Source organism: Rhea americana, unplaced genomic scaffold, assembly GCF_003343005.1.
Source record: "Rhea americana isolate MKP2758 unplaced genomic scaffold, rheAme1 scaffold_80, whole genome shotgun sequence".
Lineage (NCBI taxonomy): Eukaryota > Metazoa > Chordata > Aves > Rheiformes > Rheidae > Rhea > Rhea americana.
The window spans coordinates 1,323,724-1,395,812 of NW_028186979.1; positions in this window are offsets into that span (position 1 = coordinate 1,323,724).

The following is a 72,089-nucleotide window of genomic DNA, read 5'->3' on the forward strand; positions in this document are numbered from 1 at the left end:
AGATAAGGTCTCACTACTAGTATATCCCTCCCCTTCTTCTCACTTCATAAAAATTCTGCAAAGGTCATAAAATTCAAGTTAAAGAATGGAAAATATAAAYCTATATTGATTAAGATTTCATCAGTCTTCAGACTTATCTGAAAAATTAGAATTATTTTAACTTTGATCATTATAAATTGTTCTCCCTTTTATTATTGACAACTAAGAAAATGCTTAGAATATGATAAACTACAAGTTCTCTTGTTTACAGTCATGCTGTTGGTATCATTTGCTGCCAGTAGGTGTGTGCTGGGTGGGATAGTAAATAGCAAAGTTTCAGTCAACRGCCTGAAGACCTCTTCTGTGCCACTGGCTTCTGCTAATGGCCTGTTTGGATAGTACCTTTGCCTGGATCGTAAATGTCTCAAGGAATTTCTTATTAGGGTCAAGTTGGTTGTGAGCAGACAGAGCAGAATGAGATAAGCCCTGCTTCCATCTGTAGGTCCCCTCTTCACTGGCCTAAGGGGTAGGGTGTCTTTCAGCCTTTGAAGTACAAGCAATAACTTACTGACTCCCTGAAGCAAGACAAAAACAAGGAAGAACTGCGCCTCAGATGTTGTGCCACCCCTAGCTCTGGGCTTAGCCTCCAGGCATGCACTAACCCCAAATAAATTAGTCAGAATTAGGTTTTTCTGGCACTAAATTAACCTTTATTTTAAGTGCTTAAATTTTCTAGGCCTAAGGCTGATCTCCCTGATTGCTTTGAAGTTGGGCATGTTAGACTTCATCCTGGTTTACAGCAGTGATAGTGATTTTATATAAAGGAGTCTGAGGGAAGCTCCAGGGGAAAGCATAATGATAAAATGTGTTTACAGCACTGGGGCTATTCCTCAGTAAAAATATAGGCTAAGTTAAAAAGAAAAGCTAACCAATACACATCTATAGGTAGGTAAAGAAAGCCATTCTGTTCAACTACAGCCCTCACATTCACATACTTCCAGTTTCTGGCTGTGGTTCTACAATTCAGTGCCTATGGAGCAGCCGCTGAAGTCAGCACATTAGCAGATGAGGACCTTTGTCTTCAGATAGGAGTATGTCACCATCGCATCTGTTATATCGACAGCTTGACCTGGTTTCAGCTCTCTGAGCAGAAAGCTCCCCCACCAGCTAAAATAAGACAAAAATCCTTTTGCCCACCCCATCTGGGATTTTGACTTAAAGCAAAGTCTMCACTCAGACTACTTAACAATTTATTTTCCCTAGAGAAACAGCTCTAGAACTATATCTTGTGAATTTTCTTGGCAGCTAGTATCGTTCTTGTCACATATTCATTATGCCTTACATCAGTGCCTTGTTTCATCCCAAGAATATCTGTAGTTGCCATCTGTCTAGAAAACATGAGTTGATGCAGGATAAGTGACCTCAGGTCCCAAGTCAATCACCATCCATCTAAGACAAAAGCAATGACACCTTGATTTCCGAATACTGGAACTGCTTGTTTGTAATAATAGATCATCTTCTAATATATCTTACCTGAAATATGTTTAAAGCAGCATTAGGAAGATGATTGCAATTAGGAAAATTTATTTTTCACAGTTTCTCAATAAAACACGTTTGAGCAAATGTCTTTAAAGTCTAATTTCCTCCCTTGTTTCRACTTTATACATTGTTAGTAATAGCTAGCTAGCTATTTCCTAAATGTGAGAAGTTTTAACTGACAAATTGAAAAAGCTTTTTTGCAAGAAAAAGATAAAACTTCAGACCTTCAACATTTCAGAAAAATAAGCTAAAATTGTGGCTTTCAAGCATTTTCTGCAAAAATGACATATTTCTTGCTAGAAAAATGATTAAACATTTTCCCAGTTAGACAAGCGTCAACATTTAAAATAAATTTAGAAGGATAGGATTTCTGAGGGACTCTTAGCTGGATGTGACCTTTGACTGGAGTGTGATTGTTTCTAGGCTATGAAAGTGAAATCTACAGTTCATAATGAAGGAAAAATGATCARTGTTTTCCATTCTTTGTAATTAGAAGAAGACTACTAGTTCATTATGAGTTATTCTTGATATATTTGTTTCTAGCCAAGTCCTGTGCAAGGGAAGCAAGTGAACAAGGATATATTAATCTGAAAGTACAATATATTGCTTTACTGTCAGCCTCCACTGTTTCCTCTTGGCAGTGTTGCAGTTTCTCATACAGATTATTCTCTATTAATGTGAAATACATCCTGCTAAGGGAGAGTGGGAAGGTTACTTGTGAGATGCTACTGTGATTTGGCAAGAGCTGCTGTTAAGCACAGGAAGTTGAATCTCCTCCCTACATGACTCTCAATCTGGAATAGACTTTTTAAAGCTTTCTGCAAGAAACACGGACGTTTCATCTATTTTTATTCTGGATTGAGGAGAATGGCAAATTGCCTTATGGCAGATTTGAGAGGACAGTTTTACTCAATAGCACTTAATTTGTGTTTAAAGAAAGTTATTATAGGAAAGAGGAGGCAGCAAAAAACTGAACTCCTTTTATATATCGTTAATGAATATTGACTTTGTGACATGAAAAGCCAAAAAAGAAAAAGTAAAATAAATTGTAACCAGCATTATTTGACCTGCAAGCTTCTAAGAACTGATAGGCAGAGGTGCCTTGAAACACGATTTGAAGTACTCAGAATGTTTTGGGGATCTCATAAGATTCTACTTCCTCCAGAGTTTCATATGTTCAAACCATTGGAAAGTTACTCTATGTATGCAGGTATATTCATTGTTTTTCAGGTGACTGTGGATTCTTCTGTCTTTGCATCTCTCAGAAAATACACTCTCAGCGTATCTGAAAATATATTCTCCATGCTGTCTGTATATAAAAAGCTATATATTCGCTAATGAGACGCAACGACTGTTTTCCACCCTCTTCTGCCAAGCCTCAGGCCACTTCCCCTAATTCATCTGATTCCTATCCACACATAGCTGAATGTCTGCTCAACAAGGTCAGGCTGCCAGCTCCCTTTATCCTGGTTCTTGGCACCAGTTCCCCCTTTCAGTTCTGGTACCTAAGCTGTGCCACACAGCTCTTGGCATGTTCCAGATCAAGCGAGACGTCGTGTCCTGCTTCCCTTCCCTGCATCCATTCARGTGTCAGGCACCATCTGCTCTGGGCTTGCTCTGCTGTCTGATGAAGGCAAAGGACAAAGCCACAATAACCAKCAGCAGCAGTATTCAGCTGCAGCACACTTTAGGTCTGAACAACTCCAGGGTGAACCTTTGCTGTTGCTTTGGTTTCTTGCATGTCTAAATTCACCTGTGAAGTTAATGCACAGTAAATGTGTCCATTTAAGTGTATTTGGACTGAGTGGTGGTGAACAACACAGAACTTGGATTTTGAGCAAGAAACTAGCGTGTCCCATTGCAGCAGTGGCATGGCTTGCCTGGGGAAAAGCAGCAGCACACAACTCCTTAGGTGAAGCTCTGCTTTTGAAAGAAACAACAAAAATTTAAAGCAACTTGAATTTTTAAAGCAGGGTAAATATTTTAATAGTGATTGCTGGCCTTCACTCAGATTCTACCTGGCAGAAGACTGGGTTTGTGGTTAAAAAAAAAACAAGACAGACCTCCTGGACACAAGTAAATAAAACAGGCTAGGGACGACTAGGGACGAGACTCTGGTCCTAGGGCAAAGAGGCATGGCATGACTTGCGTGCATACAGTCAAACTCTTTTAATCCTTACTCAGAATTCGGGCCAAAGCCACACTGGACAGCCCGAGGAGGCTGGGTGGGCGCAGGCAGGGCTGGACCTGCCCCTGCATTACTGTAGTCTTAGTCTTTGAGGCTGGGAGCTTTCTCTGGCTGCATGCCTGAGGGAAACAGCAGTTCTGTGCCTTGGTTTCTGTGGTCACTCTGAGTGATGAAAGTATACACAAATATATAATAAATGAAGAAATCTGTAAAGTCCTCAATAGCCCCAGCAGCGCTGGGTTCTCAAGTCAGCAGCTTCCCAGTGTTTGAGACTGATGCGATAGCATGGTCGTGTGATGGACCTAGGCCCTAATGCTACWGTGGGGGAAAGTCCTGGCAGTCCCTGGGATGCAGGACAATATCACAGCCCTTTTTACCTCACTTTGACAGGTTTTGACTAAATGCTACTGGCTGGCAGGTGATTGCCTCTGGCAGGAGGGACGATGGAGCTGGAGGGAAGCATGGTGCTACACAACCATCACAAGAGGCATGTGCTGGGGACGTGAAGAGTGTGCCGGCAGAAAGAGCATCTTATTGAGGATGTGAGACTTGGCAGGTCTTTGTATGCAGGAAGAAGCAGTAATATTTTGCCTGCCTTTTATATAGGAATAAATGCAAAAGGACAGGGCCTGAAGCCTGAGGTTGTGGGCTGCCTGAGATCATAAAACATAAATCACACTGGATATATGTGATGGTCCTCTACTGAAATTAAATAAAAGCATTAAGAAGAAAAAGTTAATACTGATAATATACTTTAACTTTCTCTGGGAGTGGATTGTATACTTGCATTGCATCTTTCCTGCTAAAATGTTCCAATGTGTTTTATTGAGTAAGGTCTCAGTGCTGTAAAATGGACTTTGCAAATGCACATGCCTGCTGCCTGGGGACAGATGCTATCACCATCCCTGTGGAAACTGTTTCTTGTGTCCTTGAAGTCACTCCCTGATGGAAAGCAGCCTAGAGCTAGTATTGTTAAACTACTACAGGCTGGGAGATTACAGACAAAATTCAGGAAGGCAAAATGAAGTTATGCATATTGTAATTTGGCTAAGACTGCAAGGTTAACGGTCTGCTTAAGGAAAGTACTGTAAGATGTTTAATGCTGTGCTGAATTATGCAGGTATTGCATGTTCAACACAAGATTCTGTATTTCAAAAGATTTCCCTCAATTTGTAAAATTGTCTTTTCAGTTTTGCTGCTTCCTAAAGTTGTTCTGATGTTAAGTATCGTTATGTGTACAACATGGATTGTTTTAAATTGTAAAATGTTTGAACTGCTTCTTTAAGGGACTTACTTTAGCTCTTCACTTAACAGAATTGTATTTGCTAAGTATTATTTAAGACATTAATAGTAATAATGATTCTTTTAGGAAATGCTATTAAGAATGGAAGTTATCTTAAATCATGTTAACTATCACTGAATAATTGTAACCCATCAGTGAGTAATAGCAGTAATAAATATAGCAAAAGTATTCTAAAGGCATAAGGTAAAGTCTTCATTTTATCTTTTGCAATAGTTGCAATATTCGTGAATTAAATCAAATATGTGTTCCTATTGTTTGTGGGATTTTTCATTAGGATGATGATTCAATGTATTTTGTGAATGGGTCATCAGGGAGACATGCTGGCAAAAAATTTCAAAGTCAAGTCATTATTAGCACAGCTAACCTATTGAAATTAATTTACTAAAAAAGGATTATTCCATAATGTTGTAATGGTTTTAATCAGTTCTGTACAGTACCACACATTCTTACTGCAGGAACTTAGATAGTGTTGAAGTATTTGAGCAAAATAATAAATCAAAATAAAAGCAGACTGTTAAAAAACTCTCCTAAACTGCCTATTTGCTTCCCTTCAGGTATGACTCTTTCAATTTTTCTGTACTTTTTRCATTTCTTTGTAGCATATTTTTTACGCACTTGGATGTAACGTGGTTTTATTAGATAGTTTATTGCCAATTAATCAGTTCAAGTGCTAGAGAAGTTGTGTATTTCTGCCAAGATATCTATTTCTATATTCAGTCTACGTTTTATAGTTCTGTTAAATTGTTGGTGTCTTTTTTTAAAAAAATGACTAGTTACTGGATAATGAGAAAATATAAAGCCAATTATAGGATCTTATGAAGCTAGAATTAGTTTGGGAGTTTTTTATAAATAGAAAAAAACTTGTTTGTACAACTAATACCATTTTACTTTTCCCTTAAGAACTCTGTAACTTACGTAACTGTCTCCTATTTAGCTACAAATATACCATTAAAGCCTAGTGTATATTCTCTGACACATGATGGAGTTGGTGGTGGGACTGCAGTGCCGATGCACAGTTGCTGCCAGTAGATGTCAGCCAGTTATGAGCTTTTCTCAGAAGCTAGCATTTTTTTGCCTGTAGTGCTGGTATTCATCTGGCTGCACTCAAAGGACACTGCAGAATTGATTAATCCTTCAGTTAGTGGAAATCTACCAACACTTTTAGTAGGGTAGAATCCCTATTTACTATAGATTGTTCTCTAGAACTTTTTAGAAGATTGTTCTTACCATCCTCYTTATTCAAAATCTTTTGAGGGGAAACTCCATATCACACAAATGCTTTGTGTTATCTATACTTTCTTGCTTTCTGTAAAATCTCAGTAAGAACCCACTTGAAGCTAGAARAGTTATTAGCCTGGAGGGAAGTACTTTGCCAAAACCCAGGATAATGTTGCAAGAGGAATCAGATCCCTCTCAATATAATTTTGGGGGCATACATCCACCAAAAGGCTGAAGTCATGTCATGACAGATGGCTGAGATATTTGCAGATTGGTACTGGCTTCAGTTTTGCTACTCCATATAGCAGCTGCACTTCTTATGTTGCTATTGAATTAAAAATCATGTAGAAAACCAATCAATCAACCCTGCCAAAATAATAATGTGCTTTGGACAAGGTCATTTAGTGCCCTCTACCAGGTCAGGCAGCAACTGCTTCAGGTGCCAGCCTGCAGGGATATAAATGATACAAGTTAATGCTACAGCTGTAAATGGTATAGATTTGTTACACCCTAAAGACTTCCTCACTTCATCCATTCCTTGCTGACAAAAGCCTTTTTGGYATTTAGAACATGTAATAGATACCACGCTTAGAAGGGGCTGCAGTTCCTCTGCTTCCTGCACCATCTTAGTGCCACATCAGTCACAAAAATCTTCCCAATACCTACAAAAAAGCCATAATTATAACATGTCACAGGAGGGATCAAGGGCAATGCTAGTAGGTTCCTTAGGTTCCTACCTTGGTGTTACTGCACTGTGTGTGTGGTTTTGTGTGTGGAAAATGTCTCCATCTTGTTCCTTTCCTTGAAGTGAGATTGATAGCTAGACTTGACCTATTACAAGGCAAGAGACTTGAGAGTAAACTTGAGAGAAAATTCCTTGAGCCTCGACACAAGCTTTATTCTGAAAAAAAAAGTTTATTGAATGGATTATTATGGAAAATAATCCTTTCCAGATTTTAATCAGAGATTTGAGGCTTTTAAATTACTCCCCCCAAAATCGATTGTCTGCCCCAGGTATGCTAAGAGGGAGGACTTTGGGAAACTGTTGTTTTCTGTGATTGCTAATTTGCATATCAACATATGCCAGGTTTTCCAGATGCTGGAAAATGTTCTAGGTTGTACAAAGTGATACAGCTGATCCTAGGTCATTTTTCGAACTGTGATGTGAAATCAGTTGAGCTTGAGTGTTTCTTAACTTCCAGAAGTGGAAATTCAGTCCTTTGGGAGCTAGAGTGAGACAYCAACAGTTCTAGGAAAGGGTATTACAAAAAGGTGCTCAGCACTGCTCTGCTAGTTCTTTTAAGAGCGTTGCTCATCTTGGATTTCCCAATCTTGAGAAGCAGTACATACTTTATTTACGGTAGTGTAAGAGACTACTATTTGTAGTCTCTCACAGGTTGCCCAAGAGAGTTGGTGGCGTCTCCTTCTCTGGAGATACTCAAAACCCACTTGGACACGATCCTGTCCAATGTGCTGTAGGTCACCCTGCTTGAGCAGGTGGGTTGGACTAGATGATTTGTGATTCTGTGGTTCTGTCTCCTTTAAGCACTGGTCCTGAAATTGTGGCAAAAAAAAATCAGTGAAAAATGAGTGAAAATGTTTTCCATTTTCTGAGGAGCTCTTCTCAGAGCTTTGGTGCATGAAACTCAAGGAGGCAATTTCAGCTTTACTAAGGTCCAGGAAGTATCTTGGTACTATGGTCCTCTTGAAGTAAGGCACCACTGCTTTGTCACTACATGAAATGCGTCTATGAGGACTGAAACTAGGAGGCAAGTGCTTTTGTACTGTGTTATTCCTGTTTCCCCATGTAGCACGTCTGCCTTCATAATTTAGTACTTTATTCATTGTGGAGGGAAAGATAGCATAAGAAGTATATGGAATAGTTTATATATAGAGAAAGCTGAAATGAATGAATTCCATTTAGTTTAACAAATATCTTTTTGAAAGTTTGTAGATTTGGAAGAAAATGTTTCACTGCAAAATAGAAACAAGGAAGAAGGGCAAGTGAAGAGAAAGCAAGAAGGAATGATTTGAACCCTGGCCAGATCTTGCATGTCACTTACAGTTTATTACTAAAATCTGTTCCCTGAAGAATATTTATTTGTTACATTCGTTTTTTAGGACTAGTGTAACTGCCATATGTTGTCTACTATTTTTTAACATATATATATTTTTTATTTCTTAGGGCTAGCTGCTGCTGAAGAATAGTTTTATTTGCTGTGGTGAAACTGTAAGACAAAATAAAATGGTAACAAAATAAAATGTAACAAAAATGTAACAAAATAAAATGGTGAGTCACTAGCAGGCATGTTGATTTGACATGCCACAGCTGACACACTTAGTTTGCTATGACACTGGAGGGGGCCAACACGCTATTTTCTGGCAGTTACGTTGTGTGAAGTTGATAGGCAGTTAAGTGTCCATGAGTTACCCGAACTTCCACATAAAGGTTTCTCATTGCACATTAACACCAGGTCACTATCTTGTTAGCAAATAACCCTGGTATTCAGTGTTTGATAAGCCAAATATTTGAACCAGGTGACATTCAARTATTTTTATAAAGTAACACTTTGAACGAGGCAGCTCTCACAGTTTCTTGGGTGCTCGCAATTGATTTCTTGTCATGCAAATGGAATGTTATCTCCAGCTGGGAAAAATCAGACTTTTGAGATACTCTGGAAAACTTTTCAGACTCCTACAGATTCTACATTTGTGTGGGAAGATCAGATCCATTTTCCTCTAAAAGGATGAAGAAACTTAGACTTTATTGTAGTAAAGCTATGTGCTTTATTCAAGTATATTGCTTTACATTTTTCAATTTGATAAAATGGAAATATATCACAAGTTCCTTTAGTTTGAATTTCCTTTCCTTTTCTTTGATTTTTTTTTCTTTTTGATATACTCCTGAAAACTACGCCTTTTGTTTGACTAAGGGCGAAAGTAGACCTGTGTTACTAATCTGTAGTCTCCTGTTTCTGCATGTCTCTATTTATCTTTTCTCTGTTTTAAGGGTTCTTCTGCTTTGTTAGCTCTAATTCTAATGATAGTTTTGTCTGTCCACTACCAGCATCTGGTTATTTAGGTTTTTTGGATCATCATTTATATTTCTGAAACTGTATGTGCTGGCACTTTTCCTCATAGCTGCCAACAGTTCTCTGTCATCAGTGGGTTTGTTGCACTATGTTACACATAGATATTTATATAGAGCAGTGTAAGTAACTATATATGAATATATCATAAGTGAGCAATCTAATTATATGGTTACGTATAGTGTCATCTTAAAGGTATAGTCACATGTGAAAATGGTCAGTTTTGCTGCAGCTTCATAAGATATCATTATATTAGTGGAGTTACTGTGTTCCTTTTCCTGCCTGGTTGTGGAGTAGTGCTTTTTGTTAAATTTATTCAGCTTGAAGCATTGGATCATTTTGAAAGTCAGACTTGAACCTGTACAGTTGAACAGGTAAAATAAATGTTGATAAAAATAGATAGAAACTCCCCCTTACTTCCAGATGGGAAGTGAGATAAGCAATACTGTTCTAACCTTATATAACTGCATTCTTTTCTAAAGCCATTATCAATTTGACTTTTTTAATTAAAGTGTTTAAAATCATAACAAAAATGGCCATCGGATATCAAAAAATATCTGCCCCTTGGTGAGGAGGGGGTGTACTTTCTCTGTGACTGTTTCTGTCACTTCTGGGTTCACCCTCTCTTAGAAGCATGTGTCCCCTTCATACCTCACTTGGTGTTTCTGCTACACTTTAATTACTGTGAGTGAAGCCTTCATACCACATCCAACCTGTAATCCTAGAGGTACTCCCTATGCTACTTTTCTTCCTGCTTTCCTCTCAGTTAGCATGAAGGAACTAAAACATCTAATTTAAAACTTCTGTTCTCCTAAAAATTCTTTGTCTCCCTCTTACACAAGGGAAAGGATAGCAACCGGATTTTTGTGATCCTACTCTCTGTCTACAATATGGCATGTAGACACTCAGCCCTCAATGGTGCAGGGTCCTAAGAAAAGAATATGTGGTAAATAACAAAAAAACAAGGTTTGGAAAGTCACCTGCAACTGGTCCTGTGTGACTCAGACTTCACCAACACATCACTATACTTTGAGTACTGGCCTGGATGCAAACCATCCTGGTGAGGGTTTACTGAAAGCTTCTTACTGTACCTGGGACAAAGCATGGTTCTTGCCATCTCTCTCCTCCATTCCATGCACTTGGGCCTTGAAATCCATGTTTCAGCCCAGTCTGCCACCAGACACCTGATTTGTCCTTAGATTCATAGATTGTCAGTGTCACATTACTAATGGTGAGTAGAAATGCATACGTGGCTGGCTAGCCATGGAGACTGTGACATCTCCAAGGCAGAGAGGATTTCTAGGAACCCTGAATTCAAGCTTGCTTTCCAGGATACAAGCTACTGAGCTTCAAGCTGTGGAATGCTAAAGCAGGGGCATTTTGCATCTGGTGACATGGTCCCGTTGAATCAGATCAGAGAGGCTGTGAATATGCTTTCATCCTTTGAATAATCCTCCAGTGTGAGATACAGGAGAACTTGTGCATTCTCTGGGTACAGTGTTTTATATTTGACTGAGACGCTGATAAGCAGCAGTGCACACATGAAGTTAACTTTGCAGTGAATATCTCAGATAAAAATAGAACAATTAAGTTGAAACATAACAAAATCTCAGGTATGAATTGCTGTTCCTCATTGTTGTGGTATTTTTGGCCAGATTGTCTCATGGATAATTCTGCTTGCATCTGATGATTCTGAAGAGGTTACTGGAGGATCATGCTGTTGATTTAATGAAACTCCTCGTGGTAGATTGCTGCACAAAACTTGGGTCACATTCATGCTTTTACCAATGCTTTTGATGCTATAGTGGCTTTAATGAAACTTAAAAAYGTGTCCAAGTATATTCACCCCACTTGTATACTGAGAATTGGTATTTAATTCATATTCATCCAAAGCAGTAAGACATCTCACTGATGTCTTTGTATCTGTCATTATATTCTGTACTTCAATAACTGAATTCATTATGTTTAAATTAGTGATCCTTGGCACTCTGTGATTCTGTCTGGATAACATGCCACTGCAATTTAAGCTATTCTGAGCTTTCTCCTAAGTTTCTCAGTACTTCTCACATAGAATCTGTCTCTTCTACACTTTATTTTACCATACTTTCATTTTTGAAAGTTTTGATGTTATTTTAACTTTCTCACAAAGATAGTGCACAGAAGAACCAATATTTTAATTGTAAGTAGCTATTTTAGATTTGAGAACAGCAAAACAAGAGAAAATAAATAAATACCAGATGCAATATTAATGTTTTCTCTTCTTGCACTGACATCAGCAGCCTTTCCTTGCAAAGTGTTTAGAGATCTATTTACCAGTGAAGAAGAAGGTGCTTGTGTGATGGAATTAACCAGAGTTAAATATTCTGAAACCCAGCGTATAATAAAGACATTTCTATATCTGTAAATTGACCATCATTGATCACAGTACTTTCAACACTTTTAACACCTATATGCAAAGTGAACCCAAAAATATACATGAGGGATTTCTATTTAACCTCAGCACATGTGCATTATTCAAGGATTACCAGCATAAAGAAACCAGTCGTACAACAGAATGCTACCAGTAGCTCATTATCTTTTCCTCTAGACATAACAAGGGGAAAAAAAAAGAACTTCTAGCAGCTGCTATGAAAGTTGGAGGTACTGAGCATTTTGGTAGCACAGTTCCCTTGTCAAAACAACATACAGTTTCAGGCAAAGCARTCTATTATTCATCTATGGATCCAAGAAGAGTACTGGATGGGGATTTATGTTCGGTGGGTTGAATCAGGGATGAATGGCTGTACCTCAAGCACAAAACTTAACTATGAAAAAGGAACATGTTACTTATTCTGTTTTACTATATCCTTAACCTTACCACAAAACTGGTTAGGCCTGCCTGAGWCTTATAACTTCTTTTATATGCAGTCATATTTCCAAACTATTTTGATTTACACCCAAAATGATCAACCTCACCTACCTTTGGATACTTCCAGAGTCCCACGTATATCTGGAAACACTGGATATTTCTATATCTAATTGATMTCTCAGTAATTCAATAGAACAAGTGATTGTCCACTGTAAAAAAAACAAAATACCCTCTTCCCACACTATTTTTTTGGCTTAAAGTGAGAGAACTAGCCTAAATTAGACTTAATGTGAGATAGATTGGGAAGGTGAACATGATATTGATGTTTTGGTCATGTCAAAAAAATACAAAGATAGATGAAAAGTTACCAAGAGAATCTGAAGTGCTATTAAAACTGTATGCCTATTATGTGATTTTTTTAAGTTAGCTATGTATTTCAGGTATAGTTTTGTCATACAGCACTTTGTCATTATAGAAAGACCTGGTAATTAATTTCCATGACAGGTAACTCTTAACTGTATAAGGAAAGAGAATATGACAAGATTTTTTTCATAAAAATGGCATTAATTTTAAAATACCSTGTTTGAATCGTTCCTTTTATCTTTTGAATATGTACAAATGTTGGACATGACTACTGCTGACCATTTAAGGATGGCTTAGTTTATTTAAATAGATAATCTCACTGATCATCAATTTCAAAGAGATTTTTCAATATTGATTTACAGAATAAATACTAGGAAGATAAATTGAAATAATAGCACACTTGCTTGTATAATGCCTGCATAGTCTTTATCTTTTTATGAAATTATGGTAAGGTGTTGCTCTTATCCAGACAGGGAATGAGGCATTAAGGTATGAAGGCATAGCAGGTTGTGTCAGCAGACATGCTAACTGTATTTGATTAAGTGAGCAGTTTCTGTTTTTAAAAGGAAATGGGCTCTCCTTTAAGWAACTAACAAGGTTTCTACTAAATATCTTTTAAATTTATCTTTGATTTGTAGAATATAAGGCCCAATTCAGAAAAAAATACATAGATATTTTGCACAGGCTCAATAGAATTAGTAAGATCTCACATCTTAAAAGTTACACACATGTTTACATGATGTACTTTGGATACATGACAATGTAAATGACAGAAGAAACATCATATAAAATATGCACTGACTTTTAATTCRAAACATCTAGATTCATTCATTCCTTCAGCATGGATAAAATTAGAAGAGGCATATCCCAGGTCTGCACCTAAAACTCAGATTAATTCTGTTTCCTTTTCTCAGAAGTTWAAGATGAACATGAAAACACAGCAGTATATATGAAATACTTTCATACAGTGCAGATAGGACTGGATGAGATGTTCTGGATCACTGAATTAAGTTAGGAATTCATAGGCCAGTGTGCCATATAATGCCTTTCATGTATTTATCAAGTTCTTCCTTGAAAACTCAGGTATGTGTTGATCTTCACTACTCTTACTAGGAACTTTTTCTTACAGTGTTACTGTTCTAACAATTGGAAATCTTGCAATTTCCAGCCTAGATATATTTATCAATAGATTATACCATGCCCGCTTGTTTTGTGCTAATATGATTCTTATCACAGAATCACAGAATGGCTGAGGTTGGAAGGGATCTTTGGAGATTTTCTAGTCCAACCTATTACTCAAAGCAGGGAGAACTAGAGCAGGTCGCCCAAGTCCATGTCTAGTCAGGTTTTGAGTATCTCCAAGGAGGGAGACACAGCAAGCTCTCTGGGCAACCTATTCCAGTGACTGGCCACCCTCACAATAAAAAAGTGGAGGTTTTTTATGTTTAAGTGGAATTTCCTGTATTTCAGTTTGAGTCTGCTGCTTCTTGTGTTTTCACAAGGCACCACTGAGAAAAGTAGGGCTCTTTTTTCTTTATACCCCCCCATCAGGTATTTAAACACATTGATAAAATCTCGGTGAGCTTTCCCTTCTGTCTGAACAGTCCCAGCTCTCTTAGTCTCTCCTTGTATGCTCCAATCCTTTCATCAACTTTGTGGCCCTTTGGTGCACCTGCTCCGGTATGTACATACCTATCTTTTACTGGGTAGCCAGTGCTGGACAGAGCACTCCAGGTGTGGCATCACCAGCCCCGAGTAGGAGGAAAGGATCACCTCCCTCAGCCTGCCGGCGACACTTTTTCTAATGAAGCCCAGGATGCTGTTGGACTTTGTTGCAAGAGCACATGGGTGACTCATGGTCAGCTTGTCCACCAGGACCTACAAGGTCTCTTCTGGAAAGCCCAGTACAAAGAAGAACTTAAAAGATTCTTCATATCTAATATCTCCTGTTAGTTTTCAGTTTTTTTAGGTTGACCAAAAAGAACAGCTCCTCCTTTTAGAATTGTTCACAGAAAAAGCTTCTTGTTTCCTTGTTTACCCTAGTAAACTTTGTGTGCATTCGTTCTTCTTTTCAGAAATCTTTCTTAAACATGGGAAAACAGAACTTATGCAAAAGATTCCAGGCAAGGTCCCAACAGTGCTTTTTTTCATTGGCTATATTATTTCCTTATCATCAGYAGAATTATCTTATCTAAATCTCTTAGAAAACACATTTAAATTTTTCACAATTATATCACGTGAGTGCCATATGTTTGTAAATTGTTTATTAATACATTCAGGACTTTTTCTTCCTGCTTCACCTCCAAATACTGACTTTCTCTCTACGTTCTAGCAGAAATTCTTACTGCTAATCCCTAAATGAGTGATTTTCAAATCTTTTCAGTTTGCATATCCTTTTTATTTTCCATCTAAGGTGAAAGTTTGAATGGTTACGTAAGGATATTGCTGTGTAGCAAATACAAGCTTTTTTTTCATATTAAGCTCTTGCAGATCTATTTTGAAGTGAACTGTGGGACTCAGTGGCTCAGAAACCAGTGCTGCTATAATGTATAGTTTTGTACTTTGTACTATTCCATTTTTTTCCCATTTCCATGACTTTATCTTAAAAGTCATCTAGATCTTCCTAAACAATATTCTGATCTTTGTATTTGTGAGGCTTGACAAAATTTTTTCCACAATTTGTTCCACAATTTCATTAGCCTCCCTATTTTTGTGTGCCATACTAATAAAAATATTAAATAAAATTGGTCTCAGGAAGGATCCTTACGGAACTGTGTTAATAACTTGCAGGAAAACATGTAGGTGATCTTTCTGAGGATTCTTCCAAAAGTTCAAATCAAACAAGAGAAGAGAAAAGGATTCTGAAAATAATTTTTGATAGATAAAAGTGAAGTAAATTGAGTATCTAGATTTTGTGGGATTTGTGGCTACAGTTTGGATATTCCAACTAGGATTGTCTACATTGCAGTAAAAGAGAACGGGGCAGCCTGGCGTATAAGCTGACCAGACTGATCAGGAAGATGTTAAATTAAAAATAAGAGATTTGATATTGATAGGAATCCAAAGAGATGACTCTCCAGCTGCAATAAAAAAGCTGTAGCACCTCCCAATATTCAGAGACTTTCATCTCAGGATCAGAAAGGTTTTAGAGACATTAAGTAAGTGTCACTCCAGCTCATCTCCACCTTGGGAGTAAAATACAGTAATGTTACTTCAGTTATACAAATAGATMCACTGAGATATAATGAATCTCTGTGATTGACCACTATTACGACTATGTATTAGAATCAAGAATACTGTCAGCTTTCTATTATCAGGAACAGTGGACTGCTGGGGTACCCCAGATGATGGAAGAACACAGATAACTTAAGAACTAAGGAGAAACACAGGCTGGTAAAATTTTTGTCCTGGACACTGACTGCCAGATGCCACGCGCTGCTCCCTTCCAGTACGCCTTCCTTGAATCCTAGGGAGCGCGATGCCGACTTGGTTCTGATAATGCTATTGCTGAACAAGGGCTGGGCCTAAGCAGCTGAACCTAAACTGCTGCCTTACCCTTACCATGGGGAGTCTGCACCTGAATCAAGAACCATATATRTCCAAGAGAGCTGACCGTTTAAGTGAAGAGTCCAGGCAGCCTGGCTTTTGCTTGTACCAGTTTCAGAATGAGCCATAGATACATTTTGTAGACAATCACAGTGATATGGAAGACTTGCTGCTTGGGATTAAGATTGAACCAACTCTTCTTGTTTATTTAACATTTCAAGAATATGAAAGAGTTGGCTTCAGAAGAAGTGCCCAATAAACCCATCAAGCCAGAGAGTACAGATTTAAAGGTATGTCTTTTAGTAGATTTGTCATGCATTTTTAAGTGGAATCTATCAGTCTTTTGAAACATTTTTTTTGTTTAAGGAAAAATGTTTTTTTCCTCATTGCAGATTAGGTAGGTAATCTGAGTAAAGCAGCAGGCTTTAAATGGCACAGATTTAGCCTGAGATAGAAGAAAAGTTGTGTAGCTTTAAATTATACTACAATTGCTACAACTAATGGTACCATTTGGAAAATTACCTACTTTAGCCTAAGGGATCATAGAATGATAAGGTTGGAAGGGACCTCTGGAGAACATCTAGTCCAACCTTCAGCATAGCCCATATGGGGATTGAACCCATGATCTTGGCATTAGCAGCACCACACTCTAACCAACTGAGCTAAACTGAACCTRCCYCCAGATGAAAGACATTGTGMATGGAGGGAAAGAGGAGACAAGCTTCTTTCTCAGTTCTTCCTGCCTTCAGCTCTGTGAGCCGCCACGTGCTCTTTTTGGGCATTTTGTCCTCTTTAGAATAGAATATAGTAGATACACTCACCAGTTTTTACAAAAGTCTACGGTTTGCTATTGTCTGCCTTCTGGGGAATTCATCTCCATGTGTTCAAGTGCTCTAAGTTAGACAGAAGTGAATTGAAAACTAGCTGGGACATCTGTAGGAAAATATGAAAGAGTGATTTTAAATGTTCAGTACAAATAAAACTGTTAATCTCGAGGATTTCAGAAGTTGCTGAGTATTATGTAGATTTTAAAATCGGAGTACTAATCAACTTCTAAGAAAATAATTATTTGTGACTTTGTGGGAAATCCAATGGTTTGAGACCTCTCTATGATAGAGTTTGCACAAGTCACTTCACTACTGTGTGACATGTATCACCATGAGGTAGGGCTATTAGTACTTCCCCTGCCTCCCAAGGATATTGCAAAGGAAAAAGAAAAAGAAAGAAAAAAAAAAACGCTTTCTGCATTTGGGTTACTTGTGAGCAGTCCTGGATATTTGGACAGATGCTGCTGCTGCCCTGATTTGCTTGTTAGGCATGGTGCTCAAGTTTAAAGTTTCTTTGTTCCAAAGCTACCTAAAAATCTCTTCCTTTGTCCATGCCTCCTTACCCTGTCTCTCTGTGTTTGTCTGTCCATATATATTTATATACACATATGAAATTGCAACATACTTAAAATATTTAGATAACATCCTCTAGAACTGAGATATTTTCATTTACACAGTTATCAGCATATTATGATTATCTCAATTCTCTTCGCTATTCAAAAGCATCTGACAAACATTTTCCACAACAAGTTATGGCTCATATTTGCTTATGAGCAGTCTTTGAGAATATTCATCACGTGGGATGTATTACATTTGATTAGATATGCAGCTATGCATATCTCTGCCTAAGAGTGAGAATTTGGTCAGTGAGTGAGAGTGAGCATTTCTTAATACTTTTAGTTGTAAGTTCAAAAGTTGCCTGCTGTTAATATTTTCTAACAATTGTTGGCAATTCACTACTGCTATAACATTGTTGGTCAGTAAACTGTTGCTGGAATATTTATGGAAAGCAAATGGAAATCAGTCAGGATTGTAGCCAGAGTCACAAATATTTTTCTTTGAATGCTTGCAGAAAGGTGCTGACTTGCTGCGAATGATCACACAGTTTAAAGAGCTGGCTTCCTAATCGCCAGATGAAAAGAACAGATATCAGTTATTCTGCAGGGCATAGATAATGCTGGTTGAGACTTTTTTTCAGTTCCTTTTGGCTGAACGTGAAATTACAGATGAACATYCAGTCTGTGATCTACAACTACATTTGAAATGTTGTATAATGGAATGAGATGAGATCACTGTCTCTACACTTGCATCTCTACTTTGCATCTCCCTTTCTCTTTGATTAGTAATTACTGGTTTAGTGATATTGTAAAGAAAAAAAAACGGAAAATAATTTTGTTTTAAAATATTGTTAGACTCAAACCTCAAGACCATGAAAATGAATCTTAATTTCATAATAATTTTCAAAAGCTCATTTAATAATGAGTTTTAACCATATCTAAGCCATATTCATATACCTATGTCCTATGACCCATTAAATTAAATGAGACTACTCGTGATGCCTAGCATACACAGAAATATTTGAAAGGTAAGGAAACATAATTGTATATGTCTACATTAACTTGCATTTTTATGCCTTGACCTTCTTTTAAATTCCTTAACTCTGTTGTGTATTGCTCGATCTCCTTTAATGCTTAAAACATCTCTCAATGAAGTATTATTTGTCAGTTCAAGTAATGTGCCATGGACATCTTTTCTTGGTATCTTTAATAATTATGTCCCTGATTCAGTCAAACTCTAAGACAATGCTTAACACTGTATGTGAGTATTTCCTTTGAATCAAGTTACTCAGTAAAACTGGGTATTTCAACATACCACACTATATTTCAACATACTACACTATGTTCTGGAGACCTTAATTAAGTTTTAGTTGTGCACTGTTTCCTATTCTAAGACTGACCTATTTAGCAAACTCACCTTCATGGAGAACTTTAAAATTTTAAGGACCAAAGCATATTGACTCATGTTTGCAGCCCATGAGACAATGCTCAATTAATTCCAAAAGGGCAAGATCCAGACTAAATTAAACATTAGGCTGTAGTTAGTTTATGTAGTTTATGTAGTTATGTTTACGTTTATCTATATGATAATATGTTCAATGCATGATAGTGCATTCCCTTCTGATTACTTTTCTGGGCACTTTTATGGCACTTGTCACTGTTGTATCTGAGCATCTTATAACCATTAATAGGTTTTATCTTCACAAAAGATACCTGTAAAGTAGGAACAGAACAAGCTCTAAAACAAAAAGAATGGAGATGATAGAGTAGACCCTAAATTACAAGGTTAAATAACCTCTTGCATAGAACTGAGCTGTGATTTGAAAGAACATTTTTGGGTCACAGACTTCTGTTCTAGTCACTAGTTTACACTTTGCTGATTGTTTACTTAGTTTGAGCAAAGAAGTTATTGAATTGTAAGATTTATTCTGTTCAGGGTTTGAGGTTTCATTGGTCTCTTCACAACAGTACATTTTTTCTCTACTAATAATAGATGTCATTAGAGTTTTCAGCTAAAAGCTGAAATTATAAGATTATAATTGCTTGTATCTTATTTACATACTTTAAGTATTGTTAGTGCAGTTTTTATCTGGCCTCTCCTTAGTCCRCCACAACTTTTATGAAATAATTGCTTGTTGTTTATGCATTTTAGGTAATTTTCTTAATACTGAGGAATGAGAAATAGATATGTCTTACATAGTTCCTGCCTATTTATAGCATTTTTCTTTATTTATCTTCTGAAATACTGAATTTGATATCCATTAGAATAGCCATTTTAGATTCATTGTTGTTTTTTCTTCTTTGTTATTAATGTTGTCTAGTATTCTTGTTTAATAGTCCTTCTTCATACTCTGTTTTTGGTTGTCTTTTTTTCCGACTTCCAACACATATTACCACTTGGAAAATGAGTCAATTAATTGTTTTGATCTTGAGAGAAGTAAAAACATGAAAGGCATGACAACCAAGAAGGGAAACATATAGGTCAAAATGCTAACCTGAACTTTCATGATATGTGCACCTAACTTTTGTGATAAGTCTAAAACTAAGAGTAACAATCCTTTGATCGAATATCAAAAAGAGAAAAAATTGAGGGCATGTTCAGCATTTTGAGATAATTCATGAAGGGCCCAGAATTCAATTGGAATGAATAGATACCAGATAAAAAAGACTGGGCAAAATCATAATGTAGGCCCTCAAGTTAAGAAAAAACCTAAACAATCCTCCTTCCCGAAAATTCTTTCAGTTTCTATAAAGAAATTATTTTTATATATAGGAATTCTATGCAMGAAGATAAAAGTCTCAATTGCTAGAAGATAAATCAATTTATTAAAACCTTAAGAATATATCAACAGCAGAGAGGAAGAGTGGAAAAACAGCTACATGTACCAGGTCACTAACTAAATCTCTTTTCATTTCACTTTTAAAAGAAAGATTTAATGTTTACAATGATATAATAGATGTACTGCATCCAAAACAGCAATATTAAATGTTGATTTATACACAATTTATGTTAAAAAATTTTAATAACAAAATCCACAAAACTGATGACATGTTTCGCAGTATAGGACTAAAAAATCCATAGTATACTTACAGTAGAAAACTGGAAATGTGTGTGAAGATACATTAAATATTTTTATGTTTGAACAGCTCTCAGGAAAGCAAGGTCACTAATGAGCAGACCTCAGCAACTCTAGGCAATCTGCTCATTCAGTAAACATGAATAACAATTAACTTGGGAACTGAATGAAATCTAAAACACTCAGCCTGTTTGAAAGCAAAGGACAATACTTCTAAATGCAAAAGTGAAAATGCACCAAAATACTAAGATACAGATTCTGCCTGAATACATGGCTATTTGACGTTTCAGGAGGCCTGAATGAAATAAGTTCTAAATAAGAAGGCATAGCTCAGAGAGGAAGAAAAAAATGGACAAAAGATGAGCATAAAAAAATGAGCATAACCATAAGAAATACTGAGTTGGTCGAAAAGCTGGAATGCCTAAAGCCCAGCTGTTGGAACAGACAGGCTCCATCACTGGCCATGGCCAGGAGGCAGCACCCTTGGGCTTTCCATGGACAGCAGTTTAGATCTGTAGTATCTGTAGTATTTAGTGATCACTGAAAGAATGGATAACTTGTGTTCCTGTCTGCTGTCATTGTGCTCTGGAACGTATCAAAACCTTAAAATTCTTGTCCATAAAGGATTTGAGGCACAGCAGTGCAGTCTCGCAGAGGCAGTGTAATTGCATRAATATTGTCAATCATGTCTCATGGAGAAGTGCCTAGGTAAGGAGTAAGCTTTTGGATAAATTGGTGGGAGAGTGTGAGAAATTTCCACCTCTGCTTGCCTTCTGGAAGAGTTCTTCAAGCCTGCTGCAGGCTCTTTGTTTTTACTGCTCTTTTCCAACCTTGTTTCAGTCCATTARAAATTCTCATGAAGCTTTCCACTCCAGGCTTTCCCCAGGGCTTTGGGACCACTGACCACCTGCCAACCTACCTTATAAGTGCAACCTAAAGAATAGGTAAATTTAATCATAAATTGGCAAGGGACTCTATTGATAGCTRGCATTGGGGTAGCTGTATGGATTTCTAAATTCTTAAGTAGTCAAAGTTGTTCAACGTCTTTTTCAGTATTTCCAACATGATACTCATCTCAAGCAGAATGATAGATGCATTTTTCACTTGTTTGGCTATGATTCATGCTTGTCTGTTTAGCTTATCTCTTTTTTTCATTTTTTCATTTTTATTTTGATCTATGTTGTATTGCGTAGTGGTCACTTCCATTTTATGTACAGCGTAATCAATTTGAGGTCAAGTTTTGTYTTGCTGAGCTGAGATGAAAACAAATATGTTTAAATCACATATTACTCTTTCTCTTTTTTGGGATCTTCTCAAATTCTGAAAACATAGGCTACTAAAATGCTTAAAATTGGATAGAAGAATCTTGTGATTTTATACTTTTATTTGGTCCTTTCAAAACATAGATAACCTCATGTTCAACCTTCTGATGAAGTTCAAAAGAAAGAGATACTGAGTAAAACAGGACAAAAGCAGTATGTAGCTTTTGCAGGCTGTGCTGTTAATAGACTAAATCTTTAACTGCATATTTTTATGTAACAATAGTGCTTGATTTATAATGGGCACAAAGTCCTTTCATGAATACCAGATATTTGATTTAAATTACAAGAAGGAAAATGTGTGTCTTTTTTCTAATCTCACCAACATTGATTAGAAATGCCACATAAGTCAGTCAAATTTAATATGACTATTGGGAAAAGATAAACAAGAAACTAACACACTGAAAAAGCTTCACACTGAAAAAAAATAAGAAGCAAACTGTCAATTTTACTAAAATACTTTATTAAACTTAAGGAGATGTAATTTATATTATGAAACCTGTGCACAGTAGGGAAATATGGTCTTAACATTTCCACAAAGAAGTTATSAGTTTTTCTGCCACTGCCTTGCACTGGCAGCTCATCCTGGGTTGCTTGTCTTTTACTAAAGCTAAATGCTTTTTATAGTCACTGAATTCAAACATTGCTAATGAAATAAAATGTTTAAAAAAGTTTTAATGACATTTCCGTGAATCTGTAAGAGTAGTGTGATATGTTTACATGCCAATATCAAACAAGAGTTGTGTTCTGTCTTAATTTCTCTGATGGACGTATTATGACAGAAGAAATAGATAAATTACTTATACCCAGGGAGCCTAAAACAAGCCTTTTTTTTTTCTTGGAAATACAGAAAAAAAGAGAGGAGGAAGTGCCAGATTGTGAAAATAAACTTGTGTAAACCTGTTATGACTGGTGAAAATAAAACCGAGGYAGGTTTAGCTCAGTTGGTTAGAGCGTGGTACTGCTAATGCCAAGGTCGCGGGTCCAGTCCCCGTATGGGCTATGCTGAGGGTCGGGCTAGATGATCTCCAGAGGTCCCTTCCAACCTTAYCATTCTATGATTCACTGAAATGTTACATTTAATATTATGAAATTATCAGACCTGTTGGTAGTAATGTGCAGRTAAGTAAATGTACATTTTTATATAATATWTTTTCTGCCAAATAAAATACCTAGTACTAGCCCCCAGTTCTGTGTAGGTCACTTCTCAGTAACATAAACATTGGGAGATAAATCAAACACTGTCTCAGTGTGGGAAACTGTTTCAGACAAACAGATTAGCCCAGCCCAAGGTATGTTATACAAACAATGGTGACACTAAAGAGCTCATAGGTCATGAGATAAACTTCAGATAAAATAGTACTGGAAAAGCTTGGTGTCCTTCCAACCTGCCAGCACATCTGCAGTTAGAACTAAATGGAACTTTCTCAGTATTAGATGAAAACTGAAATAAAATCAAATCTCCAGTATATCTACRTTTTTATAAAATATATTAATTCTAGATTTACATAGTCTGTACTGTATTAGTTTTCCTTAGACCCATTTAACTGTAAAATGTTACAGTCAGACTGTTTTCCCTGTGTGAGTAATGAGGACCCCWTAGATTCTTGTCCTTTGTCTACTTCTCTTCTTTTGCAACTTGTTACCCTAAGCATACCCTTCAGCAAATGCATCTACATTTTTTGGTGTTGTTTCTTAAGTGTGTTATGTTTAATGTAAAGCGTTGTCTTTGCAGATCTTTCAAGATCCACCTATGCCATATACTTTTCCCCTTCACGTAGGAAATTTCTTTTTTGGAACTCATTGGTTCATATGAGAATATATGCAGAAAAGGAAATCATTAACCTCTTCAAAACCTCCTCAGAACTCTTCTTTACTGTGTTGACAACAAAAGGTATATGAAACAAAAAAAAATTTTGACACTAATTTGGCTGATACCTCTCAGTCATCTATATTTTCTTATAGTGAATAAAAAGTAATAGGTACATCCAGGGATAGACTCAAATGTCATCTAAAAGATATCTAAACCAAGTCGGATGAGTTGCGTCCTAAAAGTGCACATTTTCCCTTTTTTTAGAGGACCTTAGGGTGATTTGATTAGATATATACACCTGCTCTGTAGTTATGTACAGATAAGTGAAGAGAATTCAACTCCTTTTCTAGAGATACARTTGTCTATTGTGTGCTGTCAGGCTGCCTGATCTATTTTATTTTTTTCTTTAATTTCCTCTTCAGTCTRTGTGTATTCATCTGTGATTGCTCTTTTAAACTGGAAACTTTTTTGTGGAAATGATCATCTTTTTATTCTGTCTCTATACAGAGCTAGCAGCATAGGCTGATGGTCGGTAACTGAAGATGCTAGGTACAACACTGAAATAATAAGGGGCAAATTCACAGCAGAGGGCTGGCATTGTATACCAATAATTCTAAGTGTTATTCTGTGTAACCTGTACTGTTAATGGTTGTAACATGCTTTATTTTTAAATAAATTATTGCATGACAGATCTAGAGAGTCTCTGTCAGAGATCTAATAATCCGTACACTTAGTGGCAAACAGCGTGCATTTGTAATAGTTCGGTTGATATTCCATGATTTATAAACTCAATTTCTTCATAGTTTCATGATTCATTTATAGTTCTGTATTTTTATGATATGTGAGAAACAATCATGCATTTCTGCAAAGCAGCTTTAAATAATAACAATGTAATTTTCACTCACATTGAACTCTAATTTACAGCGTTAAGCATATATGTTAAAATGTTAGGGATGATATGTTAAAATGTTAGGGATGGTTTGCTTTTAATACAATATTTTCTTTGCAAGGATTACATCCAGATACTTGGAAGTAATGTTCATAAACGGAATTAACGTAAAAATTCTGACTCTCTCAAACTAAAGATCTCACAAATGCGCAGAACTCCTACCCCTCCAGCCAAATACTTAATTTCTCTACAAATGATAGAAATGGATAGGGAGGAGAATTCAACAAAAGTGTCATCCCTAGGTTTAGTTAAAGATTTGTTTGCTCCCCTTGGTGACAAAATGAGTAAAACTGCAAGGAGGGCTCTTGTTAATAAAAAACATTTTGAAAATGATTGTGATAAAATATTACTAAARTTCAACTATAATAGTCTACTTTTCATTGAATTTATGCTGCTATTTTTCAGTGCAAAATATGCATGTGTTGCCAGCTTTACTTCTGAAATAACTTCTAGGAGAGAGTTTTATGGGAAATGATGATAATACACAATAGATCTATATATAAGATAGAACTTAGCAGAAGAAATGGAACCTTGGCATTGAAGGAAAATTAAGAGCAGATTGGTTCAGATAACATTTGGATGCCTACAGACATTACTGATTTTTTTGTTAAGGGTAAAAGCTACACTAGAATGGCTGTTACACATTTCCCCTCAAGTTTTCCCTACTTTAATCTTTCTAATTTGCCTCAGAAAGAAGACAGGACTATACATATGTTTCTATGGCTGTATTTTGTGTGATACTCTGAGACTTCTGATAATATGAAGTATTTCTGTGAGCTTGATTGCTGTGCAAAGTAGTTGTGTTGGACAGTTTCTTGCTCATGTAGCTTATAGAGGCGTGATTCTTCAAGCAGAAGTGTCCATTCTATTACTAAGCCTTCATAGCCAGACACGAAATAGCTTAGTAAGAACTATTGCTATTGAAGGCTTCTAAGAAAATGCAGAATAGAAATGTTGCAATATGTATTCATGAATATTCAGTCCTTTTCTGTGTTGTAGTAATTTTATGAGGTATTTCAAATACAGTTCTGATAGGAAGGTCATGGTCTTTTTTTTTTTATGAATAAAAATGTACCTTCAATTTACTCCTATCAGTCTAAGATTTCARCTTTTCCAAAGCATGGCAGTAGGTCTTATTTTCAGATTATTCACTGTTACCCAGTTCAAGGTAGTTGGTTTAAAAAAAATGCATTTTTATTGGGAAGCTTGTTCTTACTTTGTTTGCAGTCGGAAAAAAAAAAAAAACTGAATAGAAATCAAAATTTTTTGTCAACTGATGAAGAGGAAACTTTTGTCATTTATTGAATATCAAAAACCTCTTGATATTTCGTGGCTCTAAGCAGCAGATTCTGTATGGAATCCATAGGTAAAAAGCAATGTTCTGCTTCTTTGTCATTCTTAGTAACCTTCCTTTTGGTTAAGATGCTCATTATGAGGAGATTATAATGAAATTATGCCATCTTTGACAACACTTGATATATGTTATATTGCAAATATTCTTTATTCTTGAGCTAATGGAGCAATGGGTAGTATTTTAGGGGATGGGGAGTTGCCTATTTTCAGAAAAAAAAATACCTCATGTCTCACAGCAAAATATGCAATTTTATTCCCCTTTCATCCGTTGTGGAAGCTTCTATTATTTTTATAGGACTATGGAGTGTTAATATTTGATTTTCAGACTGTTGGTTCAAAAGGGACCATATCCACTGCTGTGCCTAAAAAGCAATTGGATAAGRAGGAGGTCAGAAGTACAGTCAGACACACAAGTCATCAGGTTAAATGAGAGCATTACGAAGGCTACTCTAAATTAGGCTGATTACCAAAGGATCTGGAAGGGCTCTTGTGCCTGCCCTGGGACAATAGAAGGTTCCTGTAACTTGAGAGTGTCTTTCTAGGGTCAATCACACAATTCAGTGCCCAGAATATTTTAGCAGTATGGAGCAAAGCAATCTCCTTGCAGCCAAAAATATGCCCTTGAGACTTGCAGTAGAGAAACATATGTATTCCRTTCTATTTGTCAGAATTTAGTTAAAAGCCAGCTGGATTGATTTTTTTTTCCTATGTAGTTCTACTGAAAATACCCTTGATTTTTTAAAAACAGATTTGTTTAGAGAGCTAAATATGAGCTAAATAGGAAAAAAAAAAAAAAAAAAAAAAAAAAAAAAAAAAAAAAGTGATTCAGTCATGACAGTAATACTTTTTGTCATAGACTTTTGCAGTCTTTGGCTTATCAGCAATTTACAGTGCATCTGATATCACAGTTCTAGTCCTCTGCATGACTTGCTTGTTTTATGCCCATTTAAGTGTCAGTTTTTCTTTTCATGTTTCTTTTTTCTATCTTTCTTCTTCCTGAAATCATATTATGTAAGATCTGTTAAACTAATTGAGGAGTAAAAGTACATTCAAAACAGAAGGGACTAATCCTAAACTATTGAATTTGATGGGAATTTTGCCAGGAGTTTCAAGGAGACCATGAATATGTTCCATRAATACAGTCAAACATGTTAGAGACTGAATATTTGCAACTGCCTTCTACTTATTTATTTATTTTTATGCACTGGGATTAAGAAAAAATGAGAATTGGACATATCTTACAAGAAGAGAATTTAGTTTTTCCTAGTGTTTTATATGTTGTACTTGATGGCACAGTTTTGTGGTTGGTTTCCTCTGTAGGTAAAATCTTATCCTCTATTGCTAAGATGTGAAAAGACCATTTTGTGCTATCGTGCTGCATTGTTGCTTCATACATCAATGAGTCATTTAAAAACAAGTTTATTTACATTTCCCATTGCTGGTTAGAGAGCTCAAGGTTCTAGCAAATCTCTGACTGTACTGTGAAGCATGACTGAATGCTAACTCTGCTTTCCCTTTCCCTGCACAGCACCAGTTAAATATTAGAGACTCAGAAAACACACCGAGTGAAGATAGGAGCTAGGCAAAGGTAACTATGTAATAATGCCTGAGAGTTGCAATACTGAATTTAGGGCCAGTTGTGTTACATTTTATATAAAAAAATTTCAAGCTTCCTAAGGAAAGCAAGATCCTTAACTTGTTCCTTCCCTTGGKTACTTGATTCCAAGAGCCTAATGAGGTATCAGATCAGTGTAATCCAAATATTTTAATGAGATTGTTTATGAATAAAGCTTGTCAGCCTTTTCAACTTTACTTTTCAAATTAATAAATATGTAGTAGCACATGCAGTTTTTTGCCGTGTTGAGTCATTGTTATGTGTTGTTAGACTGAGAAACAAAGTGGAAGACTGGCTTGTGCAGAGTCATGAGCAAAGAATTTCAGAATTCCTTCTTTTCTCTGCTTTCAGGGTCCTCTGCAAGCTTCTCTCTCAAAAGGTAGCTGAGCACTAAGAGATCCTGAGACAAGGTGGTGTGGCTGTCACTAGCTATCACACAGTTTCTTTTTTTTTGAACAAAGTAGTTCAGCCCTTTGCACACATAATAATAATAATAAWAAAAGACATAATGTGTGCTAATTTGATAAACAATTATATCATTTATGGACAGAYTAATGAATAACAGATTTAGGGGGACAGCCAAGTTATCAAATGTKAATACTCTGATTTTCTTTCCAAGTTCTTGAAAAAAGACCTATCGTCCATCGTTCTTACAGATGAACAGTTTGCAAGATMTCTTTCAAAATCTCTTTCACTTTGTCTTGAAGCATGACTTCTGTGAATTTCTTGTGTGAAACTCCTCRACAAATAAAGTTTTCTAATTTACAACACCTTTATCTGTTTTAGACCTTTCTGTTAATCACATTTTAAACGTCAGTTTGCCCTCAGGTAGCAAGCAATCACAAGACAATCATCACAGTTACTTCCTCCTCTAATTATAGGGAAATGCAGTGATTCCTAGGTACCAAAGAGTGAAAATCGTTTGTCACATGATAAGTTTTGAACAGTAACAATTATAGATTAACACATTTCCTGGCCAGGATTCCAGTCCATATCTCACGATTGTTAACTTCTGATATAGAAGATACACGATACAGATACAATTATGGATTGGAATCTGAAAGAGAATCTGTGGATGTTCATGTCTACCAAAACTGATTCTCAGCCTACTGTACCATGGCTCTTGGAATGACATTGATTTACTCTATCTGACCTCCAGGTAAAAGAGGGGGGATTTATATCCTGGTTAAGACTGAGGCAAAAGAAACCTCTAWTGCGTGCAGTTTGTTTTGGTTGCATACAGCAAGTTAGAATGTCTTTAATATTCTGGACACAAATCTCTACTTGAATAAAACAAAACCTTGAGAAGCAACAGCATGTTAATCATTCATGAATAGAGCTTCTATTTTCTTGTAACTTGTAGCTATTTACTGTAAATAGGAGAGAATAATCTCTCATGTAATGTGCTCATTGCCTAATTGTAATACAAAACAGCAATCTCTTAGCATATTGGGCAAAATATTGTTGAACTTCTGTAATAGCAAAACTGAGCTAAACTAAAATATCCCTTAGAGCAAATTGCTTGAAATGAAACATGGCTTAGCTGAGTATTTAGTTCTTAACAATATGTATGATCTTGAAGACAATCAAAATTATTGGAAGCATTCTTTTGAGATGATGAAAAATTCATCAGTTGGTGATAAATAGTAATAGCAGGCAAATTGTAGAGTTTGAATGAATAAATGAGAGGTATATGTATTTTAATGATTCATAATTGATACAGTGTTTCTCACGATGCTAAATCTGTATTACATTTGGTTCTGGGTTGAAAAGCATTTTGATCTGCAGTGGTAGTGAAAGTCCAAGTACAAATAGCATTATGTTGTCTTATGGGAGCTATGTGATAATACAGCTAAAAGAATACATGGAAATTAGAGTTCTAAAGACATCTTGAGAGACTGCAAGGAATATCAGATACCATTTAGGAGAAAGTGTCACTGCTCTATGCAACATAATATTGAAAAACTAAACACAGTTCTCCAAGGAAATACAAGTACAATTCAATGCCTAATAAATTACCACTTCCCCTCTTAAGGCCATAGATGCCTTTTTGGTAAAAGCACAGTAGCTGGGAGCTCACTGCAGCTTATTCAGATGAAAAGCAAAGGAAATTTCCATACAGAGGATATAATTACTGCTTGGAAAAACTGGTAATTACTAGTTGGACCAGATTCCCAAGAGATGGTTTGAACTCATCATCACTTAAAAAGCTTAAAGCCTAACTGGTTGTATCTATAGAAGACACCCATGGAAGATGTGCTCAAACAGAAATTACGAGTTTTATGCAGAGATCACCAGAGAAGGCGTATAGGCTTGTTTTTGCAGGAGATCAAGTTATCCAATCTAACTTGATTTTAAAATAGATAAATAAGGACCAAAAATTTGAACTAACTTAAACCAATGAAACTTAGAGCAATGTGACAGTTAATTAATTAATTATTCTGAGGGATATATAGTATCTTCTTCCAAAGTCAAGATACTCAGTACATGCCYTTTCAACATAAGAAGCTTGATATTTGGAGTTTGTTCCCTAAGGGCTTTTAGAAGCATTATTAAAATGTTAGCGCTGTGACTGTCTGAAAGAAACCATGTAATTCTTGCCCACTGAGGGCAGCAAGGAGATTCAGATTCCTTTTATTTCTGTAGAAATGTGGCATGCAAATGTCCAGTCAGCTCTGAAAAGCTCAGTCTGAGATTACATGTATTCCCTTAATTATACTGGAAATTGATGAGTAGAATAGTTTGAAGGAGTATTTCTGCAGCATTTTTAGCTCATCCTAGTAGTAAAACTGTTTGTTTTTTTTCTTGATCGCTGGATGTAGCAACAACATGTCCTAGCACCCCTCCTCATAAATAAACYGAATTGAGGCCAACTACCTGGCCTTGAGGGCAGGTGACACAGCATGGCTAGCAGCTATAGAACTAAATTCTCTTGCCCCCTGAAAAGCAGAATGTTCTTACTCATGTTGCTTTTGGGGAAYAGTTGCTGGTTTGTGCTTTTTTACCAGAGGCCTCATCAGGAGAAATGGGCAAAAAGTGTGTCAGGGGATGTGCTAGCATAAAACCATATGGATGACCGGGAAGAATGACTGAGCATGTCCCCGGTCCTGTTTCATATAGGCATACCCTTAGTGTCCAGAGTTATTCTTAGCCTCCTATGCCAAGACCTTAYGCTTTCCAGACCTGTGACGTATTTGTGTGGCATTGTAGGTATGATTGTTTGTGAAGTACCAGCAATGGTTCTTCATATAGACATTTTTGTTCCAGAATCTGAGCAGATCAGTACTTTCACTATGGTCTAGATATGACTGCAGTGAGGGAGATCTGCAGAACATGACCATTAAGGACATGAATTTCAGTGTGGACATCTCCTATCTGCCTCTGGATCTAGATCTAGCTTTCACTTATTGATGAGAGTGGTTGAGTCAAGCTTTTTGGAATCAAAGAGGTGTTACAGAAAGTAAAGAGAGGTCCTGCACATGTGAATGGAAAAGACAGCTTTTGAGGGCAAGGAGGTATAAAGGTGTATTACCTGCAAAGCAGAAAAGCAGATTTGGGGCRGGGGGGAAGAAAAAAAGGAAGGTGGGACTGCAGATCATTTGAGGGTAATTCAATCAGAACAGATGAGAACACAAGATTAACAACCTAGTGAAATGCCTTCTGAACTTAAGTGAACCATTCAGCTTTTTTGGGGATAATCTTGAATTTGGCAGGTTAAAATTCTGTCTGTTCAGCACTTYGTGTCATGCAGCTATGGCTTTTTATTCTGGAGTTACATGCCTGAAAACAGTATCCTATTTGTAGAACTGCAGCCTCAATCGTAAGTATGTATGCATATTTTAAGAAAACCAGCATACACCAATGGTATCTGCACCCTCCATTTTATCTTGCAGTGATCAGAAATACACTTACCCTTCCATCCATTCAATCAAGAGCCTTTAAATTCTGCAATAGAGTTTTCAAACTAACTAAGTGGGGGTGAGCTGGAGTTTGCTTACCTGCCAGTTTTATTTTTATTTTAAATCCATCATAAGTATTGTTTGCTTTATTAATTCTGGCTGTAATGAGCTGAGATTCATTTAAACAGAAGATTAGCTTGGTGAYTTCTTGAAATTATATTTTACGGCCAATTGTGACTGTGCATCCTCGGTTTCTTTACAGGTGTTAGCCATATGCTAAAATATTAATGTAAACTCTTTGGAGGAGTTTTCATCAGCTTTTATAGTTTTAGTTAATAATAATGCATATGCATATTTTATGTATATACTGTATCTATAAAATGTAATGTGTAGGGATACAAGTTAATGGCTGCTTTGAACCTCAAGGGTTATGTGCAGATCACAYTCTTCCAAATCCCTATGTGCTTTTAATTTAAGCACCAGACATTCAGATAGACAGAATTATGCATCCAATCTTGAGACATTATAACCAACATTTTATGAGAAATTCTTAAACTAGAGTGGATAAGGTACAGATGAACTAAACTGGGTAATTTCAAGCTCTTGGGTTTTTTTGTTACCAACATCTTGCCTCACTACCCATGTCTATGCCATAGGCAAGAAGCTTGGGTACTTGAGCACAGTTTATTAGGAGTATGCAAATACAGGCTTAAATTAGGGAGAGAGATTGTGAGAATCAGCCTGAGAGGTAGAGRCTGTCAGCCTCCGTAAACCAGTTAGAGAAAAGACAACATTTTGTTGGGATAACATATGTTAACATATTTATGATTTTGGCTTTTGTCTCACAACTGGATATGCTTCAAGGGAGAGAAAAAGCAGACTTGCTTTGGAGACGTTTGCCTGAAGTCAGTGCAATGGCATGCTGGCCACATGCACCCTGTGGGGGTCCAGGGGAGCTGCAGAAAGGTGAACTGGAAAAAGATGGTCTCTTTTAAAAGCAGAGTGTATCGCCTGGCATTTCGTGAATGAAGAACAAATGCGGTCTAGAAAGGCAAGGTTATGGAAAAAAGCAGCAATGGAATCAGAACAGAATAATTAGAGGACTTCAGTCAGCACTGGGCTACTGAATTGTGGGCATCACACTGATAGATRGAATTAAGCAGGAGAAGCAGAGTTTTTCTAGCTCAGGGCTTCTCATAGAGCAAACTACCCCAAGGATTTTGCTACCCCAAGGATGAAGTGCTGCAGGAGACTAGGGCTTGGTTGCTACTCTCATGGGAAGGGACAAACGACAAAGTTGGAAGGAGATGCAGGAGAAGTGCAGTGGAGGATATGTGTTCCTGCTGCTAGAGGCAAGGACAAAGATGAGTAGTGCTGCTGTTGTGGTTCAGTGGAACAGCTTGCCCTCCATCCTTAGCAGTAGCTGAGGCTATGTTGTCCTATCAGTATTCGCAGCAGCAGAAGTGTGCCAGGCTACCCAGGACTGCGGCACAGGAGAAGTAGGCAGTCAAATCGTGGCTGTTTCACCACTCTGATGCCAGATATAATTGCTTCTTTTGCCTAGGGAGTCAGACAATCCCAAGTTCTTCCCCTTTTTCCAGTATTAACAGCGAATAACATGAATTTAACATGCTGAAGAATCAGAAAATAAAGCTACTGTAGTAGCCAGAGGAGACATTTGAAGGCCTTGGGTTCAGTTTGGAGCTTCATTTATTTCCCACCTTTTTTGCAGCAGCAACACAAAGAAGGCACAACCTCTCTGAGCAATAAGCAGAACATCTTTTTGAAACAAAARTGGACCCCTTGAACCATTAGAGAAAAATAGCCTTGGTAGCACTGCCTTGATTTTTCCTTGCCATCATCCTGATTAATGATTGATTGAAGATCTTTGATGTAAACTGTTGGAGCTACTGATCAGTTCTTCATTTTCTCTATCTATTCACTCCCTTAATGGAAGAGAAAGAGGAAGGAAACAAGAAGGAAAAATACTACAGTAAAATAATCCTTAGTTCTCCACCTGTGGACAAATATAGGAGAAGTATATTCAGATCAAAATCTGTTGTTCTTATTCATAGCATATGAATTTTGCTAGTGTTGCTCATGTYATTTCTAGAATATACAACAACACATACAGGTGGAAATAGAGTTCTGGTTGGGCTCTGTGTCTTGTGCAAGGACATAGGTAAGGGTTAGCTTCTTTGACTATCAACAGTAAGACTATTACTGCATTTTTATTGCCCCAGTTTCATCAGCAGAAGCCCTGGTGGTGGCTATGTTAGCAAAATACTGAGTATTTATTTATGTTGAATGTGTTTTGTATTTGCTGGATATGTCTTTCTTTGAAGTTCATTGATTGTCATAAATGCAATTGTTTTCTTTCAAGAGAAAAATAATATATAGTAATCATATTACTGTGGCAATTCTTGTTTAAGAGTATAGGAAGATAAGATTTACTAAGTTTTAATAGTTTTTAATAGACCAAGTGACTTAGCTGGAAAGAAAAAGTACGTTTTTGTACACAGAAGTCATGATGACAGTCTGGTGTTACTAAGAGCTCTCTGGATTTTTGTGTGTTTGTTTTTATAGCTGTACCAGTTTGTCTAAGAAAATACATTATTTCTTCTTTACAAACTTTACCTCTACGCAAAGGCTGATGTTAAAGTTGAAAATGAGTGTCAGTAATCTTGGGCTAGCAATCTTACAAGGATGTTGTAATCATCTACAAGCCAGTCTTGATAAGATCCAGAACATTCAAAATTAAAGACATTCAGATGTGCAGACATTCAGTCAATYTTCATTCTTCCTTATAGCTACACTGTGAAAAAATAATTCTCTTTTTTTAGAATTTTTCTTAGATTTTTAGCTTAATTTTCTCCTTCAGAATTCAGAACTGCCAGAATAACTTCAGTCTGTTTCTTCAGAGTGCATGTTTGGATGTCTTTTGTGTGAAATTATACAGAATTTCCTGGATTTCAAATGCTTCGTTTCATAAGAATACTTTTARTAAGTTAAAGTAGTGACCTTAGAATGACTTTATCTTGTAAGTTCTCAGGAAACTTACTCCATATGAAAAGAATAAGTACTATAGGTTGAGTGAGATTAGAAGRATAAGTATGTATATATTTTTCATTTGGAACAGAAAGTTTGTGTTTCTAATCGAATAAAGAAATAAGAAATTCACCTTATGTTTGGAAACATGACTGGACCCCAAACAGTTGAATGTTGAATTTTAAATTTCTTGATGATTCCCTTAAATACTCTGCCTTTTGTCTTGCTTTAATTGATCTAAATTTCCTCTGCTTCTGTAAGAGGACAAGTAAACTGCGCCTTCAGCAATCTATTCAGGGTAGGGGAGTTTGCAGTTGTTTTAAAATACTGCATAGACAAAGTATTTCCCATTAAGTGAAAGGCTATTTTCCCTTTTTATATAAATCTATGACTATTGACCATCTTAGAAAGGCGTCTACCATATTAAATACAACCATGACAGTCCACTAGCTGAACAATCCATTATTTTGTAACACCAGTCTATGCTCTAGGAATGAATTTATTGAACTTTAAAACAGAATGTCATCAACAATCCATTTCATCCAGCTGCATAACACCCTTCTACCAATCAGCCAGTGGAGCTGTCCTATTTCACTTATCCTGTCCTCTTCAATGAACTGTAAGTGCATTTTTTCCTAATGATAAGGGCACTGGGGGCCATATATAATTCAGAGGCTGCTTGAAATGCATCAGCCAACTGTCCTGATATGTTAATCCTCTCACTGGGGGCTTTCATTTGATGTCTAATGTAAATCCGTGTTTGTGAGCTTCAGCATTATCGTTATTGTAAAAGAAGATAAAAATGAAGTAGCAGTGCTGGTACTGATGACACCTRAGAACTGGAGTTGCTTACTATGAAAACTAGTTAATATAGCTCCCACGTGCAAAAGAAASGAATGTACTTTTGTGCAGTATTTGAAAACAGGAAGGAATATTCTGGTAAGCTTTTCTTCAATCTAAGCATTACCTCTAAGAAATTAGCTGCCTAGTTACCAGAAATCCAAGCCATCCTGAGAAAAGAAGATTCTGTCACAGTGGGGGACTCAGTTAATTTCACATGACGAAGCAACAGAAAGCATAATATATATTTGCAGTAAATTAAATTTAATTATAAATAACTATTCAGCCTGCCAAATRAAAAATTCTCTGATGCCTTATGCATATACAAAAAGAGAAGAATGAAAAATCTATCTTGCAAGGAATTTAGGTCAATCAATTTTTTACAGTCTTTCCTTAAGCTAGCCAAGAGCTTAGTCACTAACAAAACCAGTAAACAAACTGTCTCTGTATAAAAATRAATTGAAAATCTAAAATGTTGGTTAAATTAAATCTATCTGTTGACATTCAGTGGTCAATGCAAAAATTTTACAAAGTGCCTTATGGAGGTAGTTTAGTTAAAAGCAGAGCCACAAACAGGCTAGAAACACCGCTTCTGTCTCAACCCCAGACTCCAGTGCTATGACTTGTTTAGCCCAGTTGGTTGCCTTCATCCATCAGAGCTTTATTTGRGCTCTGGGTTGATGCAGGAGTTTGCTGATCAGCATGGTTGCAGACTTGYGAGCTCAAAGGTAGTATCCCTGCAAAATGAGGAATGGGACTAACAGCCCTTGGAACTCCTCTGCAGTCCGGCCTAGCGCTGGGCTGCGAAGGCTGGTCTGTCCCTTACCAGCCTTACAGGGTCGGTGCCCTGAATGGAGCTTWGCAGTGCTTTGGCTGGTAGCTGAGCTCCTTCCTGAGGTTATGGTGTTCCCGTGGGTGAGGCACATCTCTTCTCTTTGGCGTGCTCCAGGCCACGCACTTCTCCAAGAAGAATTTAGGCTGAGTCAGCTGAATTTTTAGGGGAAATGCTGCTATTGATATAGTGCAAACAAAACACACTTTTGCTGATGGATCTGCCGTGGTCTAAGCTGGAAGTCCTCAGGGCAAATTGCAAATACTTGCTTTTTATGGTAATGTGAACTTCCCACAGTCTGAGCAGCGGGGAGACAAACGACCAGAAAGCGCTTAAGTATAAAAACCACAAGAATCACCCTTCTGTCATTTCAGTTATGAGAGAAGAAGATTGTGAAACTGAAAGAGAACTGTGTTTGGAGTTCTGTAATCTTATTAGATCCTCCASTACTTGGGATGAAGTAGAAGACAAAAATATTTTCACAAAAATGGAGATTTTTTAACAAAACTTTRTACTTTCTCCAACATGCTGTGAAAATACACAGGCATAAAAAAAAATTTGGACTAGCTTTAGTGAACATCTAGCTTGGACAAGATCTTTACCATTGACCTACTCCTGAACCAATCTCTTACTGCATTTTTATACTATGTTATTCATTTTGTTCAGTTAGTCTGAATATTTTGTTTTTTTTTCATCTGTAGTTCTGTATTTCTCTGTAGTTGCTGCATCTACAGTGGACTTCCATCCTCTTAATTGCTCTCCATCTTTCAAGTTTGTATCATTGGCTTCTAAAATTAAAGGCAGATTTCCAATTGAAAATGCAAATATGTTGGCAGAAAGAGGGTGTGGAATGGAATTAGGATCATGTATTTGCAAAGGCCAGATCTCTTATTAGCAAAATCARGAATGACACATGCAGGCCATCTCCAGTGAAAGTTAACAAAACATTTAGTCTGCAATAAAAGGTTTATATTCCGGATTAGCTTCATCTCTATTTTAAATGTTTTAAGATTCTGGATTTTTTTTAAGTTTATGTCATCTATCTATTTTTATGAATGTGCACTTGTGCCTGGAATTTGCATAGGTTTATTACCACTGACTTTCGCTGTTCCATTATATAACCTTTCACGAGATTTGCAACTAATCCTTTTATAAGTGGGAAGCATTTGGGTGGTGAGCAGGGACTTTTTGAATTCTACATTTCTTCCAATATTGTTAATCCTGTGAYGAAGTAAGAAAAATAGTAAGCTGTGCTTACTAGAGTAAACTAAAAGAGTTAGCAACGGTGATTATGTATCTGCAGCTGTAGTTTTAGTCTTTTATTTGTAGGTTCATTGTCTTTGTCTCTCAAGGTGTCATGCAGGTATTAACCACGGCCAAAATGATTTGCTCTATGAAAACTATAGTGGAGATTTAGATTATATTTATATCTTTAAATTAGATTATACTTAAAAATAAACATGCRGAATGATTCATAAGGCTATAGGACATAAATAAGAATTTGGAATTAAATGCTGGCTTATTCAATAGCCAACTGAAAATGTTTTTCAGTTAAAGCTTAAAACCGCTTTTAGGGGAGGAAAAMACCTATTCATTCATGAAAATTAAAAACAAATAAGCAAACAAGAAACCCAGCAATCCCCAAACCCCTCCAAATTGTTGAAATTTTCCTGCGTTTAAGCTACTGCTTTTCTGTCAGTGTGTCTTTGAGTCAAGATGGTCACCTAAGCAAAATGTGATTTCACCAAATCAGTAGCATCCTAGAGATGAAATATGTGTGTTGACAAATATATTCCAGTATTTTTATTATCGTAACAAGCAACCTTTATCATTAATAGTGAAATAAAACAGCCTAGATGCTTGTGAGGATCTCTCTATGCCGCATTGGAAAATAGCTTATCTGTGATTGCTAAAGGAATTGTACAAAATCTTATCCTGTGCCAAATTACTTTTTTACTGTGGTCAAATTGTATCTTTAAAGGCTTTGGCTTGTGCTGGAGGGAAGTGCCARGAGAGATTCTCCCAGAGGTCTCCAGTAAGGTACAATCCCTTTCCCTGCTCCCAGCACAGCCTGTGAGACAAGGAGAGTGGCGGCATGGGAGGGTGGGGAAGGAAAAAAAGAAGGAAGTGCAAAAAACCACAGATGGAGAAGTCAGGGTAAAACTGCATCCATCCTTTCATGGACAGTAGCTTGTTCCTCCAAGCTGGCCTTACTGTGACTTAGTTGAAGATTGTATGCAGGCCACGAGGGCTGCCAGAAAGGCAGACAAAAGAGGAGAGGATAATGTGCTGGCAGCATGTTCAAGGCTTCTAGCTAATACGCAGATGGGAATGAGGACTTTGCAGTGACCTAGTGCTGAAAATCCCTCCACTAGCTGTAAATGAGCTCCTGCCTGGGCTGTGGAGTTGAATGTGATGGTAACCTTGCTGCTCCTAGTGTGCTGTTGGCTACAGGAGCTGATGTGCCTGTAGCATGTATGCTGGACTGACTGCAGCCAGAGGATTTCTGATCAGGCTATTCCCAATCCACTCTACATTTAGCTTTTGGCTCTGGAGGCATACTGAAAAGATATTTCCTGACTGTGCCAAAGAATCATACTATATCTTTCTTGTTTATATACAGAAAAAAAAAAATTCTTTCTTGAATGAGGAACCCATAGTTCTGTGTCTGGTTATTCAATTCCTCAGGCAAAAATCATTTATCACAAGCACAGAGACATTCAAACTCTCCTCCTTATTGATCCAATTTAAACTAAAGATAATAGGTAAGTTGACTTTAATGAGATTTGGATTAAATTTCTGAGAACAGATGCTTATCTGATCAGGCAGCATAAAAAATACAGTCAGACTTCAGTCTCCAGCCACAGCTACCAAAGCAACTTAATTTTAAGATACTGACACTCACGTGTGAAATATTCGTATATATGCCAGGTACTTCTGCATAAGAAGTACATTTGAAGAGAAAATTGCAATCTGCTTGCTGCCATTCCGCTGCAGAAAAAGGAAGCTAACTTCATCAAGTATGTTATTTGCTGTGAATTATTCACTCTGCAGTGTTACCATGGTTACAGTTGTGTTACTTACCCTCACATCATTATTATTTTCTTTTTAGTCATTATTGCTTCACTGTAAATAGTACTTTATTTTTTCTGAACATGCCATTTACAAAACAAATAAGAAGCAAGGCTCGCAGAAACATCAGTATTGATGTTATCTCCAGTGTGGCTTTGGCACTGACATTAATGTTCCTCTGCTTAAGTGCAGCATGACATTCATGTAAAGGAGTCGATCAAAATTACTTTGCTGCTTTTGATTTCCATATTGATGCCAATGCATAAGGTAACCTATTGAAGACATCATAAAAATAATATCAACTCATATATTGCCACCATTGCAGTGTACATTACCAATAATGTAAAACATTGTTCAGAGGTGGAATCATTGCCAACTGTATTTGAATAAATGTACCTAGTGAGAATATCAATGAGTTGTGAAAAAAGCAAAATAAAAAATGTCCATATAAAAACTGGTGGGCTTTTTCAATTAATTTCATCTTCCAATTAGTTTTTTTTTTTTTGATTATTTGCTAGTATAGTAACCTTTCATAGATTGATAAATTAGTTTATTCTTTACTAGTGAGTGACTAGTCAGCTGGAGGTACGACAGTTCTTCTGGAGACAAARAAAATAAATACATGAATGTAAAAAGGAACAGACCATTCAGATGAATGTATAAGGAGCAGACCATTCAGCTAATCCTCACCTGTTTGTATACCTTCATATTCTCTTCTGGACTATTTATTCCTTCCAATCCTCTTCTCATTTGAAAAACTTTTTCCTGGAAAAAAATAGACTCATGATCTGAAGTTTTATACACATCTGAACCTCAGACACTATAAGTTGTGGTGTAAAATACACCAAAATGCTCAGACTTCTGAAAGGGCTACTGAAATTACTGGAAATATTTTGATTTTTTTGCAAAAAGTGTAACACAGAATTTCTGCATGTAAGTTAAAAAACTCTTGAGTTATATGATGACATAAAAAATTGAGAAAGACATGAAATAAATGGAGAAGCAATTGGATGGTTTAATTCCTCATTACATTCTTTAATAAACATCAAAATGCAGTAATGTTTTACATAGAGACGCAGTAGTGTTACCTGCCCCATACCCCTGATATTTTCTGTGGTGCTGAGAAAGACTTCTGGATAATAAAGAAGAAATATTTTTATGTTGCTGGTAAATTGAGTACTTGATAAACTAAACCACTGAAGACATCAGTACAGTGTGAAGTAAATGAACAAAATTTTAAAGGTAGGAGCATTCAGTTAAGAAGTCATTGCCAGGAGGTCTTARATCTGAGGAAAAAACTTTTTCTTTTTAAAAAATCTTTTTCTTTTAAAGTTTAATTTGAAATATAGAAGGTAAATTGTGTTAATTCCTGGAGGAGAATAATTTCTAAGACATTGGGTATCTTATCAGCTCTTTGAGATACTTTTGTAGTACTTACTACATAGATGTATAAGGTAAGAACCTTCTGAGTTAACTACCTACATTTAATCAGCTGAAAGCCAGGTTAGATGCCCAGACACCATAGGCTGCCTTCATTATCAGTGGAGAGGAAGGAACACATCTGACTGTGGATTTATGTATCCTAAAGTAGRTGTCTAAGTTGTGTCACATGAATCAGACTCCAAAGAAAGACTTACCTCCATCAAGTGACTAGCTGAGATACGAATGCCTGGAGTAAAATGAGACTAATCCTATCCATAAAGTCTGTCTGTCCATTATGAGTCTGTTATCTTCTCATTTCTTCATTTGCTTTACATCAAACAATCAGCTTTTAATTCATCATATCATTGTCACTCATACACTTTTTCTACTGATGATATATCAAACTTTTCTTAAAATCTGTGTATCTGTGCTTTTTAGTTTATTCATATTGCCAGACCTTCAAAGATTTGAATCAACTTTAAAGGTTATGGTTAACCATGAACAAAGTTGATATCTCTGCAGCAGGTCCATGCTACTTACTGTTGCTCCTCAAAATATAGTTTATCAAAAAGTTTGAGACCGAGTCTTGTGTATACAAGGGATAGCATTCAATACAGCTGCATGGATACAGTACAGATTACAGAGATACAAGCCTCCAACTCTGTTATGCCTGCCAAAGTCCTCCTCCTCCTGGCAAACTTTTTATTGAACTACTTTTTTTTTTTTTTTTTTTTTTTTTCCTGTAGTTTCAGGAAGTCAATATAGAAGGAGAAATAATGAAGGAACTGGAAATGATGATGAGAATAATGGACCTCAGCCTTTTCCCCCAAGTCTTAGCAGATTAACCTTAGGATGGACTCAGTTTGCGGCACTTGTTAACAAGTGGACTAAATGAGTAAGGGGAGGATCTAAAGAGCTAGTTGAATTTTACTGCAGATTGTGATTCTCTGTTCACAAGGCTGAAGATGACTCGTGAACTGAAGGTTTAAGCTAACCTTTTAAAGGTCACAGAGTAAAGCTGAAGACTTTCTGCAAAGATGATTTGATCTCACAGTGGGCAGAGATGTATTTTATCCTGTGAATATCTTTGATACAGTTTTGAACAGCCAGCTTTAGTTTGAGAAACAAGGGATCAAAACCAGATATTACTCAAATAGAAAAAAATCAGCGACTGACTACCTGCCATTATTTGACCCATAGAAAAAAAAAATCTCTGACAAGAGCAATTCTTCTAGGATTGTATGCTAGTACTGCCCACCAGGCAAAATGTTTAACTCCTTCTCTATATTGATGTGGATTTTGACGTTGTTGCTGCTGGAAATATGTCGGTGTTTCTGTCAAGAATTCCTTGCATCCAACAGCCATTTGGTTTATTGTAGGCCATCTAGAAACTGTACAGTATGATTCAGCAGGAGAATTTCTGGAAGATTGTACAGTACTCATACATTGTGCATTGTACATGGTTACAAGTCATGACATTTCAGGGGCTTCTTGTTTTCCTGTCATTTGCCACAGGAGTTCTCACAGAGGGTTCTTTTTTTGTGTGTGTGTCATTAGTAAGGTGTGTGTGTGCTGTAGCCCTGAGCAGTTGTCTTCTGGGATGTTCAGAAGGTGACAAGGATTTATCTTTTGAGTTGTGTATAGCTCAGCTGTAAGTGGGTCATGATGCACATGCTACTGGATGTGATGATCATCCAGTAATCAGCAGTGGCCCCTTGCATGGCATGTTCGGTGTCCTTTCGTGCTCCGCAGGAATTTTCATTGTTAATACATCCACACAAAGCAAGATCTTGTCCTTTCAATTCACTGATCTTCTCATGCTGGAATGAAGTGCAACCGAGATAACTTCTATTCTGGAAATTAAAGGCGTCTGATCGCTATATGTTTCCATTCAAGAGTAAAGGAAGGAAGAAATGATAGCTGCTTGACAGGGCAACGAGTACTTTTCTTCTGGTTTCCTCTTTTTTAACATAATTTGGGAAATCACAGTCGGTATCAGATTCTAAATCCATGGCAATTGATACTCTTCTTATAACTGGCTTATAACTGTGGCTGTAACTTCCARTCAGCCAACAAAGCAATGTTTAGGCCATCTATAATTCAGATCTCTTAGGGCATCATCCTCTCTCCTACGTATGGAGTGGCTGATATGGTTTTGTGTGTGAAAGTCTAATGGGAGTTCTCTTGTATCTTCCTTTTAATATCTTTTTTGGTTTGTAAAGTGTTAGCACATTCATTCTACACTTTTAYCTATTTTAAAATGCATTTGATACTTACCAAGGAGGTTATGGTAATTCATGATAGGGTTTCATGGTCATCTTCTGTGAATGCATGTTTGTGAACCTTAAGTCTGTGGCTGTTCTGGTAAATTAAACACTGCCAGAGCGTGGGTCCAGCTACTGCAACTTTATCATTTAAATTGTKAAATTATTCAAATGGTTCAGTGGTTAAATGGTTAAATTATTCAAATAGTTTTGGCATGAGTCAGCTAGCATTCTCCAGATGCACCCCAGGCACAGGTTTGGAAACTACTCCAAAAAGCAGTTCGGATGTGGTCATTGTATGTTGGAGGCTAAGAAAATGTAGTAGTAGAAATTCAGCCTTTATGTTTCTTGTAAACAACTCATTTTCATAGTTAATTATCTCAAGTATTTCAGTCACTAAATGGTCTAATTTTATTTTCATTATTAACGTATTTAAGTAATAAATTTATTTAAATTTATTTATTTTTTCTCAGAATTCAGAAATTAAAACCCAGCACTAGAACACAAATCTGTTATTCACAATGGAAMATATTCATTTAAGAGTGAAATAAGCTGTGGCAATGGCTAGTAGTTAAAGCTCTACTTGCATTAAGAATTATTATTTATGTAGATAAGTACGTAAGATACAACATAGAAAGGATCATTAACATGGTAGAATATATTTTAATGAATTATGAGGAAATAGTCCTGGAAATTTGCTTTTAGCATCTCCTCAGTTCTAGTGACAACATAAATATATACTGCAAGAGTAAAGACAACACGATCACAATGTTATGTAAGTAAGGGATATATTCTTGATTACTTCTAGCTTTTGAAGCAGAGTTTTATCGTGGGATCTGAAACTGCAAGTGCAACTATTTTTGGAGTTACTTGGTGTAATTATTGGATCATTTACAAGAACATGTAATTACTCTGCAGTACATCATATTTAATAGGTAGCTTTTTTCTTTTTGTTACTCACCAGAGGTCTGATGCTGCATCACTGACATCAAAGGATGATTTGCCAGTATCCTCAGTGATACTGGATCAGACCGTAAAATACTGACTTTTCTTCTGAAATGTCATTTTTATAAATCAGTTTGTGCAAAGTTTATTTTAATAATTCATAATAGTCAAATAAAACCAAATACAAAAATAATAATAAAAAGTAATGTTTAACACAAAATTTAAACATATTGGTTTTGCATTGATAGGCTTTTTTTCTGCATCATTACATTTACATGTGACAGAACTCATGCTACTTGTGAAGGAGAAGTGACAAAGGAGCATTGTCGTGTGTTGAAATCAGATGACTCTGGCTAAGGACAGCAGAGGTTTATTCATTGCTTTGTTCCTAGATGTCCCAGAGAGGTAGCTCATTCATGTTATCCTTCCACGTCACCATGTGCAGAACTGGCATCATGGAGTAGCTTCAGAGAGTTATGGTCTGATTTTTTTTGAAGGGATACTTTTTTCAAGATCTCTCAATATGTGATCATTCCATAGGACCTTTCAGTTGCTTAATATTACTCCCCGGCTTATGTTTCAGGCCCTACCATTTCACCTTGAGTGCTTTTTAAAAAATGCATGTTGCTTTGTGTTTYGATTTTTATGTTACATTCTTTGTAGTTAGATATCATATCTGTAAAACATGTGCATCACATGTTTTGTTTTACTCTTAGAGAAGTACCCAGAATGGTATCCAGAAACTGGTATCTTCTTGAATTGGGAAATATTTTCACAGACCATCTTCAAAACATGCAAATCACAGTTGCCGGCAAGGCAGCTAGAGTACAGCAATGCAGAAACTTTTTAGGCCTGGAAGTAAAATCTCTGGGTAAGCCCTACACCATTTAGCAGGAGCAGTGGCCATCACAGAGGAAAATATGCAAAATAACTAAAAAAAAGGCAGTGATCCATATCTGGACCCAAAATCCTGATTTAATAGCAGTGAATTTTTGCTGCTGTTTATTCGCAGGTTATGTGAAAAAGATTAGGGTTATATGCTATGTGGTTTATCACGGCAGTTAACTGAACTGCTGAGGTTAGGTAGTGGACAGGAGACTGGGCCTGAGCCAAATGCCTGGTTATGCACAGTGGAGTGATGCGCGGCTGCCCCTATTCTTTTATTTTGTTCCATAACTCCTGTGCTAGATTTCTGTGAACATATCATCACTGTAAGAAGAGCAGAATTATTATAGCTCTTTGTCTTTTGGTGCTGCCTTGCAGATTTACAAAATGTCAGAGTATGCCCCAAAATCACGGCAGTGACTAATCCTTTCTATCCTTGCGGAAGACACTGTGATACAAGCGGAGGCAGTGATGTCTGCTCGCAAACTCAGCTCCCTGGATCCCACTCAGCCCACAGGAGCTGCTGGAGAGATGTGATTTGTTTGGGAGAGGTATTCTAACTGTCAGGGTCATACAGCAAAACCGCTGCACTGTTTCAGGGAAATGAAGTGAGAAATGTACACTAATCAGTGGTATATATTCATTTTCCAAAGTAAGTCCAAAACTCTGCTGGGAGCTGGAGTATCAGGGTCCAGGCCACTTTGGAAAGCTGCATTCCTCAGAATGGATCTATTCCATGTGAAGATATTAATATGCAGATTTTATAGCTTTCCCAGATGCAGCTCTAATTTCTTGCCTTACCTCCAGTATGAACACTTTGATGCTGTAAAAACCCAGGAYCCATAACCATCACCCACAGTCATGCCATCTCCTCAGCGAAAGAGGGAGGGGTAGAGGACGGAACTGTRTTTTTTTTATGAACAAATTTATATTGTATGTCAAGAAGGTATTATAAGCAGGTGATGAATAATTGGCATAATTTGTAACTTTTATAACAAGGGAACTTCTGGACACTACCGTAAATGAGATAATTTGTCACTGCAGTAAGTCTATCCCATATAAACATTACTGTTAATAATGCTGACACTGGTTGGCTGAAGGGAATAAGCTTTTCAATAAGTTCAGACATAAATTTTATTGATGAAAACTGCAATACAAAAATCATGATTTTGGCCTTTTATATTAGAATTTTTTAATGATGTTTCTAGCTCTTTATAACTGTGCTGGGCCTTGTTTTATACTAAATCACAAAAAACACTACTTTTCCATTTAGACAGGTGCAGAACTCAGATTTAACGTTACTGAGATTTTTGTAYTTGCATTAAAAGAAAATAGACCTTAAATTCAAAAGCTGGATCCAACATCGATATTTTAGAGACAATCTGTGTAGAGAAGGTCTTATACATACTTCATTTTTTTTTCAGTATGATTAGCAGAAACAGAGGTCCAGAAGAAGAAACAAGGAAAAAAAAAAAGTTTCCATTTCTACAGGATCACCTGCAGGTGATTTAATTGTCAATTGTTTAATTGTTATTACATCTCCTACAGCAGGAAACAAATCCTATCACAATAAATTCAGAGAAAAAAGCCTGTATTTGAAAACATTTAAATATTTGAAATGCACCTTTATTTCAGTGGTACTAGTTATGAAAGATTCCTTTAACTATGCTTTTTATTACTACAAATAAACTAAAAACTGAGGATAAGCAGAACTAAATTCTGCTTTCAGAGACAGCAGTGTAAATTCAGAGCAAATCCACTGAGAATGGCATTTCTCTAGATTTATTTTTACTCATAGCATGTGGAATATAGCTATCTGTTATGGTCAAATCCTGTTTCAGCTTTAATAGTGGGAAAGCTCCTTTGACATCAGCTGAAATAGGTTGTGCTTTTAAATGCATGGRTAGTACTACATGGCTGCTTCTGTTTAGTCCCTTGTGCTAATACAGCATCAGACCCATTTATATGGTGAAAAGACAAGCTTACTGGAGAATTGGTGCCAAACAAAGACAAATGATGCCCTGACATAATCTAAAAATGCATGAACCTCTCAATAGCTTTTAAATTGGTATGGAGAGTATGAAACTTCTGTTATCTCACTTCCATTTACTTTATTTCCTGGACTTTTTGAGTCACTGAGTGAAAGGCATGGATAAGAGATATATTATTATTCTGTSGGGTACTTCTCAAACCAGCTTTCCTAAGGTGTCATGAAATCAGACTCATTAGTAACTCGGTAGTCTGTAGCRCTTGTTTAGGTTCTTAAACCACATGCTCGATGTGTCTGTGTACTGAATTAAGCAGCAGAACTAACATCTRTCTTGTGTTTGCCCTCTTGTCGTCCCCTTTGGGGAAACGAGCAGCGTAGCATGGTTTACCTTGAAGGATGCACAGAGGAGCAATAGCGCAGGCGAGGCGGCAGAGCACAGCTTGCATTTTGAAGGGAAGGTTGTGCAGTATTTGATGGTCCTTAATTTCCCTGGGAGACCATTCTGCAATATTAGGCCAAGCTCACAGATGTCTGCACTGATACACTTTTCAATACAGAAGATTTCTTAGCACCAGAGGAACCGGATGATTATGTGTTGTCTTTCTCACAGTGCTTTAATCTGTGCTTTGGTCCCCTGGGTACAGCCAAATGAGATCTTGACAGTGAGGACTGTGGCACTGCACTTGTTTCTTTGGGTGGGCAGGGGCAGGAGCTGTGGTTTGTTCACAGTGCTTGTGGCCTGGAAGACAAACTGCTGATTCTGCACTGATGGGAATCTGTGAAGCACTGAAGACTGTAAGCCCAGGTATACAGCTTTGCTCTAGTTCAACCAAAAGATGATAAAACTTGAGCAACAAACACTAGGTCACTGCTTGGTGGTGTGAGGAATAGAGAGTGTAGAGAAAATGCTCAGGGATGGTGCTCTCAGGGACTTTATCWTCAATGAGAAACTGAGGAACAATTCTAGAGTGTAGACTGACTTGACAATTTTAAGATGTGTATTTTCCACTGAAAAGGATTGTACATAGGGCTGCGGATTCTCAGACTGTTTTCTTCTGTCATCAACATAATTCACATCTTGCTTGTGTTCAGGTTCAATTGGTATTCATCAGGAGCTGATCCTCTCCAGCCATTTTACTGATAGTGACAGAGTCATTTGTGGTGAAAGTTGGGTGGAACATGTCCATCCTATCTCTGTGCTGTGTTTTTACAATAAAAAAACCTCAAGGAAGGCTGATCTCAATAAAGTCAGCTCCATGACCTATGTTTTGAAGAATGAAAAACTATTTAATTTTCAATATTTTATTTTAGCAGAACACTGAGAATGCACTGAGATGTTCTTCTGTCTATTACTTGGAGACTAAACTTCTTTCTGCTGTATTATGGCAGGACTAATTACACTGATTTCACTATTTCATTGCAGTTTATTTTTACCAGGAGTTCCTCAAACTACTTGACTATCTGAACAGCCATATCTAACTAGGTGCCTGATTCCACAAACTACATTTAAACACATGTGAACTTCCAGTTCAATATAATGAGATAACTTGCCTACCTGAAGATATGTATGTGCTTAAACGTCTTGCTGAAGCATAGCGCGAATCAACACAACTTGCAAATAGCAACTATTGATATGGAATATCAAATACTTAAGAAGAACTTTTCTAAAGTATTCTCTAAAATAATTATATCAAATGATATGTTTTCAGTAATCATGATTGCTGTCATGTTCCCTAAGCACAAGAAGCTAAACGTGTCAGATTGAGAATTAGTTATGAATATATTCACTAAGCTCTTTTTAAAAATTTTTTAAACCAAGCCTAGTGAATTTCCTAGTAAGAAATACCAAGCCGCATGTATAATGTATGCTAGACAGCCCACAGTCTAGAGGCTACTTCCCTCTCTAAATATAGCACCTGGAAGAGAGGGTCAGGAATGAGATAATCATGGGTCTTCTAGTGACATCAGTGCCTTGGGGCACAGCCTGGCCAGGGAATAGACATCTTACATGCATGGAGCAGTGTAAGAAGCCAAAATGCAGTGCAAGGAAATAGCACGCCTCTCCTAAGGCCAGGTCAGGGCCAAAGGAGAGCACCTCCTGAGCTGAAATGTGTAAAAGGAGAAGGACAAAAAACAGTGTAGTGAGCACGCTGGACCATAGGGTTCCCAGCAGTGACTTCTAGAGGCACTACTCACAGTTGTGGTCTGAAGAAGCACTTCGGTTATAGATTTCTCTTTTATATGGATAAGCCACAATTTTTAATTTTTTTTCCCTAAAATCACAACAGCGAGCATGAGCGGGGTGTGCAACTCACCGCCACACACACAGAAGTGTGTGTGTATTTTAGGAGAGCTGCCACTAGTAAGAAAACCCACAGAGCATTTCAATTCTTAAAGGTCACACATATGGTGGCTGTTAGATACCTTGAGGCATCTAAGTGATTGGAATTGGTTTTGGTCACTTGGGGTCAAAGTTACATTTTCTATTTATTAKGCTCCTGTGAATATGTCTGAGAGGTGGAATAAAATTACAGAAAGGTTAATYGAGATGTGATCACTGTTTCTTAATGTATAGGAAAGGGGGAAAATAATATGCAGTGGTTTTACAAGTACAAAATCAACTTTTCTGGTAAGACTCAGTATTCAGTTGCTGAACTAGAGTTAGCAAATTAAAGAATTTTTGCTTCTCAGTGTTAAATACAGCTCTGTTATATCACGTAGAGGGCAAGGCAAGTTGTAAATAATTTCTACTTTGTAATGAAAATCAGCTCTTTAAAATATTAAAGTAACCTCTTCCATTTAATGAAGCATATTCCCCTTTAAGTAGAAATTGAATTATGTTGCTTTCAATACAAAAGTAAATAAAACTACTTAGAACAGTTTTCTGTATTATTAAAAAGAACATTTAAGGAATATAGCTTTTTCACTTAATATAATCATGGCAGACTCAACTGCTTAGATGGCAAGTGAAGGTAGTAGAAATATATGTAATTCAAACTATTTTATCTGTGTATAATAACTAGATATTGACTTGCTAGGAGACTAACATAGAGATTTATTTGTTGAAAGTAAGAAATTATTATTGAGGGAGCCAAAGCCTTTGTAAATATTAAACCATTATGGTCAATAAATCTCAGTAACGGTGGCCAATACTTTGAATTACATATTAGTTCAGCATACTACATCTGGAATGAGTAATATTAAAACTGTAAAGCAAACTAGTTGAGAGTCTGTTGAATGTTCACCCCTTCAGTCCAGTCCTGTGCAGTTTGTATGAGACGAGAACCTGAGCATCTTTTTTTTCTCYTTTTTTCCCTCTTGTATATGAACTTTCTCATACCATAGTTTCTGGGTACACTAACTTCAGGGAAAGCAGAATATTACTCTTGAACAAGAGCATAAGGGAACTTCAGGAGCTCTGAAGAACTCCAGTATTGCTTGGCCAGGAATATAAGGATATCTGCTCGGAAACCTTCACTACACTATTTCTGATCTAAACTAATACTAGAATGAATGGAATGGATGAACATATTCCTAAGATCACCTTGAATCACATCTGAATTTGTTTACTTACTGTTTCCCGTTAATTCCAGGTTTTCAGAGATGTTAACTAGATGAATTACCAATGTTTGACTCAGGTTAATCTAGGTGGAATTTAGGCCACCAATTTCAGTATCTGATGTAAGTCGAATTCTCCCGAAGGTATTTCTGTCAGGTGCAGTGGATTGACTTCTAAAACACTGATACGTTTTTGTTTCAAATATTACATATATCTAGGGTAAATTGAAAACCCTGAGCATTTATTCAGCAGGAAAAAAWTTTGTTTTTTTTTTCTAAACAATATTTTTGCCCCAGGACAAACTWCATGTTTCCATTATAGGTCTGAGTGACTTAACTGCATTTTGTTTATGAGAAATATTATCTGGTCAAGAGTCTGTACCCATACAGGCATGAAGGGACTGGAAATGCATTTAATTCAAAAAAACATAGTGTCGGAAATTAAAGATGACTTGAAATGAGACTTTTCATTTCAGACTCATGACATAAAAATCAGTCTTTCTGTTTTGAGGATATTACTATTTTTAGGTTACTATTTTCTAAACAATTTCGTTTCTTTGCAGAAAATTTCAATATTTTTACTTATTAGTGAGAAATAAAGGGAAATTTGATAGATAAAGGAAGAAAAGTAATATTCAACTTTGTCACGTGGATGAGCCCATTTTTCAGTCTGCTATAGGTATAYGTAACATTATTTGCTTTCTATGGCTGGGTTTTTTTGTACCCTTCTACTTATCTATGACATCTCAGACAAGGTATGCATAATAAAATGAGAGGACATTAGATTTTKCATTCACAAGTTTAAATAGTAAACTTCCAGGGCCGTTTGGAACAGAAGGGGTCAAAATCCTCCATCAGAAAGATCAACAATTGATAGTAACTGAAGAGTAGAAAATTTTGCATCCATTACATATTATTTTGAAGTGTTTAATAAGTGCACTAAAGGATTTTTTGAGGAATTAAAAATATTTCTGGTTTCAATGAATTTGTAAAMGAAAAAAATTATGTTCCCATTCAAACCTCACTGGGATGTGTCTGGAACCTTGTTTTGAATTATGTAAGCTTCACTGAGCTTCAGCTTTTCTCCTTCCTTCTACAAGGCTCTCTCTCAACCATTGGGAACACTGATTTTTTTAAATACTGAAAAAACTGACAGCACAGTACTTTTAAAAAACTGGAATATGTATGAATAAACTTAGCTTACAAAGTAACTGCAGACAATTTATTTATATGGACAGCCTTACACAGTGTCATGGTATTTATGGGGCAAGTATCATATCATTACAGAGTGAACACTGCAAATTATTGGTTTGGCCTTCTAACCCAGAGTTCAGGATAAATAATAATTTATTTTCTTCTCTGCAGTAGCTTTTTTTTTCCCTGAAGAAAAACTCATCTCAGGTGCAGAATCTGATTTTCGGCGAGGTGATGTTTTCACCCGATTTTCCAGCTGGCTTGACTGATTCGCAGGAAGGTCAAGTGATTAGCCCAAGGTCACAGACTGAGTCACTGACTCAGGCAGATTAGAAACGAGGATTCTGCCTACTGGAGAACTCTATTCGTGGAGATAAAGATTGTAATAAGACAGAGACATATTTCAGCACAGAATGGGATTTTTTTCCCCTCCCGGTTAATATAAGTTTCACTATCTACTGCAAAACATTTTTATAAATCCAGGATCTTCAAGCTTCTGGGTGTCCTACTCTTGCTGTGGCTACTGACACCTTCAAAAGGTTCTGGTGGCTTCTGCTGAGCAATAATTAAATACTTTTGGATGGCAATGTGCTCTGATTCAGATTACTGTTGGCTTCATTTCCTGGCCCCTATTTGCTGCAGCAAGCAGGATTTTTGGTACCTTATCTTCATTAGGGCCGGTTGCAGAGCTAGATTAATTATGCTGATTGGCCAGAGAAGGCAGTGACATGAATTATCKGCCCTTTCTAACTCCTCTGTGTCCTACCCCTCTTCTGTGTGGRGATCTGCTGGTGGGATGCATTTCTGTAACTGTAGGYGGCTCTGCATAGGAGAGAGGATGTCCAGAAATACATCCCATGTTCATCCTGCTGTTGCTTSTTTTAATTGTTTTTTGTTTTTTCTTAGCCTTCTTCTTCTGTTTTAGCTTATGTGYAGTCACCTAGTGTGTTTTCGTGTACCTGACATGATTTGACTGACTTCCTGGCTTGTAAACTGCAGCATGAGAGAATTGTGCTGATTGTGACTGAGATGCCTCCCGAACAAGGTGACATCTGCCTTGTGGCCTGCAGACTGTTTCCCCATTTGAGAGCAACGCGCTCTTCTAATTTGCTGCGTGTCCCAGTGTCGGGCTTCCTGGAGGTGTAAGGCTGGGTGGCAGGAGATGGCAGCCTTGCCCCGAGGCGGGGGTGATGCCCCAGAAGATAGCCCTCAGCTGCAAAGTTCACATCCGTGACRCTTCTGTGGGGTGTTTTGCTTTTTTAATAAGGGATGGAAATGCCCCCRGATAATGCTAAACCTAACTGAGGTAAGGGACAAAGAGGCTGGAGTGTCTCTGAGTTTTAGCTGGCAAGAGCAGACCAAAGCTTGATGAGCATGTTAACTGCAGCCTTTTGGTGTTAAAGATTATGGCAAACAAGGTCCTCATCACTTTTACAAGCAGCGGTCCATAGTACAATTCAGCTTTTCTTTAAAGTTGCAGGTGTGTGTTTAAAGAGCATATTGCATGCTTCTGTGAGGAGTTTTTTCATACATATAAGAAGAAATTCTCTGATGTATGGAAGAAAGAAAAAAAGCATTTACCTTGATATATGTGGGTGCACAAAAACAGATGTGTATACAAGCTCTGGGCAAGACTAGCAAAACTGGGTATTTGGTTTCAGCATTCTGATAAGAATTTGTATATTTAAAATACAATATAAGTGCCTGTGCTGTTAGCRCATGTATTAACTTAAAAGAGGGAAATTTTAATGAGAATTGTGCTCCTGAATGATGTATATACAGGACATATATATATATAAGAAAAACTATTTGTGATATAGGAGATTAAGCTTTTAAAAAGATACTCATTCTTTTATAGTAGTTGAAAGATTAGAGACATGGAATAAATAATCCTTTTTTTCTATTACCTCTCTAAATACATGTGAGCCATAGCTAATGTCTGAAAAGTTGTGCTGTAATTTGAATAATATTGAATGCACATGCTTTGCATACAGAATTTAGATGACATGAATATTTTCCAGTGTTATGTAAGTGCTGTAGTACACAGTAATATCTATATGTAATGTGTACATATATTTGTAATATATCTAATATTATGCTTTGGATACATCGAGTAAACAGAGATTTTGCAAGTGTTGGTTTAAAATATCTGAAGATATCCAACCAATTTTGCCTTGAACAGTTTTTAAACAGTAGTGGACAAGCTGCATGGAACCTGAACTGTAGGTCAATGTATCAAGTCAGCTGCAGACATGAAAGAGCAGACTTTGTAAGTGTGGGATCTGTTGATCACAGAAATTAAGGAAATTAGATGAAAATTTTAGGGTTTAATTTTTGGCTTTGTTTTGGATATTTAAATGCTGGACTTTAGAAAGTACATTCAAGGTTGGCGAATTAGTTGATTTGCCATTTTTACCAGAGAACTGACAATGCTTTTTGGTTTTGGTCRTTTTATCTAGATTATATGTTATAGTAATCTACTTCACTACATTTTCCACTGCTGCACATTGCATGACTTTACCTGCATGCTAGGTTTGAGGTTCTTTGGATGTAGAAATTGCCTTCTGTTTAATTTAGTAGACTAGGGGATATTAATTAGCTTATTTGCCACAGATTTACTTTGCAACTATAAGATAATTATTTAAATTCTGTTCTTCAGTTGATCTCTATATTAAGGATAACTCACTTTCTATCTTCGTGTTTTGTCCACTTAGATTACAAATTCCTTGCACATGAAGTGAAGTTGTATCAGCTATCATACATTCTTTGCTTTCCTAAAAAATATATATCTAAGTATATATCCAAATATCTGTCCAAGTATACCAGATAGAAGTATTACCATTTATATGAACTTTGACAGGCTGAAGAAATGGGCTGATGTGAAGTTCAGCAAAAGGAAATGCAAAGTCCTGCATCTAGAGATGAATGAACCAGGCACCAATACAGGCTGGGTGCAAATCAGCTGGAAAGTAGCTTTGCAGAAAAGGCCCTGAGGATCCTGATGCGCAGCAGGTTGATTGTGAGCAACCAGYGGTGCTCAGCATTCTGTGTTGCATTAGGAAGAGTGTTGCCAGCAGGTTGAGGGATGTGTTCCTTTCTTCCTACTCAGCACTGGTGAGTCCAGTACTGGGCTTGCTGGTACAAGGACATGGACATACTGGAGCAAGTCCAGCAAGAGGCCACAAGGATGATGAAGGGACTGGAGCATCTCTCATATGGGGAGAGGCTGAGAGGTCTGGGATTTTTCATCCTGGAGAGGAGAAGGCTCTGAGGAGATCTTATCAACACTTAYACTTCACTCATCAGTTATTTATAGAAGGTGGAGGCAAATGCTTCTCAGTGGTATCTAGTAACAAGACAGGAGACAACTGGCACGAATGGAACTACAGGAAATTCCACTTAAGCGAAAGAAAGAATTTTGTTTTTTTTTCCGGGGAAGGTGGCCAGTCATTGGAATAAGTAGAGCTTGTGGAGTCTCCAYCCTTGGAGATATTCAAAACCTGACTGRACATGGTCCTGGGCAGCCCACTGTAGYAGACCCTRCTKTGAGCAGTGGATTGGACTAGAGGATATCCAGAGGTGCCTTCCAACCTAAGCAATTCTGTGGTTCTGTGATACATATTCTGATAACAGCAAGGCTCCTCTTTGCACAGCAGTAATATCACTCACAGTAGAAGAATCAGGATAAAAAGCCATGCTACACATCAGTAGTCGGTAGTAAAGGCATTAACAATATGGTACACTTCAGTATTTTCATTTGCCAAAATTACTGTTTCAAATACTGTGGATAGACAATCTTGCCATATTTTTTTTTCAAGGTTTAGGGTTAAAAGCTGGGGCAGGACCAGGTGAATCTGGTCATTATAGCCTGGAGTTAACTTCAAAAATAAGGCCAGGCCAAATCTCCTGTGACAGAACAGAGCTGACCTCTCAGTGATGCTTGCTTTGGCCTGAGCCCACCAATGAGATGTACAAATGAGTGGGCTGCTTGGTCTGATGGCTTTAGTTGGGATGAAGTTTCCTTATTCTTAATGTTTTTGCTTAACACAGCACTTTAATTGTTCCAGTGCATTTGAAGCCTTAAGCAAGAAATCTTAACTCAAAATATAGTGTCAGCAAAGCCAGGTAGCTTTGCACTGCATTTTTAGTAACACATATAAGTGACTACCTCTCTTCTAAGACAGTGGTAATGAAAATAGGCTGCAAAGAATAAATATTTCCAACTTATTTTTTCAGAGGACTGCACGCATGGGATCAAACTATATGTGCTGACTTCAGTGGAAGCACCATTTCATCCGCTTTTCTAACGATTTCTTGCAGTAGGTCAGGATTTCAGTTCACTGTATTTGTTCAAAATACCAACACAAAATCATGCAACAGTGGTTGCACTTAGTGTTTCAGCAAAACCCCATGTCCCCCAGCTTGCTTATTTGGGCAATTTGTCTAAGATTAAATTCTGTCAAATCTTCTTTTATTTCAACCAAGTCAGTAAGTCAGTTGCTTTTAATGACTGAAGTGTTTTCCTAGTGAAGAAAAGTAAAGTCCCAGGTAAGAGTGTTAGGCACGAACAGGGCTTCTACTCAGAGATTCTACATTTTCACCCCAAATTCAATTGCTGCTTGTGACTACTTCCTCACCGTACAAGTTTCYTGAAAGGAAAGGAATTCAAGAAATTTGCCACTTATGCCAGCATAGTAGAATGCCATATGGGATATTGTCAGTCCTAGCAAATTTTCAGAGGTCCGTGAAACTTGTTGAAAGGTATCCTCATGCTGTAGGAAGGACTGACAATGTTCTCAGCACAAGCAGAAGTTTTGCTGAGTATCTGTCAACACTAAGGAAGGTATTTCCAAAATGGAAGCAAAAGAGCCCCGAGGAAAACAAATTTTTTTTTTTTTTTTTGAATAAGACAAAGAATTATGTAATTGGACTACCGAGTAAGTGAGGAGAATATTTATCCTATGGCAAAAGTGTCAGTTCTCTGGATTGAATATACCTGAGATAAAAGAATTTTCTCATGTGTTAAATTATTATAACATATTCTTCTTAAATTTGCCAGTATCTTTAAAGCTTGAACATCACCTCCTGAGGAAGCAGAGCTTCTGGTATTTCAGAAGAGGTGTGAGAGAGATTTCTATAGGTCTGAAGAGCTACTCAAACTCCTTGACTGTTTATTTTGAAGAGACAAACAGTTATATCTATCATGTAACTGCTTCTATAAAGGAAGGTTACATGCTGCTAACATGCTAGATGTCACCGAAGGAAAGCCAAACATGCTATATTACCAAGTATCAGTACCAGTACCAGTGTCCATTTTCTTCTGATGTTCCTCAAGGAATGGGTTCAAGATTGGAGCTGATAGGGACGTGGCTGCTAGGAAACCCAAGTTCTTGCCCAGGCTGGGGGGGCTGTTCGTTTAGGCACAAAGGTGTATGGATAATGTATTAATTCCATGGGCTGTTGTGTAATTCAGGAATTGAAATCTTGCTTGCTTCCTGTAGAAAACAGGTCATCAAAGAACAGTATAAATGGGAACTCAGCAAGTAAGAGGATACCTTTTACAGGCCGGTAGGCAGAAAAATTCTGCATGGGTCAATATGCCTAAAATATGTATCTGTAAAGTACTTTCTGTTCCCCAGATGAAATGCGCTGTTTGAGGTCAAGATATTATGTTACATTAAAGCTTTATAATGTACCTGATGGTAACTGTGTGCTTCACAGAGAKTTTTTACAGAGGATGTGGGGGATTGCTGAAGCCTATCATCTGCTTTGAAAGCCTTAGCCTAAATGCTGAAGGACTAGCTGTATTACGGAGAGCTTGACAAAGCACTATCATATAACAGTATTCTCTGTGTTTTAAATAATGTCACAGTTGTATCTTTGCCTTGAATTTCTATATACTGTACAATGGATTTATGGTTTTCAAAGGAGTAACTGAATTATAATAACAGACTAATTTGGAAGACTGCTTCACCTGTGCCCTTCTTTCTAGTTTGATTTCAGATGTTTGGGTATTGGCCTGCCTTTTTGCAGTGGATTGTAGCCTTATCACATGATTTTGATAGACTATCAGACCCTGTGGCAGGGAGAAAGTTCTAAGGTTCTCGGGTGAGAAGTTCTTTTGCTGAGAGGCTGTTACATCTGCGGTGGTGTGGAGCCACAGTTATTCTTCAGMCGGTGGTCAGGTGTTCAGTTCAGGATGGCTGACCTTGTAGGATGGCACACAGTTTCTTAAGCCTAACTTTTCTGCYAGAAATTGTAGGCCTTCTCTGTGGATTGTTGTTTTTAACAGAATAGTGATGAGAACGTAATGAGGTACCATATGTCAGGTCTGGAGACGGATTAAAAACAAATAATTAAACTATATCCCTTCCCTATCAAAACAGATTGTGATATGTTTGTAGAAGGAAACTAAATCTGACAGATCATATTWTGACAGTTTTTCAGGACAATCAGCCATACTTCAGCAGTATCATATTTAAAAGTTACAGTTCTGTGCATATGAAATACAAGTTTCAAACCATAACTAATTCACTTTTTCCATAGCTATATTCTGTACTGGCAACAAAAATCATGTGACAGGCACATGACAGGGTTTGAAATACTTATTTGTATATTGGTTTCAAATATGAAATACAATCGCTCTGCTTTGGCAGGTAACTCACAATGCACTGAATCCAGGTGAGAATGCTTTAAAAAACACTTTTTGCCCCCCCCCCCCCCAAAAAAAAATCACTTCCAAGTGCCATGTGTCAGTGAATGACATGCAAAGTCATTGGAAAWTACAGTTTTTAATAACAGAATTTTTGATACTGTACCATATGGYGATTAACTAGTAGCTATGCTTTTAACACAGTATATCAGGAAATACATGTTTAGGTAGTGAATAATGAGTTTCTGCCTATTCCCAAGGGGTGACAATGGAAATCTACCTTTGTGTATCTTCCCTGTTTCCCTCTCCTGATGCTAGAATAGTTGTCACTTGAGGTCAGGATCATATTACTTCACCGAATTAGAAAGGGTGCATACAAATGACTCAATAGATAGTTTGGTAAGCATAGATACCAGCAGGAAAATCAGGGAAGCCTTTGACTAACAGACTTTGTGACCACAACACTTAAAAAAACCTAAAAATCTCAACCAAACAGCAACAAGAACAAGGCCCAGAACAAGTGCAGCCTAGTTCCTGCAAATGTGTAAATATGCTTTAGGTCTGATTTGATGGCAGCTTGAATAACAGAACTTTTATGAGATTTTCATTTAAATAGGCACATCCTTTCATTCAGATGGAGCCTAGTTTATTTAARATATTACCATTTTTTTGAACATTGTTATTAATCCAATGAATGATTTGAATGTGCATGCAATGCAATGTGAATTTTCTGAGTTTTTCAAGATATGAGCTGGCAATTGTTAAATTTAACTACTGTACTGATCACATCTCCCTCTAGCCAATAATTTTTTATCACTTAAAAAAATCAATTTTAACTGACAGTTCTAATCTTCATAATCTTAGACAGTTTGTTTTTTCTTTAACAAGTTATTCTTGTTTGTTTATTAAAAATATTCTTGGTTGTTTTTTTCTCCTCATTATTTGTTCTGTTACTTTATATAAACTGAGTTTAGATTTTTCTCTGTTGTTATCTCCAGTCAGGAGTTTCAACAGGGGCCATTCAGATTCTGAAGAAATGAGACTATACCATCTGATAAAACAAAAGTTTTTCTAACAGAACACATGAAAAATTTGGGTCACTAGTATGATAATTCCCCAAATGACTGTCAAACTGTGTAGTGTCTCCCTAGATCAGACGGCTGATCTAGTCTTAGGTGGTAGGATCCTTCCATTTGCAATTGAGGCAAATACATCTTTTTATGTTGTTGTTCTTAACTTATATCCACTGTTCAATGAGGATTATGTGGTGTACATGCTGGTTCCCTTTAGGTACATAATGGTTTACCTGGTTTACTTATTGGGTAAGTATGAGACTAAACATAAATTTTAGCAGCCAACATAATCCAAACATACCAAAGAAAAAATCTGAGTACCTTATTTTACATTCTARTAGACAAAGTCTATGAAATCATGTACACCACATGTACATGTTTGTTTTTTTTTTTTTTTATAAGAGATGTTGTGTGTTGTAAGACCATGGTTTGGGTCTGTGATGAAGTGAATTCACTGAATAAGTTCTCCAGAAGACAAGCCATCCAGCTTCACAAGCAGAGCTACCTTGAGGGAGCCACAGGCTTTGAGTGCAAATGTGAATAGATGTAACACATAGAGATGGCTTTAGGGAACACTTATACTAGACATACACAAGTCAGGGGGCCCTGATGGGATGCGCCTTTGCAATTAGGATAGTTTCCTGAGGACTAGAAGAAAAGCAAATGCCACTTCTCTCTTTAAAAAGGGCAAGAAGGAGGATCTGGGGAACTACAGGCCACTGAACCTCACCTTGATCCCTGGGAAGGTGATGAATAATCTGGGATACTATTTCCAGAAACCCGAAGGACAAGAAGRKGATTGGGAGCAATCAGCAAGGATTTATGAAGGGAAAGTCATGCTTAGCCAACCAGATAACATGCTAGAATGAGATGACTGGCTTGGTGGATGAGGGAAGAGCAATGGCTGTTGTTTACTTTGACTTTAGCAAGTCTTCTGACACTGTCTTCCATAACATCCTCATAGATGAGCTGATGAACTATGATCTAGAGAAGTGGTCCATGATGTGTATTAAAAACTTGCCAGGCTCTGATGGTTGTGATCAGTGATACAAAGTCCAGCTGGAGGCCAGTTGCTAGTGATGTTCCCCAAGGGTTCACAGTGGGACCAATACTGTCTAAAATCTTCATTAATGACCTAGATGATGGAACTGAATGCACCCTCAGCAAGTTTGCAGATGATACAAAACTGGGAGGAGTGGCTGAGACACCAGAGGGCTGTGCTGCCATTCAGAAGGACCTGTCAGGCTTGAGAATGGGCATAGAGGAACTTTATAAAGATCAGCAAAGGCAAATGTAGGGTCCTGCGCGTAGGCAGGAATAACTCCATGCGCTASTACAGGCTGGAGGCTGACCTACTGGAAAACAGCTCTGCGGAGAAGGACCTGGGAGTGCTCTTGGACAACAAGTGAGCAAGCAATGTGCCCTTGTGGCCAAGAAGGCCAATGGTCTCCTGGGGTGCAYTAGGAAGCATGTTGCCTGCAGGTTGAGGAAGTGATCCTTCCCCCSTGCTGAGCTCTGGTGAGGCCACACGTGAAATGCTTTGTCCAGTGCTGGGCTTCCTCATACAGGAAAGACATAATGAAGGGGTTAGAGCATCTCTCTCATGAGGAGAGGCTGTGAGAGCTGGGATTTTGCATCCTGGAGGAGATCTTAACAATGTTTATAATGTTTGTAAGTATTGTATGAGAGGATATAAAGACAGTCAGACTCTTAGTGGTAGCCAGTAACAGTACAAGAGACAATGGGTACAAAGTGAAACATCGGCGATTCTGTCTGAACAAAAGAAAAAGCATTTTTACTATAAGGGTGATTGAACACTGGAACAATTTGCCCACAGAGACTGTGTGATCTCCATCCTTGGAGATACTCAAAACTTGAATGGACATTGTCCTGGGTAGCCTGCTCTAGCTAATCCTGCTTTGAGAATGGAAGTCRGACCAAATGATCTCCAGGAGGTCCCTTCCAACACCAGCTATCCTKAGATTCTGAGATTCTGGGATATGGCACACAGGCAATAAGGAGTCTCTTCATATATGCATGGCAGGTGTAATTCTTCAGAAGTGCTTCAGAACAGTTACATGGAACACATTCAGTAAGTCAAACGTATGTGATATTGGACTGTCATTGACCCTTTCACACTGAAAGCCTTAATCATGTTAATATGATCAAGATTATATTCCAGTTTCCATTTCTTCCCTTCAGTTTTGTTAGAAGCATGTGATTTATCAAGTTTTTATCAATTACCAATTTTGCAGACCTCTTTTCTTATGAAGAACTAAGGCTTCACKCATCAAACTATACTCGATGCAGAATTCTACTTTTGCAGACTTTTAAGGAAATTAATGGAGTGCAATATCTCAGTCAGTCTAGGGATGTCATTACTTTCATCCTCTGATTCCTATTAAATATAAATACCCTTCTCTAGGTATTAAAACTTCAAATTGTCTATATTGCTCTCAATCCATTCTTGTAAGCGGAATAGCTTGATTTATTTGAGCAATTTTTCACAATTACAGCCGCAATGCAGGTGTACATGTGCTTAAATATTTTCAAGATTAAGATCTGGACAAGATTTTCATAATGCCTTTCTAAACACTTTGCTTTAAAGCATATAAATTTAAATGCTACCTGTCAATAGCTTCCTGCATGTGATATTTATCATTTGTAAATTTGTAATAATGAAATATTTAGGACATTTTCTTGAAACTGTAGTTTCAGTAGTACTGAAACATTTACAGTCTTAGATACTGAGCAATGTTCATTTATTCATCCTATACTTTATTGTTCTTTTGTAATTTTTACTATAAGCAATGCACTTACATGAATAATTTCATGCATTTTTTTTCTTACAATGAAAATCTCTGCTTCCAGGCTAATAGATGATCTACATCAGGCTGTGGGTTCTGATTTTCTAAGTGCTTTTAAATTCCTTTTTATAACTCCCTAGTCATTAGTAGCTAAAATTGCTGACATAGCTTATTCAAAGTAGTTTATGCATTATGAGCAGAGTAAGTAAAGTAATGCATATTTTTATTAATTGATGCTGTCTTTACGGTAACAAGCTTTTCATGTTCTTATTGAATGCTATGTGTGTTTGTCACTCATTTAGGGCAAAAATAATCATTGCCACCCCCAACAACAAAAAAAGCTTAACCAGGCATCTTGCGCATATGGTTATACTGTCCTGAATAGAAACAGAGTAAAATCATTATAGATCACAACTGTTAACGTTTAGCTGATCAAAGCTCAAATAAGTCAGTAAGTAATAAAAACTCAGACTGGACCATTTAAACTGAAAGTGAAGGAATGAAAAATATCATATCCTAATATGATAGGAAGTATTGTGATCATACAGTAGATATTTCACAGGGCCTGAACCTACAAAATACAGCTTCTTTGTTCAAAACAAAGATTTTTAAGGACCTGATATTTGCCTCTATTAGCCTGTCTCTATTTTTAATGATCATTAGGAAGCTATATTGGATATACATTAGACATTCTATTCCTGCTTTGTATTTGCTGATAGAGCTATATGTGAAGGTGGATATGTGGTGCATTGTAAGTACATGGCCATTAACAGTCCTGAGCTTTATTAATTTCTGTTGGTACTTTGTTAGCATTCTGGAACACTACTCAAAAACCAGACCTTCCTTGGGGTGGGTACTATATGTTCACATTAAAAGAACATATGTGACTGACTTACCCTAAAGTGCTGATTACTTCAGTGTAAGACAACACTTTAAAACTGTTAAAATTTTTATCTTTTGTGCATTATTATCAACAATTTCACTCTTCATTTAATAGTCAACCTTCACCATTGCTAAGGTTTATTTTGTTTCTCAAATATTTTAAAAGATATCTGCCTTTCCTTAATGCTGTTAAATTTAATGTCATGGGACTTTGGCAATCTTTGAAAGAGATCTCTAGTAAAGGGATCCTAAAGGTATGAAGAGCYTGGCTCCATCTGCTTGATACCTGGGCATTGCTAGGCCCTGCTGAGGCTGTCTCTTCTCCAGCCTGCACAAGCCCAGCTTTCTTAGGCTCTCCTCACAGGGCAAGTGTTTCAGCCTCAACTATATCTTGTTGGCCACTGCTGAACCAGTTTATTGGTTTCCATGTCCTACTRTAGGTCCAAGCAAGTGCAATAGTCTGACTGTGGTCTGATGGGTGCTGAGCAGCAGGGCTAGTGCRTAAATAATTCAGATGGGAAGTAGGTGAAATCATCAGCTAATACTGAATCCTGGTCTTATCACTGAGGCAAGTTTGTAAGGGGTTTCTACATATATAGATACACTTGTATAGAAACTACTATGTACACTCCTCCCAAAGATGTGAGCAAAGCACATAGAGCTATATGTTTGTGGCAAGTCTAAATCTCCAGGATAGCTAAAAGCCACCCTATGAACAAGTTAGCTGTTAGGGCTTAGAAGCTGTAAAGCCTCAGTAGTTACCTTGTTCCCATCGTTTTTTGCCACTTACTTCCTCAGTGTGCTTTTTCATGAACTGTAAAATAAGGCTAATGAAACATAGTTTCCTGTGTAAAAACATGTGAGTGCTTTCATTGAAAAGTGCTATAAAAATGSGAAGTGATGTTGTTACAAACTGAACCATGTGAGGCTGCTCATTCTGCTTTTACAGACACTGTGGATTTACCACCTTTCTTTAGTCTGAGGATAGAGAGACTCTTAAAACATCTATTATTCCTAAAATAACAAGGATCTTTTTAAGCACATTGATAGAATTTTAATCACATTGCTCATTTCATCTCTTATGTTTGTTATTTTATCCTTCCTGATGGAGCAGCTGATATCTAGAAATTCAATTAATTTGCTTGCATCATCTGTTACAGTTTAACTAACCTTCCAGGGAGGATTTAAGCACAGAGATGAAGGTGGGTGAACTATAATTGCAGCACATTTTGAATAAAGAGTCAAAGTCCATTGGAAAACCCAGGCAAGTCACACAATTTTACCCAAGCAAATCACTCTRTTTTAGTTTAGTTAAACATGATTTTTAGGGATCATAAAAATGCTCATATAAACTTACATGAATTCTTTTCAGTACAACAACCAATTGTGTACCATTCTCCTCATGTTTAGTTTTCTGGTTTCGGTTTTCTCTTTCCACAGCTATTTGATCAACCACTACTCATTTTCCAAGTCAATATTAATCTAAACAGAAAATCAAAAGATTACAACTTTCTTGTGGGAAGGGGAATATATATGGACTTGCTTTTGCAATATATTAATATCTATTACATGCTCTTTCTTCATTATTAGTTTCATTATCAGTTCTGGAAACCTTTTCTGCATGTGCAACRTTATAGAGGAAAATTATATGGATGAAAGTTTTCCTGTGCAAGAGGTCTGCAGAAGATCTGTGTTTACAACATACACCCCCCTTACGATCTGTCAGGTGTATTTACATTGGGACTAAAGTAACTTACATCTAAAATTCCTTCACATAAAAAAGAATTATTCACTTTAATTTAGAGCTTGATTTTGGAAGAAAGTACTGTCTGACCAATTCCCACTGAGATAATAAGATAGGTACTGMTTAATGAAATGAACAGAACTGTGGTACCACAAAGTCTTGGAAGTTTTGTTGTTAGTTCAGGAAAGTTAATTTTTTACCTCTTATCACTAGTCTTGAAGATATAATCATCTTCAGAGCAGGATCTAAATTCTCTCATTTAGCCACCGAGAAAGACTGKAAGAAATATTGTGTCAAAATTTTGGAAACCAAAAATCATGAAATTGTAGCATAATTTAGCTTGAATAGTCTCTACTCCAACTTCCTTCCCAAAGCAGGGTCAACTATGAGCTAGAACTAGATTGCATAAGGCTTTATCCATCTACGTCTTGAAAAACTCCAAGGATGGAGGCTGCACAGTCTCTTTGGACAGCCTGCTCCATTACTGTCCTCACAATGGAAAAATTTCATAGAATCATAGAATCAGTAAGGTTGGAAGGGACCTCTGGAGATCATCTAGGCCAACCCCCCTGCTCAGCAGGGTCACCTGCAGCATGGTAGACAGGGTTGCGTCCAGGCGGGCCTTGAAGATCTCCAGAGAAGGAGACTCCACCACCTCTCTGGGCAACCTGTGCCAGGGCTCCGTCACTCTCACAGTGAAGAAATTCCCCCTCACGCTCAGGCGGAACTGCCTGTGCTTCAATTTCTGCCCATTGCCTCTTGTCCTGTCACACGGGACAACTGAAAAGAGTTTGTCCCCGTCCCCTTGACACCCTCCCTTCAAGTACTTGTACACATTGAGAAGATCCCCCCTCAGTCTTCTCTTCCCCAGGCTGAAGAGGCCCAGCTCTCACTGCCGTTCCTCAGAGGGCAGATGCTCCAGCTCTCTGATGATCTTTGTAGCCCTATGCTGGACTCTCTGCACTAGCTCCATGTCTCTCCTGTAGTGGGGAGCCCGGAACTGGACACAGGACTCGAGATGAGTCCTCCCCAGGGCTGAGGAGAGGGGCAGGATCACCTCCCTCCACCTGCTGGCAACACTCTTCCTCATGCAGCCCAGGAGACCATTGGCTTTCTTGGCCACAAGGGCACATTGCTGGCTCATGGTCAACCTGTCAGCCACCAGCACTCCCAGGTCCTTCTCTGCAGAGCTGCTCTCCAGCCGGTCAGCCCCCAGCTTGTCCTGGTGCCTAGGGTTATTTTTCCCTAGGTGCAGGACCCTGCACTTGCCCTTGTTGCACCTCAGGAGGTTCCTCTCTRCGCATCTCTCCAGCCTGTCCAGGTCTCTCTGAATGGCAGCACAACCCTCAGGTGTGTCAGCCACTCCTCCGAGCTTGGTAGCATCAGCAAACTTGCTGAGGAGGCACTCTGTCCCCTCATCCAGGTCACTGGTGAATGTATAACTAGTCTCCTACAACTAGTCTAAAGCACTTTTATTCCAGCTTATGCCCAGTGCCTCTCATCTTCTACTGTGCCCCATGGTGAAGAGCTTGGCTCCRTCTGCTCAATAGCATCTCCGTAGGCACTGGGAGACTGCTGTTAGGTCCCCCTGAAGCTGTCTCTTCTCCAGGCTGTACAAGCCCAGCTCCCTCGGCCTCTCCTCACAGGAAAAATGTTCCAGCCCCCAACCACCTTGGTCGCCTCTCTTGGATTTGCTCTAATTGATCATTAATCTTTCTAGTTCTTGAGTCCCAAAACTGAATGCAGTGCTCTTTAAAAACAGGGCTTATATTGAGTAACAAGTCTCCCTTCTGTCTTCCAGCAACAACTCATCTAGAAAATTTCTAAATTTTTGGATCATCATTTTTAATAGCCACCAATGAATTATACTCCATAACTGAGTGTAATTCTTCTTTGAAGGACTTAATATGCATTTTTAATTTTCACAAAATCTCAACTTTGGTGTTGCATAAAATAAAAATTAAAAAAACATAGTTTCTTCTTTTTTATATCTTTCACCTCATGATTTTATTGATGCTTCCTAGCTGCTGTGTTATCCAGGGGAATAACTATTCACTCTGTATTCATTTTTTCCATTCATGATTTTAGAAACCTGAATTATATGTTTCCCTCAGTCATTTCTTTTCCAAGTGCAAGTATCCTTTCTAGTATCTCTGGTCATCCTTTTCTGTCTTTCTCTGAGTCATTTACATACCTTAAACAAAGTGAGCTTTGTGACTACAAACACTATTCAAGATGTGGGTGCACTAGACATTTTAACAACAGCATGTTTTTATTTTCTCCTCTTGACTCAGCGCAGAGCATTATTTTGAGAACCACCTGGGAGCTTGGTTGTTCTTGAAACAGTTATTTGATATTATGACTTCCTTGTGTATTTTTCTGCAGTCACTGAAGCCTAAATAAATTATGAAAAATGTTCAGTACGTTGGCATTTCACTATTTGCCCGATTTTTGCAAAATAATTTATTAATTTATTAGTAGGCTTGAGGTCTGCAGACCTCACAGAACTCAAGATGGCCTATACCCTGCAAAATTATTTGTTTCTTCTTCATTTTTATGTAGTTTCACTTTTTTGGAGAGTTTTTTTTTTTTTTTTTTTTTTTTTTTTTTTTTATTTTTTCTAGTGAGAATGTTGAATTTGAGTACATTATGATCACTATTAACAGAAATTTCTTCTAGGAAATCTCTTCATAGTTAAGTCCTAAATCTGGTCCTGAGTACTGCTTCAGATTAAATCAAGACTTAYTTCTCTTCTTCCTGATTCACTGCTCTTTATTTTAAAAAGTAGGAATTTACGATATCTAAAAGTAGTTTCTCTCCATGATACCTATATACCAGTCTGTGCTATCACCTACAGCAGCACAGCTGTAATACGATTACCAGGTTTCTGAGCAGAACGGTGTGGGTCATGGCTGAAGCCAAAGAGAGAAGCACCTGCACCCATCCATATAGATCATTACCTTGTGCCATAGCATGGGGAGAAGCATTTGCTCATTTCTGTGCCAACCATGCAAACTAGCTTTTGGTTATTTGGAGGTAGTGAGGTTTTAAAAAATTGATCAAAGGTCAATGTTTTCACTGAAATAATGGTGTATAAAGTATGACACAACGACAGTCAGTGAATATTTTCATGGGAAATAATTTGATCTTGATAGAATTTACAGGCTTTCCTTTAATTTAGCAGGCCAATGGATGGAAGGCCTGGTGGTTGGAAGAAATTAGATAAATTTAGACTAGAAATGAAATGTAATTTTTTTTCAACAGTCTGAGAAGAATGGCATGCTGGGGCAATTTGCCAAAGCTGTTGCCTTTGAATTCTTCATCACTTGAAATTTTCACGATACCGTTAGGTCTTTTTTAGGGATATATTCAAGTTCAAAAAAAAATAAATTAAGGAAAATCTTACAACCATTAGATCAAACTATGTGACCACAATGATCTGTAGTTCACTAGGAGAGATCTGCGAAAATTTAGCAATGATTAAAACCCTGCTCTTAATGTGATTACTTACATAACATTAATAGGAAATATATGTTCCCTTTTGTAAAAATTCCCACTCCCTGTAAAAGAGAAATGACTTTGTAAGCAGTTAACAGTTAGTATATTCAGCACAACTCATTTAAACAGCTCTTTATCTTAAACCTAAATATACTCTGTGAACCTGCAGCACCTGCCAGTCTTAGCTGAAAAACATTCAGTTCTTAAAGCCTAGAATAAAACTTGCTATTAACATCAGGGCTGTAAATGTTACAGTATAAATAACTTGAATTCCAGAACTGGAGGAATATAGGCTGTGCATGTAATAAAAATACACGGAACAGCATGAGGACCGTCTAATTTAAAAATTTCTTTGTGTTTTTGACTTTTAAATGTTTTCAGAGGTAACTTGAATTCAAAGCAATTGCTAAACTTTAAGAAAATCTGCAGAAGCGTTGATGCAGGAAAGATCAGAGGTTAACCAGTTTTCTCTCTAAATTAAATATAAGCATTGGGCAGTCACAGTATAAAATGTGAAGGACTTAATCGGAAGACAGCATCCATTGCTGAGCTAATTATAAATGAAACCAGTGAACCCTTTGCTGCATATAAATGTGTACTTGATATTTCAGGCAGTTTCTTATCTTTGGCAGTTTCGCCTCTGCCCTAAGTTCTAGTTAAAGTATTCCTTTAAGCGACAGTAAGAAATAAGGATTTTAAACTGTCCTTTCACTTCATTCCAGTGCCAGTGTCATCCCTTCCTGTTATCTCTCTTGATCTCTCACTAGAGCCCTGATCCATGTGAGCAACTTTGAGCTTCCAGAAGTCAGTGGTGCTTTTCTGAAGCAGCAGAATTAAATTGTGTCTGGAAGGCAGCTAGGTGATAGCAAAGCTTGGGATACCTATGCCCACWGGTGGCCAGGAGAAGGCTGTTAGGTTGCAAGGACTTATTTAAAATTCTTTTCTGTTCTAAAAATCTCTTGCAAACATTTTTCATTTTTTTTYCCCGCTCCTCAATTTGTATTTCCAAGGACAAACAAACCAGAATCATASACCTGACATTGTTTTTGGAAGGAAAAAGTGCTTCACAGCATTGTATTGTATGATCTATCACAAATGTGGGGAGTAATAGGAGCTGCCAAATGGTTTCTTGAGCAGAGGACTGTACAATTTTCTATGTAGAAGACACTGAGCATTAGCACAACATTTGAACATAGTATCAGGCATACTTCTAGGTAACTTTTAAAAACCAAACAAAGATGCACTATGCCTCTAGGAGTCATTTACACACAGTTCTTTCCTTCTTTCTGCTGTTACATGTATGCATATGGTTATGCCAGATTACTTACTTAACTTTTTCTGTGTTAGGACACACACACGGACACACTTCCCTCTGGTTTCCGTGAAAATTCGGAGTCTTGTAGTCTTTATTCAAAGAGAGAGTAGGTACTGGAATTCAATGTTCACCCCAAACCTCTGTCGCCTGATTGCACATCTGCAAGACTGACTCGAAGTCCCATTTTGTAATTTGTTTCATTTGTTTGATGTTTTGTTTTTTGCTGATCTTTGTTTGGCTCAGTTGTCTGTTAAGGGAGTACAGGACTGCAAGATTCTTTATCCTCAGCAAGAAACCTCAGTCTAGTTTAAGATTTTTGTGATTCTTTTAACTTCTTTACTATACTTCTGGATATTACAGGATTCTTTCAAAAATTCACTTGCTCTGCTGTCTTTGCATTTACAAAGGCACAGAAGACTATGCAGAAATTAGTATTTCCCTGTTCCACCCATATCACTTCTCTTCTTTCCTTTGTACACAAAGAAAGAGCTACAAAATAAGAACAAAATAGAGGGGCAGTATAACCATGCATGTTACACAAGCAGGKGTCAGGCCACTAACACACAAACAGCAAACCCTTTTCATGCGACAGTAGGCTCATCTCTGTTGCTTGTCATAATTTTATCAGTTGCCACTTATTACATATCACTATTACGTAGAGTGGGGCACCAGTTTATAACTTCTCTGGGCAGGGCATGCATTGCCACTTGGTTCCATTAAAAGACACATAGCTCTGTGGATGCTAATGACAAATTGTAATTGGAATCTACKAGCATAACTAGTATTGTTATTATTGCTGTTATTATGCAACCTCATTCTGGGTAGTCAAAAGGCTAATTCCAGGAAAACACTTTATTCCATTTCCATGTTACAATTATTTGGTTAGTCCTCCCAAATCAGTTTTCAAATGTTTGCAGAAACGATGTAAAGAGGACCAACATTTACAAAGAAAAATCAAAGGAAAAAAAAAACTATAATCCTTTAATTTTTAAGAATTGTCAGGTCAATCCTGTCTCCTCCCCATAGTTTCTGCACAGGTAGAAACAAACCCACACTTGAAATTAGACCTTTAATTAGACCTTTAAATTTGTTCATGTCTTTTGCTGTACTTCTTGCTGGTTAACTCATAAGGGATGAAATGCATCTTTTTATTGACAGCCATTAAAGGTCTATGTTTCACTTAAGTCTTGCAAACAGGGTTTCGGTGGGAACCAAAAAGTGTCCAGTGTTGTCAGTCACTGGCAGATTTTGTGCTGCTTGAGTAAATCAGGCAGAAACACAAATCAAATTTGTACTTGTCCCCTTGTTCCCCTGTCCCAGACTCATGTAGATATTCTAGGGATTCTGACTCATTTTCCTGAGGAAGCAGGCTATACTTTAGTTTGGAACAGAAGAGCAAAATCTCTCTGTTTGACTAAATTTTCTGCCTACTTAGTCTTACTTGATAGTAGGAACACTGTGTTTTTGTTTGTGTTTTCTGTGTACCTGGGTGCTGCACAAAATGATGCTGAAATGAAAAACAAGATTTGGATGCTGCTGTTTTTACACAGGCAATGTTTCTGATTTGCTTCAATTTGATTCYTGGAGTTATGTTCAATAAACTATACTGAAATAATGTGTTTGCATAAGAGTTGCCCARTATTGTCCTCGTAGGACTGAGGGCAGCATTTCTTCTTACATGTGTTGCTTAAGAATGCAACAGGAAGAATATGCATAAAATGTTYTCTTCCTTTCACTTAGTACATGCATTTTTGTCAGCATTTATCAAAGAGTATTTTTTAGGTACATTAGTYTTCTCTGGAGAAAAAGAGACACACTGAGATTCAGTTCAAACCTTTCGCCTGCTACTACGTGATGTGTGAAAGGTAATTCTCAGATAACTAAAGACACTTTATAGGCTGCAGGACTATTTCTCTACGTAGATTTTTTAACTAAAGGCAAGAAAAAAATTCACACCTAATCAAAGGCTCTTTGATTAGATCATTGTAGTTTGTAATGAATGATGAATGAAATTCTATCACTTTATTCATAGAATGGTAAGGTCAGAAGGGAYCTCTGGAAATCACCTAGTCCAGCCCTCAGCATAGCCCGTGCAGGGATTGARCCCACGACCTTGACATTAGCAGCACCAYGCTCTAACCAACTGAGMCAAACCTAACCCCCTTATTAGTAAGAAAAATATTGCTGTGGAATGTCTAACTTTTATTTTGATAAATAAATAAAGTTAAGAGAAGCTTTGTTTTAGTAATATATAAATATRTATTCTTTTTTAGTAAAGAACAAGTAGTAAATGTAAATTTCTAATTTCATCTTGTTTGTTGAAGAAAGAAAGAAGGYATATGCTTTTAGCAAAATAGACATATCCTGCTCTCCTGATCTTTAGTCCTGTGTTAACTTCCCAGTTTGAGAAATATAGCTTCTGATTTGATTAATAGGTATGGTAACAAGAATTTATGAGAGAGATCAGTTTAAGCAAGTTCAGAAACAAATGGCCCATGCTGTACTGAAATACTCATGTATGTTATAGTATAAATAGAAAAACACTATACAGTCTTGAGATTCAACGATATGCTATTTTGAAGGTGA